At 45.3% G+C, this 72,089-nt stretch overlaps 1 protein-coding gene across 1 annotated transcript; it reads right to left on the reverse strand.

Annotated features, from left to right (window-relative positions):
• Nucleotides 1-6,111: 6,111 nt before the first annotated feature.
• Nucleotides 6,112-45,716, reverse strand: EXOC3L4 (exocyst complex component 3 like 4). The gene is made up of 12 exons (XM_039533644.1): nt 45,667-45,716; nt 43,934-44,549; nt 39,537-40,188; nt 36,065-36,182; nt 30,622-30,747; nt 28,932-29,032; nt 26,738-26,833; nt 15,539-15,653; nt 12,620-12,742; nt 11,102-11,254; nt 9,448-9,569; nt 6,112-6,529 (listed from the first exon to the last, which is right to left on the reverse strand). The coding sequence occupies exons 1-12, from the start codon at nt 45,709-45,711 to the stop codon at nt 6,367-6,369; spliced, it is 2,430 nt and encodes an 809-aa protein (XP_039389578.1). The 5' UTR covers nt 45,712-45,716; the 3' UTR covers nt 6,112-6,366.
• Nucleotides 45,717-72,089: the final 26,373 nt, after the last annotated feature.

A 72,089-nucleotide genomic window follows, 5' to 3' on the forward strand; every position in this document is an offset into this window, starting at 1 on the left:
CTTCATAATATGCATTTATTAGATAGTTTATTCCCAACTCTACCTGCTTGCACAGCTACCTGCTTGCTGTGTGGTATTGTACAAATCACTAGATTTCTCTCTACATACCTTCCCACCTGTAAAATGGGTATAATATATTATTTACCTACCTCACAATGGAGTTGAGAAGCTTAATGTTTTTAGTGATTTGGGATGCTTCAATGAAAGGCACTGCATGATAAAGTACAAAGAATTGCTGCTGCTGCTATTCTAAATAACTTAGTATGGGATGTTAGTAAAGGCTGGTTTCTGTATTCTAGATTGTAGTCTGTCATCAGTGCTGATGAAGAGGGGAGAAAAGGTGAGCTCAGGGATCCCCCAAATTATCTAACATCTGTGTAAATAAAGTGAAATGGGAGGGTGTGGGACCCCCCAGCAAACATGATGTACAGGGCCCCTAAATTTCTCTGAGGGTCTGCAGACCATCATTTTCACCGCATTTCCCTGATTTTGTGCACCATTGTAACAAGACCATTTCATCTGTCTTGAATAAATGCATGTCATTTCCAGTCATGTCCTTGGGGAATAATTAATACTTTGTTGGTGAGAATCAAGGTCATTACTTGAAACACTAGTGCTGCTAAACTAGATCTTTCTCTGTATTTTACAGATATTTAGTCTCGCTGTGGAACATGAATGGAAAGAGGGAGGGGCTTGATTTGACCAGATTGCTAAACTTTATCGCTAACACTTCCTCTAATTCCAGTAGTTTGTCCTTTTCTGTAATAAAACCATGTACCTGTTGGCAGTTAAGAGCCTCTGAGGGATCAGTCTGTAATTTGTCATATCATCTCTATAGAATGGGGAAAAAAATAATCACAGGTGGGATGGTAAAGCCTGGCCAGAATTTTATCCCCTTTTTTTTTTTTAATTTTTTCAATACATTTGATCAACTTCATGTAAACTTACACTAGATCGGATGCAACACAAACTTGGGAAAAGAGCAGAATCCCAAAGCTCTGGCTTACTGAGAGTAATAACATAACTCTGCTTGCCTTAAATCTGCATGTGCTCACATTGAAGCCAGCTGGAGTAAAGCAAGCAGGATATGGCCCTCACTGACCATGTTATCAGCCTCAAATCAAGGCATCATAGCATGGGTATGGACAGGCTTAGGAACCAACCCAATCCACCAGAGCAGATAGACTTTCAGAGGCAGCTCACAAAACATTCAGCAGGCGGGAGCTGGTTTAGAATCTGCAGACCAAGTTTCTAATCATTAAGAAAAGGATTGGAGTGCATCCAGCAGTAATGTAGGCAGTTTGCCCCTCTTCCAAAAACTAATACAAGTGTCACCCAGCGTGGGTTTGTGGTAGACAATGCATTTTTTCAGCCAGCAAACACACCAAGTCCCCAGTAGAATGAGGCTCTGCTACTTACTACCCAAGAGTGAAATACTTACTAATACACACATCGTTAATCCTTGCTTTCACTGTCCTGGCAAATAAAGTGTTTTCCCAATAAAACCAGGCTGATTCACTAATATTCAAATGCATGTTGTAGGATAAATGACTCTTCACTCAAGAGCCCCTGGCCTTGTCATCTCCTCATTCAAATCCTGCCTCAAGATTTGCTTCTTTGCAAAGCTGATCAACACTCACCCACAGCTGTCAAATGCCCTCTCCACCCTGATATTACATGGGTGAGGGAGGGTTCCTCAACTTCCACCTGCTTCTGTAGGTACCAGGCTGGCTTGGATTTTTACTGGAAGTTTAACATGTAAAAAGGCCCAGAGCAGCGACTGTCTCTAGTGGTGCCTTGTATAGTGCTAGGCACATAATCACAAAGCCTAGAAACAGGCCCTGTCAGAAATGATGAAAGCTCCTAAATTAAGGATTGCACCTCTAGGTATTGAAAAATCATGTCTTGTCCAGAAAATCATGAGACTGAAATAAGTAAATAAACAGGGGGGTGCTTTTCATTTGCCTTTTGGTTTTTGAATCTTTAGGGTGCATCTAGGTCATGTTTTGAACTACGAGTTCTCCTCTGCAGCCAGCAAGGCTAGAAAATGAAAGCTGAGATTCCCATGTAAACCCAGGCCTCAGAAGCTGGAGCTTTAAGAGTAACAAAATCTTGCAAGATTTGTGATAAAATCACAAGACTTGATGTGATAAATGGGGAGCAGGGGAGAGGGGTAGCTCCCTTTTATGGACACCCAGCCAGTCAGGAGCTAGAGAATCCTCCTTGGCAGCTGTACCCTAATTGCCTTAACTGTAAAGGGTTTAGAGAAGCTTAACCTGAGTTGGCACCTGACCAGGCGAACCAATAGGGAGGCTGCACCCTTTCAAATTGGAAAAACTGCTGGGTGTGGGAGGTTTTTTCTTCCCCTCTCAGGCTGGAGAGAGGGGAAGGCAGTAACAAGCTGTAAACTCTAAGCCAGGTGTGGGAAATCTGTCATCAGCATCATACCTAGAAACTCCTCATTTGGAACCCCAGAGATGTAAGTAGCACAGGAAAAGTTAAGACAGATGCGATTAGGAACCTTTTTGGTTATTTTGGTTTGTGGATTCCTCTGTGCTAACCCCAGGTGCTTTTGTTTCGCTTGTAACCTTTAAGCTAAACCCCAAGAAAGTTACTTTTGATGTTTAATCCCTAAAGCCTGAGTTTTCAGATTATTTTTTTTCCAGGTTGGAGGTCAAGGGGGACCAGACATCCTGATTTTTATCAATGACCATCCTGATATTAGGGGCTTTGTCTTAGATAAGCAACTATACTGCACGCCGCCCGCCCCCCCTCCCCCCCCCGCCAGGCTCAGTGATGCGACTCAGAGGGGAGGTTAGCTGCAGGGGCAAGAGCTCTGCATTCAGGCTTGGCTTTGCCTTTTGAACCCAAAGTACCTAGCCACTGAATTCCTGGTGTCTAATCAATCAACACTGTCTTGTTTTGCTAAGGCTGTCCTGTGACACTGCACACATCTGCTGCGTGCACAGCTCCCAAGAGGGAAAGGCCAAGTGCATTGGCCCTGCTGAAGGAGCCACAGTGAGAAAGATGCGCTGACATCAGGGACCTGGTCTTGGAGTAGTGGTCCCTGGAGCAAAGCAGAGGCCCAGGGCATAGCACTGAGGGGGATAGAAAGGTTAGAGGCAAAGTGACAATAAGTTCCTTTTGTGTAAACTCTATACCCATAATCTGGATATAACGGGTCAGATCCTCCACTGGTGTAAATCTGTTTAAGTCAATAGCACTCCACTGATTTATACCAGCTGAGGATCTGGTCTAATGTTGCTGCTGGCATCTGCCTTGCATTTGCATTCTGAACACTGCTGGCAGGTTGTCATGGATTTTTCAGGAAGAACAGAGATGGAGGGAACACACAGTAAAACGCCCACCTTCTCCTCCGCTATGTCAATAGTTCTGTGCTTCTGTGGCTTCGCCATGTGAGTGCCATGGGCCATCGCTAGCTCCCTGCACACAGTCTGAGTGTAAATGGGCTGTGCACCACTATCCACTACTTCACATCCTTGCCTTGCTCCTTGACACTTCACAGGACTGTAGTCCTGTAGATCCTCCCAGGATTGTGGAAGGATCCCTCCTGTTCAGGGGTAGTTAAGATTCAGGGGTGGATTCAAATAGCCCTACATTCAACAGTCACCTTTGAATCTCCATCCTTCCCACCCTGTAGCAGATGGAGTTCCCCACAACACAAAACTTAGCACTGTGATGGGTATGAAGAACCCCTGCACAAGCGTTTCATCTCTGGCCCCTCACCATTTGCCTCATCCCACAGTGCTCCTCAGCCTTCTGCCCACAGCATGGGAGTTGGTCTATGTACAAATAGCAGGATGCATTTGAGAGGGGATCTCTGGTCCAACAAGGGAACCAATTGGTGGTGAAATCTATTGAGGTGCTGGAAAAATTAAGGGCCACCAGGTCCCATCTCAGTTGTGGCCCTGGAAGGCACTGTTCCCTTCTGGCTTTGCAGTCTCAAATTACTCTCCCATCCTGTGTCAGCTCAGCTGCACTGGTTGTTCCCTGCCCACTCTCTGCCCATCTGTTATGTGAAAGGAGAAGTGGGAACAGCTGTGAAGGGGATTCTTGCTCTCCCTTACACATCTGCTCAGATGAACAGTTCTTGTTGCAATCTGGCCCTAAGTGAGTTTCTTCTAAAAGCAGCAAAGAGTCCTGTGGCACCTTATAGACTAACATTCTTCTGTCCCTCTCCAATCATCTGAAACAATGCACAAACTTAGGAAAATGTAATCAGCAATTCAATAAATAGATCAGCCTTTTAGTGAGCTGATACAAGTTTGCAGCATGGGCTGTGGTTACAGGGCAGCTCATGTTTCCTTCTCCTAAAAGGTAATAATTGGAGATATACCAATCTCCTAGAACTGGAAGGGACCTTGAAAGGTCATCTAGTCCAGCCCCCTGCCTTCACTAGCAGGACCAATTTTTTTTTTGCCCCAGATCCCTAAGTGGCCTCCTCAAGGATTGAACTCACAACCCTGGGTTTAGCAGGCCAATGCTCAAACCACTGAGCTATCCCTCCCTCCACTTGTCCCTCTGCCTGGGCTGGCCAAAGAAAGGATCTCAGATGCCTCTAGCAGGTGCTTCACTTGTGTTTTTATTTACAGTGGCTGTACAGTCCCAAATCCCCAACACCTGTCCCCCGCTCCGACCCCTCACTGGGTCCTCTGACCTTTGAGGCCTGTGTCAGCCCGCAGAGCCTCAACCCTCCTATCTTCCCCTCTGAGCTTTTCCCTGGGTTTATACACCTGCCCAGTCATCAACCCAGCTGGTTCTGCTAGGCTCAGCAAATTACCCTGCTGGGCTCCCTGCTAAGGGTCTTGGTCCATACACCCAGCCATCTTACAGGGAAACCGGGGGAAGCTGGCTCTTTAGCAGGGCAGCCAAAGGTTTTATACCTCTGCCCTGCAACCGATGCCTTTAGTGGACAGGGTTAGAATAATAGAAATGTAGGACTGGAAGGGACCATTCTAGTCCAGTGCCCTGAACTGAGGCAAAACCAAGTAAACCTAGACCATCCTTGACTGGCGTTTTGTCAACCTGTTCTTAAAAACCTCCTATGATGGGGATTCCACAACCTCCCTAGGCAATTTATTCCAGTGCTTAACCACCCTGACAGTCAGGAAGTTTTTCCTAATGTCCAACCTAAACCTCCCTTGCTGCAATTTAAGTCCATTGCTTCTTGTCCTGTCCTCTGTGGTTAAGGAGAAGAATTTATTACTCTCTTCTTTGTAACAATCTTTTACATGCTTGAAGACTGTTATCATACCCCTCCCCCACCCCTGGTCTTGTTTTCTTTTCTCTTGGCTAAACCAACCCAATTTTTTCAATCTTCCCTCATAGGTCATGTTTTCTAGACCTTTAATCATTTTGGTTGTTCTCCTCTGGACTTTCCCTAATTTGTCCACATCTTTCCAAAAGTAGGGGGCCCTGAACTGGACACAATACTGCAGCTGAGGCCTTATCAGTGCTGAGTAGAATGTGGGAATTGCTTCTCATGTCTTCCTTACAACATTTCTGCTAATCATAATTCTGGGATTTTTTGCCTTTTTTGCAGCAGTATTACGTTGTTCACTCATATTTAGTTGTTGATACACTACAAACTCCAGATCCTCTCTGCGGTACTCCGTCCTAGGCACTCACTTCCCATTTTGTGCAGTTGCTTCTTCCTTCTTCATTGGAGCACTTTTCCTTTGTCCTTACTGAATTTCATCTTGTTTATTTCAGACCATGGCTCCAGTTTGTCAAGATCATTTTGAATTCTAATCTTGTCCTCCAAAGTGCTTGCAACCCCAGCATGGTACACTTACAAAGTTTGTGGATTATATTTGCTATGCCATGATCCAAATAATTTATGAAGATATTGAATAGAACCTGACCTAGGGCAGATCCCTGCAGGACCCTGCTTGATATGCCCTTCCAGCTCAACTGTGAATCATTGATAACTATTATCTAGGTCCTGTGGCACCTTAAAGACTAACAGATGTATTGGAGCATAAGCTTTCGTGGGTGAATGCCCACTTCATCAGACGCATTCACCCACGAAAGCTTATGCTCCAATACATCTGTTAGTCTTTAAGGTGCCATGGGACTCTTAGTCTGGATCTGTAAAAAGCAACAAACACAGCTACCCCTGTGATACTGTTCTCTAGGTATTTATCAGGGCTTGCTTAGGGACCTCTTTGTGCAATATTGACTCCTCCATTGTCCTTGTCTTCTGGAAATTAGAGTCAATTTCTGTACATCTGTTACAATGCTTTGAGTTATGGGCAGGGAGGAGCAGAAGTCATGTTTAGGAGCATGACCAAGAAGAACTGTAAAAAAAATTTTATGCTCTTATTTCTGTTGTCTAGCTGGTCTTTAAAAGCATGTGACAAGAGTTGGAGGGTCAATCTCGGCAAAGAGTGTTCTATCAGCCACGCTTTCTGCATTTTCTTGGAGTTTGGCTATTTTCTGAATAATGGACTTTTTCTTGTTCTGGCTCAATCCTCGACAGGTGAGAACAGCTTCAATATGTTCCTTTCTGTGAAAAGCAAAACCAGTGTCATTCTTGGGGAGCCCAACCAATGCAAATACACAGCAAAGCCACACCCTAAGGTAAAGTAGAGTGGAAACAGCCAAACATAGTTTCCATCCCTTAATATATCTCAGGTGTTCTCTGCCGATTATCCCATAGTCACCATGGGCTAACGCACGGCATTGCTGAGGGGGATGGAAGCATAAAAACTCTGGGACAATCGGTGTTGTTGGCGAATGGGATAGCTGAATGGTCTCTGATACAGGCAGTTGTGAATAAAATACGACATAGCTGCAAGTGCCCAGGAATGTCTTTTTCACAGTCAGCGGGGAGACTTGCCCGTGTAAGGACTGCTGGGTCAGGGTACAATGTAAGTGCTAGTATAGAATCAAATTCTGCCACCTTTATGTTGATTAATACTTTATTCTGTGAGGAGTCTCATTCCCTTCAACATGGCCACTCGCCATGTTACTGGTTACTGCTTATTATGAGTAAGGCTGTCAGAACTGGGCCCCAAGATTTGCAAACACAAAATGGGAGTTAAGTGCCCATTTCCTCTTGGAAGCCAATGGGAGTTAGGTGCTTACCTGCTCTTTGAGCCTTGAAAATCTTCTCCCTGGATGTTTTATACATTAATGTGAAATCTCCACCTTCACCGCACTAAGCTTTCCTGAGAAGCCGGAGGCCTTTTATGTAACGAGTGTTTGATTGTTAAATAATGTGGGCAGTAATACTCAAGAAATTGACAGGCACTAATTAGATTAGAGCTAGTAAAGAAGACATAGGTAATGGGCGCTATTCCAGAAATCTGGGCGCAGACGGATGCAGAAACCTATCTGAGTCATGACAGCTAGGCTCCAAAGCAAGGCAGGGCTAGGAGGCTCTGGCTGGTTTTCAAAACTTGCTTGGCCAAAGATTATAAGACTCAGCAATAGCTGAAGTGCAAGCTAAGAAACAGAAAAGCCAAGTTGATGAACCCTGAAATCTACTTGTAGTTGTGTTTTAAGGCTAATTATGAAAATTGTCGTCATAGACCCCAATCCAGCAGATGTAAGAGTGTCACGTGCTTTGAAGTTAAGTATGTGCCGAAGTCCTCTGGGGCCTTTTTTTTTTTTTTAAGGGTTAGATTGGTTAAATATTTTGGATTCAGTTTCTGTGTTCTGAGTAATCTGCTAAATTTAATGCTTAAATTAATCAGTGTGCAAATAACGTCCAGTGGTAACCACGCAACATAGTGCAACCACCTGCATGTGCTTTACAAACTAAGTTTTGTGAAACATACTTTAAGCTTTGCTGTTTGGTGGATATATTGTCATTAAGCTCTATTGTTTTTGAAGTATGATAATACAACCAAAGTTCTAGTTCTAGAGAACAATAACCTTACTTGTAGCAGACTCCTTATTGAGTCATGGCAAATCAATTGATAGTTTAGAGGGGCCTAAGGATGTGAGATCATACCTGACCTGTAGGTACTGTGGACAAGCGCAGTGCTTCAGATTCACTTTGGTGTAAAAGGATGGCTCAAAAGTCCACAACAAAAGCTGAAAAATGTATATTTGGTTCTGCTGTCTGATGTCGCTTTGCCACTGAAGGCTGGGTTGTAACCTTACAATCCCCTGGCCAGGTTTGGAAATCTCAACCATAACTTCGCTTTTTAAAAACAAAAGGGTAAATTCTGCAGCAATCTGGAGCCCTGGAGAAATACTCAGTCTGCACCGACCAGCCTGTAGTCATAGCCATAGAGTTTAAGGCCAGGAGAGACCAGCAGATTCCAGTCTGATCTTAGATTCATAGATTCTAGGACTGGAAGGGACCTCGACAAGTCATCGAGTCCAGTCCCCTGCCCTCATGGCAGGACCAAATACTGTCTAGACCATCCCTGATAGACATTTATCTAACCTACTCTTAAATATCTCCAGAGATGGAGATTCCACAACCTCCCAAGGCAATTCACAGGTAACCAACACTACCCAGCCATCCTAGCACCAAATCCAATAACTAGCATTAGACCACATTATTGCAGCCCTGGCTCCATCCAACCCCTGTATCAGTGTTATATTTATATTTCTAGTGTGCCAACTACCAAGGCATCTAGTAGCCAAATTAGGATATTATTTATCCCATAATCCTGGAAGGATACATATTCTCTGCCTCACACTCAGTAGGGTTGTAATCCATACAGGAGGTCTTAGAGAGGAATTTGCCCCCCACTTACAGGGCCGGCTCTGGTCCCAAGCAGTGCCCAAAAAAAAAAAAAAGCAGCAGCGATCGCTACCGCTGCTGCTTCAGTCTTCGGTGGCAATTCTGCGGCTGGTCCTTCACTCTGAGAGGGAGTGAGGGACCCGCCGCCGAATTGTCGAAGAGCCAGACGTTGGCTGCCCCAAGCACCTGCTTGCTGGACTGGTGCCTGGAGCCGGCCCTGCCCACTTAGAGAGGAAGATGCCCTTTCTTATACAGCTGCCATTCCACACATGGGTTTTTAAAAACAGCCTCCAATTTTGCAGGTGCAGTTTTGGAAGCACAATAAATTGAGGGCACAAAGGAGAGCATTGATGCTAAACTACTGGCTTGTGCCAGCAAAAGCAGGGGCTGGGATGCGGCCCCTTCAAAAATCCAGTTAAAATTTTCAAAAGCAGCAACTGACCTCGGAGGCCTCCGTTTTTGGGTGCTCCTCTTAAGACCTAGACCAAACCCATTTCCTCCAACGCTGAGCCTTGCAAATTGGCTAGCGCAGAGCTTTCAAATAAAACACAGGAAAACAGCATGGGATCAGAAATAACTCCTGTGCACCATAAGGTTCAGCTGATTCTGCTGCTACCAACCTGGAAGCAAATTATATAAATATTCAAGGGGCAAAAAACCTGAGCTTCACCCTGCTCACAGCACTTTACATTGAGAGAGCCTCTGATATTAATCCCACATACCTGACATCTGGATAAGCCTGACATATTTCCTCAATATAGTCCTTGATTTTGTGTCTGTCCTTCTCGGAAATTATGTTTGCAATGTAATGAATGGCAGAATTAAGCCAATCCACATTAGAGCCCTAGAAATAAATTAGATTAGGTGAAGTCTGTGGTCTGTATTTTAATGAGAAATGTCAACATGGATGAGTCACATTTACAGCGAAGTTAATCAACTTGCTCAGGATCATGGAGTGAAGCCATGGCAGTCAGCCTCAAACCTCGTTCTTCTCCTGACTCCTACTCTTTCTCTAACTTATAGGCCATGCAGCCTCCCTGTGTGACTCTCTATAGAAACAATAACACATGGCAGCGGATGTTACACTGTAATAGGCTGTCTTGGGTGTGTTGCAATGTTGCATAGAAAGGACCAACAGTGAGTCTGGGAAATGAAGGGGAACAGGGTCCCGAGGTTTTCGTTTTTCTGTTGCATTATCAACCGGTTTTAAGGCATTGTTCGTCTCAGTGGTTCACAAAGGCTTTTAAAAGCAAGCAGCTGCTTTCAGGCTCCTTCCTTGGAATTGGGAACAATGGGGAGGGAGCTTTTGTGTGCAGTGAAGGCTGCTTAGACCGTCCAACTGGAATTTCAGTAGAGGTCCAACTCTGCAGCCACGTGAGTAGGCCCAAGGGGACTGAGTGCATGAGTAAGGCCCACTCATGTGAATAACAATTTGTAGGTTCATGCCTAGACAAGGGTGACTAGATAGAAAGTGTGAAAAATTGGGACGGGGGTGGAGGGGTATATAAGGCGCCTATATAAGAAAAAGCCCCAAATATTGTGACTGTCCCTATAAAATTGGGATATCCGGTCACCCTAGCTTGGACCCTGCATGATAATATGGTAGATATCAAATGCCAACCTCTTGGAAAGCTGATTTGTCTGCATTGCCCTGAGTGGCTATTTCCTCTGCCTTGCTTGCCAAAGATGCACAACTCTTGGCTCACTAATGATCAAAGCTGGGAGGTTTGAAAAGAATCTAAAGCAGTTTGGTGCCAAATCCCTTGAATTTCAATAGCAGTTGGGTACCCACCTCCCTCAGACTGGGATATTCAAAGGCATCGAAGTGCTTTGAGTATTAGTATCAATGAGCTTCAAAGGGTGCAGTCAGCACTAACTCAAGCCTGAAATATCTCCCACCACAAAGCCCCAGCTTCTGCCTCTCCAGGCCTTCTCTGGACGAGGACAGTTTTCCTAAAAAATATCCCACCGTTGATCCCTCTGGTTTCTCTCCATCAGTTGTAGCAAAGGTGGGCGTAGTGCTAATGTAGACAAGCTTCAGGCAGCCCCTGGCATTTTAATCACTGCCACCTAAGCCTGTTGTGAGCAGGGTTCGGTGGGGCAGGGCCTGACCCATATTTTCATTTGAAGTCACTGGGAGCTTTTTGAAAATTAGGTCTGTGGTCCTTAAGCTACTAGTGACTGCAGACACCTTGTCTACACCAGTTCTAGTACTGGTTGAGCTGAACCAGTGATTGCAACAGTGGGCGATTTTAGGAAAACTATCCTAGTGCAGTCACAGCCCTATCGATGAGCTGCTTCTCATGTTGGATTTCACACCAGCCCACCTTTCACTTTCTGTAATGCAGCTAAAAAGGCCTTGATGGTTTTACATACCAGCTCTTTGAAGCTGTTACGTATGACGGTGGCTTCTTCCTTCATCTTTTTGCCAACTTCCTCCCGCTTGGCTGTCTTCATTCTCTTTCTCGGTTTGATAGCCTGTGTAATGTACTCTCTCACCACGTACTTGTGAGCAGCACCTAGAAAATCCTGTTTATTTGTTTTAAAAGAAAATATGGAGGGCAATGAGGTATGAGAGCAGAGGAGCCTTGGAACTCCTTGGCAATGTTAGAAGAGGTAGATGAGAATCCTGGGGCTGAGCATCTCTGGGCTAATCAGCACACGTGAAATGCCAGCCCAGGATTCTGTTCTGAATGCCACTTTTCAGAAGAGCACTCAGTGCAGTGCGTGGATGCTTCTGAGCAGGACAGATGGCTCATGTTCCCTTCCATCCACCATCTGTCTAGACATGAAGTGAAGATAGTGAACAAAAAGAAGCCGTATAATTACTGACTGTCTCTGTCCAAAATTGATCCATGATTACATGTTGGTGATTTGGTTCTTCAGTAACTAATGAGGACATGTGGGACTGTTTAATAATAGGTTTGGATGCTGCCTGCAGACTTTAAATTTAGAGCTATTGTTACCTATCCTTGTACTCTGCGAGTGTATAAATCTGTGCAGAGTGTATATGACAGTAGCGTGTTAAAGTAACGACTGTAATCTTCTTTGTATGGCAGATATAGAGTAAAGCAATAACTATAATTCTACATTTAGGTGGTTAAGGCAGATAATTGCGTCAGGAGTAGTAGAGTATATCACTGTGATGCTTCCTTTGCATTTGTGAATCGAGCATTGAGTCATTCTATGTTCCATGATCTGTTCTGGATGACCACAGTTGCACACTGGAGAGGTTTGTTTTTGTTTTCCATTTGTGCAACGAGTATACACATCTGCCATAGTTTGCATGGATGCGGCTTAGGGTTGCCCATGAGCTTCCTGAAAGATTGAAGCCAGGGGTTCCTACATTGGATCTTTCACAAGGTATTTGTGACTTCTTGTGAACTTCGTTCAGCTTTCCAAGCTTCATCAAAGCTGAAGTCACACTATTAAAGGTTAAGCACGTGGGTCCAAAAGGGCTCACATGACTTCAAGTGGAGGTGGGGGATGTTAAGATCTTGGTGGATGGGAAGACATTTGCTTCCCTCAAGTTGCTGGACTTCCCAGAGGGTTGCGGCATCGCAGCGAACCGATGGAGGAACAATGTGCAACAGCACTGGCAGCCAGGGTGTTGCAATTGAACAGTAATACTAACCGATGCTTTTGGTTCCTCTTTGAGACCAATTCCCCTATTTCAGTTGTAGAAAGGAAGTGCTAAAAGGTTATTTCCACGAATGAAAAAGTAAGGGACATACCTTGCAAACTTTCATTTAAGCAATTGTTAGTTATATCAGTAGCTGCACTGAAGGGAAGGGAGTGACCTTCGCAGGGGCAGCCCTTTGTCTGGAAATAAGATCACCACCTATACTGCTGTAACCTCATGCCAATTGTAATGCATAGGAAAAGGATACATACCTTGTCAACAGGCTGCTCTAAATGTTTTAGGTGTTGGCAAAATTGTACAGTTGTTGACATTATTGAATCCAGTATTTCACTATTTAACATCCATGCGTTGGTCAGAATTTTCTTAAAGTGTGGCTGGAAAATGACCAATTTGCCAGCGTTATTATAACAAGATCTTTCAAACACAAATTACTGAGCAAACTCTGTGTTTTGGGCACTGTACACAGCATACAGGAAGATCCAGACTAAGTCGTTCAGAAATATCTTAGGCACTAAGGGCCAGATAATTAAAGGGATTTAGGTACCTAACATGCAGATAGGTACCTAGTGTGATCTTCAAAAGCATCTAAGTGCCTAACTCCCTTTGATTTCAACAAGTGCTAAGTGTGTAGGTGCTTTCAAAAAATCTTACTGGGTGCCCAAGTACCTTTCTCTTAGACTGTAAGTCCCACTGAATTTCAGTGAGACTCAAGCTCCTGAGTGCCTTTTACTTTTGAAAACATTACTCGTGTGTTTCTAAGTCCCTTAGGCACGTCTGAGAATATTATCCGTAGCCAGTAACGTTGAGGCCACTCCTGCTGTCACTGCACACCCAAAGCTCTTATGGAATTCTGCTGGAGTTATGGGCACACAAGGAATGCAGGAGTGGGTCCGAAGTTAGACATGACCACGGTTCAGGGAAAGACAGTGTGCAGCTGGAGCAGGTCTAACTCTGAAGTACAGCTATCCTGGGAGAGCAGTGGTAAACATTATGGTGAGCAGGCTCTCACTTACAGTACATGCTTTGTTTGATTAAGGGGATTAAGTGCAGATGCTGTGTTTTTTCCTGCATTTTGGTTTTGTGTAATCCCCTGACTCTCTTTCTTTAGATAAATAAAACCCTTTTGCATCAGCTGGCAAATCTTATGGGCAAGGAGAGAAATTGAAATGCTAATCATAGAAATCCGAAGTGGAATGTAAGAGCAATTCACTGAGCACTGTTGGAACACAGTGATACTTGTGGTCAGGCTGTTTCTTGATATATTGTACAAGGTTCAGCTGGTGTCAGTCACCATAGCTCCCTTGCCTTCAGCTGAGCTACGCAGATTTACACCAGCTGAGGATGTGACTCATCATTCAGAAGCAAATCTGTTGGAAGCTAGCTCAGAAACTAACCACCTCCTTACTCAACTCTTATCCAGAAATAAATCAAAACGCGCTAGGGCAAATCCCTCCTTTTAGGGAGGCCGTCCCCAGTGTCTGTGGATCTCATGCTGAATCCTCCTCTGCTTGTCACTCTGATCTGGATGTGGTGGATCTGGCTGTGGGAAAAGTTCCCAGATATACACTCCACCTGTTCATGGTAGAGGTTCAACCTGTAGTAACCCAGCCTGCTCATTAACTCCTTCACATCACCACCCAGGGTACATCTCTGCTGAAATCCTTATCCATGCCTGCTCCTCTCTTTGACCATTGCAGGTCTCTTCACTGTGGTCTGCCCATGGCTCTCCAGGCACTAGCATCTCCAGAATTTTATGCTGCCTACGTGAAGTCATACCAAGAGAAGCTCTGCCATAGCTTAAATGTCTCCACTGGCTCCCAGTGGGTATTCACTTGAGGTTCAAGCTTAAGTGCCCTCCTTCTGAAGATTCTCTTGGGACTTGCCCATGCTCGGCTTTCAGTCTGCTTCTTTCTACATCTCTCTAAGCTCCTGACCATCTAACTCCTATCTGATCCTTCCCCCAGTTGGTCCAAAAATCCCTTCCTTTGCATGCCCTGCCATCTGGAACAGTATTCCCATCTCTCTCTGCCTCACCAACTCCATGCCTTTCCAATTCTATCCTTAAACATGCCACCTTCTCCTTTGCAGGGGCTCTTGGCTCTGTGTGTGACACGCCTGATCCAAAGCTTACTGAAGCCAATGGAAAGACTCCCACTGACTCTAGTGAGCTTTGGGTCATGTTGGAGCTGGGCTATGCCCAAATGCTTACATCATGGCAAACAAATGGATCTTTGCACCACTGTTTCCCGTAGTTTATTCTCTGTAACTTACAGGGCAAAACTCCTAGCTGACAAACTATAGGTAATTCATCAATATGGAGCACAAGTCCCAAACTTTCCTCATATTTCCCTCACACAACTCTGCTCCCTCCTGCCCCTCCTATCCCTGTACTCCCCTTCCAGGTCCATGTTCAATCCATAAACCATCTGTGGTATATAACTGCACTATCCTCTTTCTGATTCAGCCACATTATGCCTTCTTGGGGGAGATCGCCTGTAGCCAGTGTGCACATAGCATGTAGGCTGTAGAAATCCCTATCAAAGCATCTGGAAAAGCCCTACTGCAACAGAAATAACTTGTCATTTCAGCCTCTTATCCCAGATCTCCACTGTAGTGCTGACAGAAGGACTTTGCCCTTCCAGTGGTGAAAGAGCTCTTGGATTTTTCTACGACAACATACTTGAACAGAGCCGAGGCAGAATAAACTCATTTCATTGTCACTATGCTGTGATATGCCTTTAGATAGAAGTTGGTAATAGATCATGATGGCAGACTTGTTGTGAATAAATCAGGCTAAACAAAACCCCTAGAAAGCTATTTTTTAATCAAACAGCCAAATTCATCTCTGGTGTAATCTCACTGCCTTCACTGGGGTTTCACGAGGGGTGAAATTCACCCAAGCTGTTTTAGGATATATGCTAAGAAGCCGTCAAATATACTTTTTTGTTTTGTTCCTGTGGCTTAACCAATGCATCAGTGTTTGTAACAAAAAGCCTTAAACCCTAGAAATCTGACTTGGGGTTGGAGAGGTTTAGTATGAAAACTAGACATGTCACATTTTGAAATGACCACAATCTCCTATCCATGGAAAATGGGATGTGTATTGGGGAAATAAATCCTGAACTACCAGGTTCAGATCAAGTCCCACAAACATTCCGAATTCTTCTTACCTGCGTTTTTTGTTTTAATTTATCTAAAACATCCTTTCTGAAGCTCATTGTCACATCAGTCAGGACATTTTCCAGTTCTGTAGTGTCAGCATTAAATGTTGTTTGTAAGCCTCTCCTAGACAGAGAAGTAAAAGCAGTGATTTAATGATGATCGGCATCATGTGCAACTGCTATGGACAATTTAGCCAAAATAATCAGCTCAGAAAACAAAGAAAGAAGTGGGACCGCTAAACACTGAGGATGGAGTGGAGGTTAAGGATAATCTACGCATGGCCCAATATCTAAACAAATACTTTGCCTCAGTCTTCAATGAGAGTAATGAGAAGCTTAGGGATAATGGTAGGATGACAAATGGGAATGAGGATATTGAGGTAGATATTACCACATCCGAGGTAGAAGCCAAACTTGAACAGCTTAATGGGAGTAAATCGGGGGGCCCAGATAATCTTCATCCAAGAATATTAAAGGAACTGGCACATGAAATTGCAAGCCCATTAGCAAGAATTTACTGATTCATTACAAACTCAGGGGTTGTACCGTACGACTGGAGAATGGCTAACATAGTTTCTATTTTTAAGAAAGGGGGAAAAAAGCTGATCCGAGTAACTATAGGCCTATTAGTTTGACATCTGTAGTATGCAAGGTCTTGGAAAAATTTTTGAAAGAGAAAGTAGTTAAGGACATTGAGGTCAATGGTGAATTGTCAGGCTGGAGGGAGGTTACTAGTGGAGTTCCTCAGGGATCGGTTTTGGGACCAGGCTTATTTAATCTTTTTATTACTGACCTTGGCACAAAAAGTGGGAATGTGCTAATAAAGTTTGCGGATGACACAAAGCTGGGAGGTATTGCCAATACAGAGAAGGACCGGGATGTCATACAGGAAGATCTGGATGACCTTATAAACTGGAATAATAGTAATAGGATGAAATTTAATAGTGAAAAGTGCAAGGTCATGCATTTAGGGATTAATAACAAGAATTTTGGTTATAAACTGGGATCACATCAGTTGGAAGTAACAGAGGAGGAGAAGGACCTCGGAGTGTTGGTTGATCACAGGATGACTATGAGCTGCCAATGTGATATGGCTGTTAAAAAGGCTAATGCGGTCTTGGGATGCAAATTCTGTTAAATTCCCCACTCAAGAGACAGGGGCTGTCGTGCTCTAACTGCCCCGTGAGGACCCTGCTGGGCTATGTGAACACGCTCTAGGTCAGTGGTCGCAACCTTTGCAGACTGCTTGGACCCCTTTCAGCAGTCTGATTTGCCTTGCCTACCCCAAGGTACACATCACTTTAAAAAAGTGCTTGCTTACAAAATCAGACAGAAGTGTCCCAGAACACTCTTACTGAAAATGCGTATGGGCTCATTTTGTCTGTATGGAATTTTAGCTTGTACTGACTTCACTAGTGCTTTTTATGTAGCCTGTTGTAAAACTAGGTAACTATCTAGATGAGTTGATGTACCTTCTGGAGACCTCTATGTACCCCCAGGTACATGTACTGCTGGTTGAGAACCACTGCATTACTTGCAGTGAGCCAGCAAAGTCCCCATGGGGTAGTTTGAGCACAACACACCACCTGTGGCCTGGGTGCTGCATTCACCACCCCAAACCCCACTGACCGTCGCTGTGGCTTGCCTGCGATCAGTCCCTCACTTCACAGTCTGCAGGGGAGAAGAAGCGGGAGGGACAAGAGGAGATGGGGACAGAAGAAGAAGAGAGAGAAAGGGAATGTGACAGAGGAGAAAGATCATCCCGGGAAGGAGGTCCAGGCCTGGAACAGGCCCAGGTAATGAAGAGCCCAAGGCAGCATAGGAGGGCAGCTTTTCTCAGAGCTGATCCTCTCCTTCTCCCTGTTTGGCAGTGGGGGTTGGTTGGGGCATAGCTCAGACCCCACCCCGTTGGCCATAGAGAGGGAGTGGAGTGGGAAAAGGTCCTGATTTTTACTAGGGTAGGGGAAATGGAGGGAGAGAGAACCCGGATTCTGCAGGGTGGGGGAGGAGAGAGAGGTCCAAGCAACCTCCCTAATTTTTTTTTTCTGTAAACGTCCCTGAAAGTTTCCGAGCAAGATCGCCGTCTCTGCAATAGTATCACTACTAGAGATGAGCCAGAGATGAACATTTCTGATCTGGAGCTCGATATTGGCCACCTGCATTTCTGTAATCCAGGGAAGTTCAAATGCAGGTCCATTATGATTTATTTGCAGTAGAGCTCACTGACTGCTAAGTGCTTTCCCTGCTCTAAGGAGTGTATAGTCTGAGACAAGTAAACAGCGGTCAGGGGAAGAGCAATAACAATTAGCAATTTATTGTAATACAAAGAATAAATTACGCAGAAGTCAAATTTGATTCCCTATATGCAGCATCTCTTATCAATATGGAATTGAACAATGAAGTGTAAAAAGAAATGTGCCTGTATGAAATCGTGTGACTTCATTTAAAACACATAAACTGTTAACTTTGGAATGTATGAACGTGACCAGAATGGAACGAGTGACCAATTCAAGGGGAAATGAAGTTTGGAAATTTTGGTGAAGTCCACAGCAGCTTAGATAGGCTCTGTCCGGGGTTAAGACAATCCTCTTTATAATTTCCCACATTACACAATTGCTATTGTGTAAAGCTCTCTTCAGCAAGTTGAAGCAGCAGCAACAAAATATTATGGCTAACGTTACAGCTGTGTTAGAATGCTTTTCATCTCAGCCTTCTCTGCACACACAGCTGTACTAGTTTAACTTGCGGTGATTTTTTTTTTTTAAACCAACTTAACTGAACTAGTGCAAAAGCCTGTGGGAACCCTCTTACTTAGGTTGAAACTGGGCTTAGTTTGTTGAGTTTAAGTTGATGAGGAACAGGGTAAAGCTAAACTAAGCCCCTCTGAGACTGAAGTTAGAGTGTCCACACAGTGTTAGACCTTGTTTAACTAAACGGCTGCAAGTATCAGAGAGAGACATGTGAGCTATAGAAACATCTTTGTGGAAATGTGTATATATATTTATTTGATATTTGGGGTGTAGACACAGGCGAGGTGGAATGGTCAGACTCTCATTTTTGTTTCTGCTCTGTAGTATTAAGGGCTGACCTGCTCCGAGCTAAGCCAATGACAAAACCCCTACTGAGTGGTTTTTCAGCGTGAGCAGGACTGAGCCATTAGTCCCAAAGTTTTCATATTTGGATGCATAAAGCTGGACACCTAAATCTAAATTTCAAAGCACCCAGACAAGAAGTCTGATATTTTACAGCTGCGCACTTGCAGCTTCTCACATCCAGTTGCTGAACGTCTCTAAAATCATGCCACTTAAGTGCCCAAATAAGCAACCTAACTTTAGCAATCCGGCACCCCAGTCCTGCAAACACCTGTGCATATGTTTAACTTGATGCATGGATAGTCCTGCTGGATCTAACTTCTCTATACAGGGGTGCTGCAGCACCCCCTGGCTTGAAGTGGTTTCCATCACATACAGGGTTTACAGTTTTGTTCAATGGCTCTCAGCACCCCCATAATACAAACTGTTCCATCGCCGCTGCATCTACATCAAGTTAAGCAGGTGCTTAAGTGCTTGCAGGATTGGGGCCCAACTTTGGAAATGCTGCCCTTCACTTCACTGTCATGTGAAATCCTTAGCATGGAATTCCTTAAGAGCTAGTATCACTTATAAAGAAGAATGAGGAGTACTTGTGGTACCTTAGCCCTGGTCTATACTACGAGTTTAGGTCTAATTTAACAGCATTAGGTCGATTTAACCCTGCACCCGTCCACATGACCAAGGCTGTTTTGTCGACTTAAAGGGCTCTTAACATCTATTTCTGTACTCCTCCCCGGCGAGGGGATTAGCGCTAAAATCGACCTCGCTGGGTTGAATTTGGGGTAGTGTGGACACAATTCGATGGTATTGGCCTCTGGGAGGTATCCCAGAGTGCTCCATTGTGACTGCTCTGGACAGCACTCTCAACTCAGATGCACTGGCCAGGTAGACAGGAAAAGCCTCAGGAACTTTTGAATTTCATTTCCTGTTTGGCCAGCGTGGTGAGCTGATCAGCACAGGTGACCATGCAGAGCTCATCAACACAGGGGAATATGGAGTCCCAGAATCGCAAAAGAGCTCCAGGATGGACCAAACAGGAGGTACTGGATTTGATCGCTGTATGGGGAGAAGCATCCATGCAGGCAGAACTCCGTTCCAAAAGATGAAATGCCAATATATTTGCCAAAATCTCCAAGGGCATGATGAACAGAGGCTACAACAGGGACGCATGAAAGTTAAGGAGCTGAGGCAAGCCTACCAAAAAACAAAGGATGCAAACGGTCGCTCTAGGTCTGCTGTCTATTAATTTCATTTGGTGACCCCTAGTTCTTGTATTATAGGAATAAGTAAATAACTTTTCCTTATCTACTTTCTCCACATCACTCATGATTTTATATACCTCTATCATATCCCCCTTAGTCTCCTCTTTTGTTGTTGTTGTGTGGTTGCTGGTATTTGCTTCAGGTTGGGGAGGCTGTCTGTAAGCAAGGACAGGCCTGGCTCCCAAGATCTGTGAGAGTGAGGGATCGTCCTTCAGGATAGGTTGTAGATCCTTGATGATGCACTGGAGAGGTTTTAGTTGGGGGCTGACGGTGACGGCTAGTGACGTTCTGTTATTTTCTTTGTTGGGCCTGTCCTGTAGTAGGTGACTTCTGGGTACCCGCCTCTAGGGTGACCAGATGTCCCAATTTTATAGGGACAGTCCCGATTTTTGGGTCTTTCTTATATAGGCTCCTATTATCCCCCACCCCCTGTCCTGATTTTTCACATATGCTGTCTTGTCACCCTAGTTTCTTCACTTCAGCAGGTGGGTATTGTAGTTGTAAGAATGCTTGATAGAGATCTTGTAGGTGTTTGTCTCTGTCTGAGGGGTTGGAGCAAATGCGGTTACATCTTAGAGCTTGGCTATAGACCATGGATCATGTGGTGTGGTCTGGATGAAAGCTGGAGGCATGTAGGTAAGTATAGCAGTCAGTAGGTTTCCGTATAGGGTGGTGGTTATGTGACCATCGCTTATTAGCACTGTAGTGTCCAGGAAATGGATCTCTTGTGTGGACTGGTCCAGCCTGAGGTTGATGGTGGGATGGAAATTGTTGAAATCATGATGGAATTCCTCAAGGGCTTCTTTTCCATGGGTCCAGATGATGCAGATGTCATCAATGTAGCACAAGTAGAGTAGGGGCTTTAGGGGACGAGAGCTGAGGAACCATTGTTCTATGTCAGCTATAAAAATGTTGGCATACTGTGGGGCCATGCAGGTATCCATAGCAGAGCCGCTGACTTGAAGGTACACATTGTCCCCAACTGTGAAATAGTTATGGGTGAGGACAAAGTACAGCCATCAGGTTTGCTGTGACATTATCAGGGATACTGTTCCTGATAGCTTGTAGTCCATCTTTGTGTGGAACATTGGTTTAGAGGGCTTCTACGTCCATAGTGGCTAGGATGGTGTTTTCAGGAAGATCACTAATGGACTGTAGTTTCCTCAGGAAGTCAGTGGTGTCTCAAAGATAGCTAGGAGTGCTGGTAGCGTAGGGCCTGAGGAGAGAGTCTACCTAGCCAGACAATCCTGCTGTCAGGATGCCAATGCCTGAGATGATGGGGCATCCAGGATTTCCAGGTTTATGGATCTTGGGTAGGAGAGAGAATACCCCTGCTCAAGGTTCTAGGGGTGTGTCTGTGCAGATTTGTTCTTGTGCTTTTTCAGGGAGTTTCTTGAGCAGATGGTGTAGTTTCTTTTGGTAACCCTCAGTGGGATCAGAGGGTAATACAGACTAACACGGCTACCACTTAAAAATAAGAGTACAGACAGAGCTGAGTTTGTAAAAAACATAGCTACTGCTTTAAAGACCATGGCATACAAGTAATTTGCTGGAGAGACCATGCCATCTAGAGGTTTTCTGATGTTAGTGCTTAATGTGGATTCTAACAAAAAACACACTGGGAAGAATGGAAGCTGCTACAACTTAAAACTAGGGCTGTCAAGCAATTAAAAAAATTAAGCGTGATTAATCACACTGTTAAACAACAACAGAATACCATTTATTTTAAATATTTTTGGATGTTTACTACATTTTCAAAATATTAATTTCAATTACAACACAGAATACAAAGTGTGCAGTGTTCACTTTATATTTATTTTTTATTAAAAATATTTGCACTTAAAAAAAATTTTTTTTTCAATTCACCTCTTTCAAGTACTGTAGTGCAATCTCTTTATCATGAAAGTTGAACTTACAAATGTAGAATTATGTACAAAAAACTGCATTAAAAATAAAACAGTGTAAAACTTTAGAGTCTACAAGTCCACTCAGTCCTACTTCTTGGTCAGCCAATCACTCAGACCAGTGGTCCCCAATCTTTTCGTGTGGCAGGCGCCGGACGACTAGCTGCCAAGGAGCGTAGTTGCTGGACAAGCAGCCACCGAAATGCCACCGAGAAGCGGCAACGCCAGGAAGCGTCGCCTCCAAAATACTGCCGAGAAGCAGCGTCATCAAGAGGTGTCGCCGCTGAAATGCTGCTGATTTCTGGCGGCAGCACTTCTTGATGTTGCTGCTTCTTGGCAGCGTTTCGGCGGCTGCTTGTCTGGTGGCCAGTAGGCAGGTGCACATAGATGCCGCGGCGGGCGCCATGGCACCTGTGGGCACCGCATTGGGGACCCCTGACTCAGACAAACAAGGTTGGTTACAATTTCCAGCAGATAAAGCTACCTGCTTCTTGTTCACAATGTCACCTGAATGTGAGAACAGGCATTCGCATGGCACTGTTGTAGCTGGTGTTGCAAGGTATTTATGTGCCAGATTACTAAACATCCATATGCCCCTTCCATGCTTCGGCCACCATTCCAGAGGACATGCTTCCATGCTGATGATGCTCATTAAAAAATAATGTGTCAATTCAATTTGTGACTGTACTCCTTGGGGGGAGAATTGTATGTCTCCTGCTCTGTTTTACCCACATTCTGCATATATTTCATGTTATAGCAGTCTCGGATGATGACCCAGCACATGTTTGTTTTAAGAACACTTTCACAGCAGATTTGACAAAATGCAAAGAAGGTACCGAGGTGAGATTTCTAAAAATAGCTACAGCACTCAACCCAATGTTTAAGAATCTGAAGTGCCTTCCAAAATCTGAGAGGGACAAGATGTGGAGCATGCTTTCAAAAGTCTTGAAAGAGCAACACTCTGATGCGGAAACTACAGAACCCAAACCACCAACAAAGAAAATCAACCGTCTACTGGTGGCATCTGACTCAGATAACGAAAATGAACATGTGTCAGTCTGCACTGCTTTGGATTGTTATCAAGCAGAACCCATCATCAGCATGGAAGCATGTCCTCTGGAATGGTGGCTGAAACATGGAAGGGGCATACAAATGTTTGGCATATCTGATACATAAATACCTTGCAACGCCAGCTACGAAAGTGCCACCTGAATGCCTGTTCTCACTTTCAGGTGACACTGTAAAACAGTATCTCCCGTCAATGTAAACAAACTTGTTTGTCTTAGCGATTGGGAGAATAAGAAGTAGGACTGAGTGGACATGTATGCTTTAAAGTTTTACACTGTTTTGTTTATGAGTGCAGTTATGTAACCAAAAAAAATGTGCATTTGTAAGTTACACTTTCACGGTAATGAGATTGCACTTCAGTACTTGTATGAGGTGAATTGAAAATACTATTTCTTTTGCCACCCGGGGAGCCCGCCCCAGGTCTCCTCCACTGAGCACGCCGGCGCTGCTCTAATTCTCCTCCCCTCCCAGGCTTGTGGCACCGATTGGAGGAGACTTAATTTCTGAGCGTTGCACTGTGGGTAGCTATCGTAGCTATATCCCATGTTATTTCCGGTTGAGATCCCAGTGCCTGATGGGGCAAAAATCAGACGCCATAGCACAGCAAGCATGGACCTGCTCAGCTCCATACACAAATCGTGGATGGAAACAAGCACTGACTGGTGGGACGCATTGTGTTGCAGGTGTGGGGGCGATTTCATGGAACTTTGTGACTTGCTTGCCCCTGCCCTGAAACGCATAATACCAAGATGAGCAGGACAGCTACCGGTCAGTCGGAATCAATTTGCAATCACTAAGCTGCTGCTACAAGGTTGTGACTGCCATAGTGGATGGCTTTGCTGCAATGGGATTCCCTAACTGTGGGGGATAGATATGGAACCATATCCTATCTTGGCAAACATCCACGTGGGATGGCCAGGAGGTTCAACTCTGTTTAAACGGCTGCAGCAAAGGACTTACTTCCAGACCAGAAAATAACAGTTGGGGATGTTGAAATGCCTGTCGTTATCCTGGGGACCCAGCCTACCCTTGATGCCATGGCTCATGAAGCCATACACAGGCAGCCTGGACAGTGGTCAGGATCTGTTCAATTACAGGCTGAGCAAGTGCAGAATGGTGGTGGAATGTGCATTTGGATGTTATTGCTGCTTGCTGTATTCTCCATAATCTCTTATGGCGGGGTGGGAGGCTGAGGCAAATCACCTGGCTGATTTGACTGCTGTGTTTGTTGATGAACACCCAACCCCTTGATTGACTCAGTAAATAAAGTCACTTATATTTAAAAGCATGAATTCTTTATTGATTCATTATATCCTTCTGGTTGGGCTGTCCACGGGGTGGAGTGGGCGGGTGCAGAGCCCTCCCCCCCCGTTCTTTACGTCTGGGTGAGAGGCTAAAGGAACATGTGAGGGGGAGGGTGGTTATACAGGGCTGCAGCGGGCTCTGTGATCCTGCTGTTGATCACGCAGCAGCCCCAGAGTGCATCCCCGCCACCGCTGATCTTTCCTGCCGCACCTGCTGATTTTCCTGCCGGCTTCCCTGTCGCCTCATCATCTCTCTTTGTCCCTCCTGTCCTCACGTTCACTGGCCTCTTTCCTGTAATTTGAAACCACGTCCTTCCACTCATTCAGATGAGCTCTTTCATTGCGTGTAACTCCATAATATCCGAGAACATCTCATGAGATAAATATTTAGAAAGATACATTTTACAGAACAATGGTTATACTGTTTCACAGTGAACATCACTATTCACCTAGTTTCATCTTAATAGTGACCGCTTGCAGCTCTGGGTTTACAGATCTCACAGACACATCAGGTCAGGCAATTCAGCTTTCAGCATGCATGCGGGGTAAGCCACACTGTCTCAGTGATACCCCCCCCCCCCAAACGGGGCACTAACGCGCCTAGCCTGCTAATTTTTAACCAGGTTATCCTGAACGATATCACTTTGCTGAGGATAACAGAACAAGATAAAGAGCGGATGCTTCAGATGTCCCTGGAGGATTTCCTCTCAATCCCCGACATGTTAACAAACTCTTCCTCTTCTTCTTCCTCTTCATCTTCCCCGTCTGCATAATCCTCAGACATGCAGAGATTACAACCCCCCCCGGAATCCACGGTCATCAGCATAGAAGCGGCATGTTTTTCGACCTGCCCCGACCTTTCCGTTTTTTTTTTTTTTTTTTAGGGCTTGGCTTGTCTCTCTTTTTTCTTCTCACACTGCACTGCACCCTGCTGTGGCCTTATCCGTCATCGACTTAGAAATTCTTTCAAATACTCAGATCCATTACCTCCTGAGCGGTCCATGCTGGGGCTCTTTTTTTTTCTCAGGAGACAGCATTGTTAACTGCTGATGAGAGAGCGTGGTCACCTGTGATGATGAGATCTCTCTCACACTGTGTCGAAGCAGGAAATGAAAAAAAAAGTTTTCTTTTTCTTTTGTACCTGGCCAGTGCATCCGAGAGAGAATGCTGTCCAGAGCGGTCAGTGGTGCACTGTAGACCAGGCCTATGAGCGGGGTCTGTGCTCAGCAGAGGAGGCAGAGTGGAGGTGATCTGGGGTGGGGAGCGGTTCCCCTGTGCGCCCCCCTGTTACTGTGGGTGGCCACCCCGCCCCAGCTCACTTCCACTCCACCCCCGTGCCTGAACAGGCTTTTAGGCGCCCTAGGCAGCTGCCTAGTTTGCCTAAGTGGCTGCACCGGCCCTGTATGTGATGCATCTCCCATCACCTTTAGGGATGTGGAATTTGAGTTCTCTGAGCATCTGGGTAAACGATAAACACCGTGATATACCTGAAAGGGTTTTGTTTTCAAAGGACCCCAGATATGGGTATGTGCAAAAGTTGGCTGCACAAATCCGGTAGGATGAAATTCACCCCTGCTGCACAGGGCCAGTGCAAAACCTCTTATGCATTGTGTGGGGTGGGTGGGTGTGGCCAGGCCATGCAGGAGAGTCTTTGTACCATCTACGTGCTCGCAACTGATCTAGAAGCAGGGTGTGGGAGAGGCTGTAGATTCCCCTGGTCCCAGTGCCTCATGGAAGCAGCAGCTGTTAGTCCCGCCCAGACTGGTCTAGCAGCCCCGGAGAGTGAGGCAGCCCTGGTCCTGAGCTGGGGGGTGGATTTCACCTCTGACCTTCATCCGCTTAGAGCCTGAACCCTCTGGCTTTCTACAGGTGGGGTGAATTTCAGCCAAACTGCAGCATGCTGATTTGGCAGTTAGACATTGCTAATAGGCACATGCACTAATCAGGGGTTATTAGCTCCTTTGTAAAGTGTTTTGAGATCTGCTGATATACAGCCCTATATAAAAGCTAGGCTTTATTATTGATTTGAAAACCTGACTCTAAAGCTGCCTTTGACATACGCAAATCCCTAAAAATCACCACAGCCAGCAATTGTGTTGAGAGTTTCTCTGCAGGCTAAATGTTTTCTGTGCAGTTGTTCTAAGGCCAAAGGGAGCAACCATCAGATTATGCTGATGTTTACACGCTCTTTTAACTTGTTTTTTAAACCATGGCCATGTGTCTTTGAAATCTGCAAATGGGCTGGAATCTAAAACCCTCTTCTGAACACCAAACATTTCTGTTACTCCCTCCCCATTTCCCAGACAAACTGAGCTTTCATCTGTGTCCCTAACTCTGAGCTAAATTCTACCCTGGGAAATAAGCACTGCTATGCAAATCAGGAGTAACTCATCCAAATCCATCCCTGGCATAACACCATTGTTGCCCTGCAGTTACACCGAGGATGATTCTGGCCCATTGACTCTGGTGGGACATAATTTCTTCCTTCTTTCTTTGCTAAACCATAAGATCCAACAGACATCCTCCCCCCCCCCACCTCCAAAATCATAAAAATGTTATAAGGGAAATGCAGACTTACATCAGGTCACGGAAGCTGTTAACGTAGGCTACTAAATATGGCACAAACAACGAATCCTCTCTCTCTTTGTACCACTCCACAAATGCCTTCCTGAATCTGCAGCAGAAATTTCAGAAGAAGTCATTGCTGCTGGTTGTAAATAAAACAGGGTAGAGTTCTTAATGAACTCTTTAACTAATAGAGCTGCAGTGACCTTGCTGCATGTACATGGGGATAAAGAGACATTCACTGCTTGCCCATGCCGTTCTCAAAGTACTTGCATTTTTTACCTTAGCAGGTGGTGTGCATGTGCGTTAGAGGAAGATATCATAGAATCTCAGGGTTGGAAGGGACCTCAGGAGGTCATCTAGATAATATATAATACCATAGATAATCATTGTTTGGCTATGGGCTTGCTTGAATCTGAAATCAGCAAAGCTCAGGATGGATTCCAGAAATGTTTCCCCATGAAAGGGTATAGGTGAAAATTCTGATCTTTAGTTATGAGTGATGAAATGTGTCATTGATAAGTGGGCTTGTAAATCACGCCTGTAATTTCTGTAGCTTTTGGAGCAGTGTAATGTATACCTGCTTTAGCCCGAAGGAAAGTGCTTTAGCTCAAGGCTCATTTTACAACAGAAAGCAAATATGAGCAAGGCAAAACACCTACACTTACACCACACTGACAAAATATGGGGGAATCAGGTCTATATTTCCTATATAATGCACCTTTAAGAACACTGGTGTGTACAGAGACAAGCAGCCACTTTGCATTGAGGTCCCTACAGACTTTGGGAGGAGACACACAATGTACACTCTCATGGAGACTTTACTTTGGTTCTTTCTTGTTTTATTGCTCTGTTAGTTTTAGATTAACTTATTCAGACTGCCAACTCCCATTTGCATATGCTGTCTAAGAAAACACATAAGTTAGGGAGCACATTCCAGTGAGTTATTCAGTCAGGTGCTTATCTTCCCTTGTGTGGGACTCACATTGGGACTCAGTTTATAGGAAGGAAGTTTAAAAAAAAAAAGGGGGTGGGGGAAGGAACATCCTTAGCTCAATCACTTTTAATGGTGAAACCAAAATATTGTTCTTATTAAAAACAAAATCTCAGACAAACTGCTGGTGTGAACTCCCCAGGATGTCCCTATGGTAACTGGGAGATTAGAGATGAGACTCGAGAGGTAATTATTGTCTTTAAAATATTTTAAAGACCTGTCATGCATCACAAAATGCTACGATTTCACATATTAGAAAAGCAATTTTCAGTCTTCCACGCTTGATTTTGTAAAATACTTAATAGCAAACTACCCATTTGGCTCATTCCTGAGGTGCTAAATTTTATCAGTTAATGCACAATTATTTTTAGTCTCTGTTTGAGTTGATTCATGCTGAAAGGTCCTTCTATTTTTTTTCAACTTCAGAGTGCTGATCTGAAAACTGGGAATACTTAAATACAACAACCCATGGGCCATAGGAGGTTTAGGCCTGTCCCAAGATGAGGAAATAACTTTTTCATCTATGGAACCCAAATCTTGCCAGGGAGTCCCAAATCCATTTGATCTAGAGAACTAAAGATGACACCAGGACTTGAATATTAGAAGTATTAAAATATAGGCATTTAGCCATAACCCCAGTGGCTACTCCCATGCAGAAAGTACATAATTCCACCTAAGGGGCAGAATAATCTCCACTGCTAGAACTGAGTGAAGTTACGTGAGATTCAGAAGTTGGGCTAGAAATGAGTTGTGCATATACTGGGCCTGATCCTTTGCCCATTCAAGTTAATGGCAAAGATCTCATTGGTTTCAATAATGCAGGATTGAGGCCTGTGTCTCTTAATTTTGTTGTCCAGTACTGACATACCGCAGAGATAACTGAAAATCCGGTTCATACTAACAGATAGAAAACCCCTTTTCAGCCATCCCTGTTTACAGAGCTGACATCAGATGTATGGGAGCCGTGCTGTATGGGAGACTCATGCTCCCATCTGTCTATTTACTATTGTGTATGTTGATTGTTTTGGAAATCTCTCAGATCCTCTGTTAAGTTTGTCAGGCTCACAAGAATTCAGATGAATCCTAATTTTCCTAGAAGCAAGCACATGCGAGCCCGGTGCTAGTGTTTGGCCCATAGTATGGATACTACTACTGGGCGTTGGCACCAGGATACCCATTTTGGAAGGAATATGTTGCCAGAAACAGCACTGACCTTGGTATGAATTCTCTCAGTTCTCTTATGCTGACCTCAAGAGTTGCAGTTTCCAGACTTTCCAAGATTTTGCCAGATTCGTTCTTATGCTGTCCAATGAACTAGAAAAGAGTCAGACGAGAATCCAATGAATGGAAGAACGACAGCAGAAAAGCCTTTGTCCAGTGAACTTGTGTAACTTGGGTCAGCACTAAAGTTAGTGATCTGTGCATCTAGGGGGAGAACCCCGTGATATTTACCAGGCTTATTTTGGCACTTTCTTTTTAAAACAATCCAGAATGGACCAACAATTTATGGTGTGGTAATTCCAGTCCAATGTTTCAATGTGCTGTCTAAGCAACCAGAGATGAATTATCAACAGCCCTGAACTGCCTTGATGCAAATCTCTCTTCTGAGCCCTGTTTAAGGCCCAGTTCTCTGCCCAGCACCCAGCATGAGTAGCTGGTCTGAACACTGGGGAGATGTGTATGGAACAGTGGAAGGTTTCCTCTCTCCCAGCCGGTGGAGAGCAGCTATGTAGCTCTAACTTAAGAGTCAGAGCAGTGATCAGGGAGCTGCAAAAGTGGCTTGAAGCTGCTTTGACTCCAGCTCACACAAGCTGTACTGAGAGCAGCTCAGGTGCCTTTTTAACTCCAAAATCCTTATTTGTACTTGAATCACTTCCTGTCTTGACTATTGTAATTAATTCTCTCTCTCTTCTCTCCCCTCCCCCAACCATGGTCCCTCCTAATTCGTAGTCACACAACTTCAGCTGCTCCTGGAAAGTTAGGGTATGGCAACACTTGCAGCTGTACAGCGCTGCTGCGGGAGCGCTCCCGTGGCAGCACTTTGAAGTGCGAGTGTGGTTGCGGCGCCAGCGCTGGGAGAGAGCTCTCCCAGCGCTGAAGGTACTCCACCTCCCCGTGGGGATTAGTTTACAGCGCTGGGAGCCGCGTTTACACTGGCGCTTTACAGCGCTGTAACTTGCTGCACTCAGGGGGGTGTTTTTTCACACACCTGAGCGAGAAAGTTGCAGCGCTGTAAAGCACCAGTGTAGCCAAGGCCTTAGACAAGCGACAATCTTGCTCAAATGCCGTCCACGACGTCCTATCCTTCTGCTAATCCAATTCAAATCTGTCTTTCTGGTTATCAAAAATGTGCAATATTTTTCTATGGAGAGTGAGTCATGGCAGTGGAATAAAAATCTTTGGTCCCCCCCCCCCACACACACCTCAGTATTATTTAATTGAAATGATTCAACCCTTTGAAAGTCATGAAAATGAATCCAAAACCCTCCTGGCTTTATTATCCTGCAGCCCCTGAAGCTAGTAGGAGCTTTTGTTTTTTCTTATTGTTTAAATTGGAGTGGCTGTCACTCTACCAGCACCATTTCTGAGGTTGCAGCAGCCCTGGGACAAAGTAGCTCTTTCAGCAAAGAGGCTTTTCTAACCAACCATTTTAAATCTCTTTGATTAGAATTTTTTTTTTTAAGACTTTAAAATCAGTTGCCTATTATGTCTGTGACACAATTGACAGCAGGTTTAATTTGCAGCTAAGAGGCGAGTGGTAGAACTAAAAGGTGTAATAAACGGCATTTCCCCCCCCAATGTATTCTGTGAGCGTGTGACTAACATAAATTATCACAGGAGGCAGCACCTACATACCAGAATGTAATATTTAATAATGTACTTTATACAAGCTAATCAAATACCGTTTGAATATCTAAGGACAGCGATGAGTCGTACTCGGTTTGTGAGGTTTCTGGCTGCTTTTCCTCTTTCCACTTTTCTCTGGTTTCTAGCTTCAGAATGTTATCCAAATAGTGCTTTATTTTCTCCTAAATGTTAAAGGGGAGCAAGAGGAGAGGGATAGAAACCTACAGATCAGCATTAATAAAATAAACAGAGGTTAAGAAATACACACTGTGTAGTACACAGCCTGGAAAAGCGCAGGCATTCGTGCAAGGGGAGCTTGGAAAGGTTCAAGAAGAGCTCTGCAGCAGATGTTCCTGGGGCGAGACCTTGCCACCATTGCTCATGGTGGTGAGTGCTCACTCCCATAGATAATGCTGGGTGCTGCTGCCTACTGTTCATGAGACTCATGGTTACCAGTGTGAGCAGGGAGGCACAATCTCTCCCTCCCGCTGGCTTTTATGTGGGGGCAGCAATTGAGACCTGGAATATTCACTACAAAGCACATTTTTCTTACCTTCTTACAAATCACAAACACCTAGCTGGTGTGCTGCATTTAGCTATTAGTCACCTGTATAAAACTGACATGTGCAATCAAAAAATAAAAATAAAAAAATCATATGTTCCACACCCTTTACAATTTTTATAGAACCCCAATGGAAATCAGGAGACCATTACTGTTTAAGGATCGTATTTGGCACTCAGTTACTCTCAAGCTGAAATCACTCCACTAATTAGAAAGAAGATACAGATTTTCTGCAGTGAAGGTAATTAATCACTGGAACGGTTTACTTGGGACTGTGGTAGATTCTCCATCACTTAGTCTATGAATCAAGACTGGATGTCTTTGTAGGAGATGTATTCTACAGGCTTGATGTGGGATCAACTTGGTGAAATTCTATGGCTTGTATTATGCAAGAAGTCAGACTAGATGATCATAACAGTCCCTTCTAGCATTAACATTTGAGTTACTCCAGTTTGACACTGGGAGGACTGGACCGAATTCTGCTTCCTGAATATTAAATCTGTCCTCCTGCTGCCATAGGCGGCAGGTTTGTATAATTTTTGGTGGTGCCCAAAATGGTGGTCATCCCCTCCCTCCCCCCTGCTCTCACCCTGTAAGCGGATATAAAATGAAGCTACAACGCGTCGGCACCACAAGATTACAAGGGTCAATTAAAAGTGGAAAGTCAGAAGCAGCACTTGCCTGCTTCAATATACGGTATTAAATTTTGTTGCACCTGTTGTGACAAAGTGGGAATGTTCTTAATGTTTTCTCTGAATACTGTGTGGGTGCCTCAGTTTCCCCTGCAAGGTACCCACTGAAGGTGTTGGGGACAAAGAGATCAGGTGGCCTCCTTGTCCGGAAGAAAGACAAAGGCTAGAGGAGGGAGTGTCAGTTTGGAGCTGGCTGGGGAAATAGGGAGAGGCCCAGAACTTGGGTCTAGGCTCCCCACCCTCCAAGATGGACCTGACTGAGGGGTCCTGTTTTCTGTACCTACAAGCTCTGTTTTAGACTGTGATCCTGTTGTCTAATAAACCTTCTGTTTTACCGGCTGGCTGAGAGTCACGTCTGACTGCGGAGTTGGGGTGCAGGGACCTCTGGTTGCCCCAGGACCTGCCTGGGCACACTCGCTGCGGAAAGCGCATGGTGTGGAAGGGCAAGCTGAATGCTCTGAGGTCAGACCCAGGAAGGTGTAAGCTTCTTGCCCTGGAGACAGTACGCTCAGAGAGAGGAGGCTCCCCCAGAGTCCTGACTGGTTTTGTATGGAGTAGTTCCAAAGCATCCCAGCATCCCCTTCCACACCATGCACTTCCCGGAAGTCTGCACAGGCACAGGCACAGGCACAGGCACTGGCACTGACACTGACACTCCCTCCTCTGGCCTTTGTCTCTTTTCCAGGCATTAGGAGGCCACCTGATCTCTTTGTTCTCCAACACCTTCAGTTAGCAGCTTGCAGGAGAGCGGCCCAGGCCATCAGTTGCCCGGAGACAGGGTTTCGGCCATTCTCTGTGCAGACAGCATCACACTGGCCCTCTAGGGCTCTACAACAATCACACCCCCTTATCCCACCATCTAGATCCTTGAGAAATGCATAGGGGAAACTGAGGCACCCACAGTATTCAGAGAAAATATTAAGAACATTCCCACTTTAACACCTGTATACGACTAGTTATATACTTTAAAGGGGTGTAAAATAATCAAGTATTGTGCTAAACACAATGATACTCCAAACTGACCACCAAATTTAAGTTGCACGTTTTTCCCCTCAGGTGAGGGCTCTGGGATGGGGCTGGTGATGAGGGGTTCACAGTGCAGGAGGGTGCTCAGGGTTGGGGTGCTGGGGGTGCAGGCTCTGGGGTGGGGCAGGGCTGGGGATAAGGAACTTGGGACGCAGACAGGCTGCCCCAGGGCTAGGGCCGGAGAGGACTCCCCCCCACCCTACTCCATTACCGGCAGCAGCAAGCTCCAGGGGAGGGACCCCTCCTCTCCCCCCTCCCCCCCGCAGCACACTCACTCTGCACCACAGTCACTGCACATGCTCCTAGGGACTCTCTCAGGTCCAGAAAGCCCACTCGCCTCCCCTATGGTGGGTACCGGGTGTCACGGAGTCCCCAGGAGAAGCTCTGGAACTGCTCCTCACAAAGCCAGGCAGGACTTTGGGGAGCCTCCTCTCCCTTGGAGCAGACTTTTTCAGGGCAAGAAGCTCACATGGCTTCACCTCCTGGGTCTCTTCTTGGAGCATTCAGCATCCTCTGCCCCTCCGTGCACTTCCCACAGTGAGCCCGCCCCAGCGGGGTTCTGGGGAAGCCACAGGGTCCTGCACCCCCACTTCGCAGTCAGACATGACTCTCAGCCAGCCAGTAAAACAGAGGTTTATTCAATGACAGGAACACGGTCTAAAACAGAGCTTGTAGGTACAGCGAACTGGACCCCTCAGCCGGGTCCATTCTGGGGGCAGTGAGCCAGACCCCCCCCCCGTCTGCACTTCACTCCTCGTCCCCAGCCAGCTCCAGACTCCCAAACCCCCTCCAGCCCCTCCTCTCTGCTCAGCTCCTTTCCTGGGCCAGGAGGTCACTTGAACTCTGTCTCCAACACCTTCAGCTGGCACCTTTGCAGAGGAGGGCCCCAGGCCATCAGTTGCTAGGAGACAGAGTGCCAGGCATTTAGGTGCACTGGCCCTTTACTCTGTAGCAATCACACACCCTGATCCACCACCTACATACTTAAGAACTGCATAGGGGACACTGAGGCACCAACACAGTATTCAGAGAAAACACTAAGAACATTCCTAGTTTGTCACACTGGGGCGGGGGGTTGCCATCATGTGTGGCCTCCCCACCCCTGCTGCTGCCCCTGGGTGCCGGGGGTGGGGGAGAGAGCTCCCAAGCACCTGTGTGCCTCCTTCCTCCTCCTCTCTCCCTCTTCCCCTCCCCCAGTGCTCCAAGAGGCTGCCGGCAGCTGATCTCTATAGCCTTAGGCGGAAGTAGCACAAACAAAGGAGAGAGGCACTGGCTGTTTTCTTTCAGGCAGGGAAGCTGCGAGGTGGGGGCAGGGGAGAAACTCAGCTCCAAATATTGGTGGAGCAGAGCCCTCAGCCTTGAATATTCCTGGTGCTTAAGCACCTCGAGCCCATATAAGCTGCCGCCCCTGCCTGCTGCTGGTGAAACAAAACAGTCCGTAGGAGAAAGGGTGGGAAAGGCTGATTTTAATCATAAAAAGCCACATTCTGATGCCCTGACTTGTACTGAATAATGCCTTGTTCGGTAAGCAGTCCCACTGAAGTCAATCGGGCCCACTGATTAATTAAGATCCTGTTCAGTGGAAGGACATCAGAATCTGGTCCCCAAATGTTAGTTTCAAAAGCATTTCACATTCTGACACGCTGGGGAGCCCTACATGCCAAGTGAGCCAAGATACCTGACTGAGCAAAATAGGTGCAACTTTCTTGAAAGGCTTTGCAGCTATACTAATATAGCTATACCAGCAGAGCCCCCTAGTGGTGGAGTTACAGCTTACACTGGCATAACGTGATCTTTTGCTGGTGCACTTACACCTTCCCAAACGACGAATTTAACTGGAAAAAGGCCTCTTTGGCTGGCATAGTTGCATCTACACAAGAAGGGGAGGTGCTGGCATAGCTATATTGGTTAAGGGTGTGGATTTTCACACCCCTGACCAACACAGGTATGCCAGCAAAACTTTGTGGCATAGACCTGGTAGAGTTGATCAGTCTGTAATGAATCTTGTCACTGCAGTAAGTTCAAAACACAAGTGGAATTTTAAAAAACATAAATAAGCAACATCCACTGGTCATATTTTTGAAATATCTCATTTAAATGAGTCTATTATATTTTCTAGGGGGTTTCCCTTAAACTTGGCTAAGTATGGTTGTGAATTGTCCACGTGTCTGTATAATGTGTAACTTCACTGGAGTTACTCTGCGTTCACATCAGTGTAATAGATTGGAATCAAGTACCACATTTAGATAGCGGGCTTCCATTTCCTCTTTCTGTTCATTTAAAGCCAGGTTCTGCCTGGTGCTGAGTGCCCCATACCAATAGGAGTCAAGGGTGCTCAGCCTATTGCAGCATCAAACCCTGTAAGAGAGACTGTGATTGGGGGGATGCAAACCCCATGCTGGAGAACAAGGGGTTAAGAAGCAACTCTGGTCCCTGGTGACCCCACCCTGTTGCACCTGAGAGGCCTGCATGAGGAGAGAGGTTTAAAAGGGGAAGCAGAGCCTTTAGAGGAAGTTGACAGTGGAAGGGAGTCTCTCTGAGCCCTGGGGGAAGTGCTGCGTAGGAGCTCTCGCTGCCTGAGACCTGGCAATGCAGATCTGACAAAGCCTGCAAAGGAGATACTGGTGATGGAGAGTGAAGGTCAAAAACTTTATTTGCCATTCATTAATTCATCCCATGGAGAAAAGGGGGATTTATGTAGGAAGTGATTCACAGCGGCAGCTGCTTAGCACCTCAAGGTGCAGAACTTAGCTGCCCACCACCGGGGCCCTGGATTGGAGTCCAGTGGCAATGCTGGGTCCATACTCCCCTACCAACTTCAAAAAACAGGACAACAATCGAAGCGTTTACCTTGGTGGAGAATCCAGCTGGGGAAGACCCTGAAGGTTCCCAGGTCCCAAGTCCCCAAACTAAGGTGAAAGCCCTGAAGCCTTCCGCATGATCAGACTTTTTATTTGGTATACCCCGAAAGGGCTGGACTGAGCCGTGCGACCCAGCTGGAGGGCTGAGCCTCAAAAGACGGGACAGCCCTATGAGAGAGAGTTATAACGGACAAGGGGGCACATCAGGGAAGGAGACAACCTGCTGTACTCCCCCCTAACCACTAGGCAGCCCTGGTGGTGAGCGTTCCCCTTTGGAGACAGCTGAATATTCTATGAAGGCAGCTGGAATTATTTGCTCCTGTATAAGCCAGACGACAACAGGGCCCCAGAGTCTTACCGCTAGTGAATCCTTGTAGTCCTTTTTCAGTTTATCCCAAGTTTCTGATGGTAACAACTGAGGGAGATTCTCCGTCTTTACCTCCGCTTGGAGATCAGGGTGTCCCAGGAGAGTTTCGCTACAAAATTCAAATGAACACATTAGGTTGCCTTGGAGAGTAAGTAAATGGAATATTTATATTGCACCAGCTACATAATTATCATCTTGTATGAAATTTACTTAAAGCTTAAACTATGTGGCATGCTTTCAGGCTTTAGCAAGAAACCATTCCTCGCTATTTAAAATTCTGTGGCACCTTATAGACTAACAGACGTTTTGCAGCATGAGCTTTCGTGGGTGAATACCCCCTTTGTCAGATGCAGCAAAATCGTGGCTAGGTTTCAGCCCAGTTTAGAAAGCATGAAACCCCTGTGTTGCTTGGAAATGAAAAGTTACTTTTTATTAAATAAACAAAAAACACGAAACTGATTCATTTAACAATGAGTTGTTCGGATTTTTCTAGAGCTTGTTCCAGTAACATTGTTTTTGTTTTCTTTGGTGTTAGCTGGTCACGCTGTGCATCTATTTCCTTGTGAAGAAAACAATGAAAGATCACAGCTCAGCTCATCTGGGTGATATTCCAAAGGGCAGTGTCTGGAAATCATGCAAGGGTACAAACAAGTTTGGACATGAGAAACATTTCCTTGCATACGGAAGAAGTAGGTGGATGCTGAACTAGAGGCTGATTTTAAAGGGCATTGAATTGATAAACTACTTTACTTTACCACTCATTTCTCCCATGAGTTATCATGAAATACATGACAGCTGATTAGTGGGAAGGTAGAGTACCACTTTGGGGTAGAAATAGATGTGTTGCTTACTCAATAGCAAAAAATCCATTATTGGGTGCCATTATGATTCAATATTGTACGATATTCCAATGTGCTATCCCACAACCCATCCATACTCTGCACAAGCAAGATCAATTTACAACACTGTCTTCTAAATATGGGATGAGAAAGGAAGAGAAAATGTTTGTAACCTCCTTGAATGTGGAACATGAATTACTAACTGTTTACTAGAGCTATATCCGGAAGTCAGCTGCAATGACAACATCTCATAAGGGGCTTTATCTTGTACTCAAAACTCCCATAAATTGCAATTAGGTCTGAGTATGGAGTGCAAGATCAGATCTAAGTTGAATGAAAACGGCACTGTATCAAGTCTGGATTCTGGCAGGCTAATGCAGAGGGAGCTTATTAGGAAAGAGTTGGTGGTGTTGCCCTGTCATCCGGCCAAATTTGTGGGTTGGGAATGTATAAGATGTCATTAGTTGTACAAGTAGTGTGTATTCCAGCATGCTCCATGAATGTGTCGTTCATTTAAAAGTACACCCAAGCTAGATAGCACCTTTCTGTCTGAATTTTTTTTACCCACTGCTGTTGCAAGTAAAGACTCAGATGACTTTATATGAAAGAGAAATGTATTTTGCTTTTTAGTTTGTTTGCTTTAGTTTATTTTGACAGGATGTTTGGTATAATCAGCTTCAGTCTCACGTCTGTGTAATCAGATTCCTCTGTTTATGTGGGTTTTACAAACAGTAATGAGAGGGCAAATATTTCTTAAAATAAGAAAAATGCAATTGTAAAGTCACAAAAAACTGGCAAGGGGATTCAGGCAGATGTAGTAGGAGGCATGAGCCGGAGTGACATCGTTCTTCGACTACGAGAAAGGGACCAAGAGACTTTCTCCATTGGATCATATGAACTGGAACCATAAACTCCCTGAACATTAAATCTCACCAAATGAGGGTCAATCCATCTTCATCATCATATCCACTCATTATACTCCACACCCGAACATAGCTATTATATGAACATCATATCCTCATATCTCAAAGTCTGTACTTTGACCCATCAACCTTTTACCTCCAATTGGGGATATTGCAGATTATGTATTCCTTACGACACCCGCTCTTAAACCGAACTTCACACCCCTTGATAATCTGTACGTTATTCCCTAATAACTAGAAACTTCTATGCTTAAACTTTGTACCGTTCACTTTTTTTTAAACATCATCTTAACAAAATTTTTAAATCTGAAAGTGCTCGAAACTTATGGCTAGATTTCAAGTTGATGACATCTGTTTAAGTAAACAACTTCACACAAAATGAAATTTAAATCACCATATTCAAACAGGGATGCATAAAACTATGCTCCTCAATCAATAGTTAAACACTTCTATAGAAGTGGCCCAATCTATCCACCTCTTTTGCAACTGCTTTTGTGTTTATTTCTGTGTCATTGGAATGCCCTTCATGTGCTGGTTGGCCTGTCTACTGCCCTCAGAATGCACCAGCCAGGTCAATGTGGGCCAGTTTGTCGCACAACATGTTGGTGCGTTTTAGACATCGCACCCCTGTAGTGCACATTGCTGTACCATGTGGACAAGCCCTTAGACTCAGTAAGCTGTCAGTGCCAGCCCCACTGTCGTCTTGTGTATCTGTACTCTGTATACCACCAAGCACGGCTGGGTTACTACTGTGCTGTAAATAATTTTTAGAGGTGCTGAGACCCCACACCTCTAAAGTTATTTATTTGAGCCAATTCCTCTTTTTCTTTGGGCTAATGCCATCTAGTGGTGTCCCACATAGCCATGTTCGGGGGTGGCCATCAGGTAGGATGACAATATTTCCCAAAGGGAAAATGGGACACTGCATGGGGCTAGCCTGAGCCCTCCCTCTCGCCATGTGGGGCTGGCCAGAGCTGATCACCCGAGCCCCCTTCCCTGGTGGGGCTGGTGTCACTGCTTGCCCGAGCCCTGCCTGCTCCCCGCCCAAGCCTTTCCTCTCCCCCTGCCCAGGCAGGGTGTCACCACTCGCCCCCCACACCCGCATGTTCCTCTGTACCCCACCCGCTTGCTCTTGCCAACAGATCAAATGCCCACTTTTGCCAAAAAGGTCGGGACGGCCAGGAGAGAGCTTAAAAAAGGGACTGTCCCAGCCAAACTAGGACATATGGTCACCCTACCAACAGGGACAGGTGGCAGTGTGGATTCTTTCCAACCTGCATCACAACTTAAACAGGTGCAGCCCAGAGCGCCTCCACGCACCATACACTACGGCAGGAAAGATCTGCTAATAGAGGCTGCACTTTGCAAAATGTTTCCATGGAGAGGAACTGAGCTTTCTTAGAGCTGAAATATAACATTGGCAAGTGGAACTTATGGGTATCGTGAGCACTGCAAATCAGTGACTAAGAGAAACAAGGCAATCTAAATGTACAGTGGCTGCATGTGGTAAGCATCTTACGCACAAGCCTTTGCTTCTATCTTTGATCGGACTGGTACGTTCCGTTATAGTTCAAGTGGTTGCATCTGTCTTACTCACATGGGAACCCAAGAATAACTAAGTGTCTTGAAGTGCCTTGCAGATTTAAAGAGCCAAATTATTACTTGGAGGAGAGAGACTTGGCATGGGGAATAGTAGCTTACCTATAGTACGTGTTAACAACCCAATCAAGTAATGCGTAAAGTTCATTGAATTCCAAGGGTCTCTGCAAGAGAGCTTGCAGGTGTGAAGAAATGGCACTGTGAAAGGACTCAAAGTATCTTCCACAAACTTTATAGTCATCTGGGTAACACTTTTGTACCGACTGCTTGATTTTCAATAAATCTTCACTAACGTATTTTCTGAGGAACCCTAAATGGATAGCGAGCCAAGAATCATTGTCCTCCTTCAATGAAATAGGCACCTTACGGACTCTCTTTTCAGCACTCCCTCTGACAGCTTCCTTCCACACATCTCGCCATTTTCTGGGTCTGCCAACCCAGTCCGATTCTGAACAGCCAGGGCTATGTACATCAGCATGAGCTTCTTCTTCCTTGGAGATTACAGTCACCATAGAAGTCAACAAACTTTCATCTAGATCGAACTGATCAAGTGTTTCCTCCACAATGGATTTGATTGAGTTAGCGACAGAGTTACAAAGCATATCCACATCCTTGACTTTCCGGGCATATTCTATAGGATTGTCTTCATATTTCTTGGCCTCTTTTTCAGATATAACTTCTTTCTCCAAACACCTGATGCTTGCATATGCCTCCAAAAGTTGCTTTTTCTGAATAAGTTCATTTATTTCCATGACTGCAGAGAGAACATGGGTGGGGGAGAGAGCAGATTATGAGTTTACTTTTAGATATTTAATGTCTATTACAACAGTAAAGACCACAGGAGAGAGCAGTGTCTGAGTCAGGGGCTGCTTTGGCTCTCTACTGCATCCTGCGTGAAGAGTGGCATTCCAGCTGCACGTATGTGACAGGTCACCTTTAATCTCCCTAACTCGTGTTTGACATAGAGGAGAAAAACTGTTCAGATGAAATCATTGAAATATCAGAGCCATGTCTCACACGGTATGTCTACACTGCAATGAAAGACCCGCAGCTGGCCCAGATCAGCTGACTCAGGCTCGCAAGGCTTGGGCTGCGGGGCTACGAAATTGCAATGTAGATGTTTGGGCTGGAGCCTGGGCTCTGAAACCCTCCCCCATGGGATATGATCCAATGGTCCTAGCCCCCTATGCTACTGGTGCACAGGGGTAGTGCCCCTGTTCTAACCCAGATGTTGGGAGGGCTGGAGTGCAGCTCTGAGCTGGAGGCTGACTGTATCTATCCATCGCCTGGTACTTCGCCTGCATGAACCTGATCTCTTGGGCTTTGTACCAGTGATGTGAATTGCACCCAGAATGAAGAACCAACTTCTTCCAAAGCTCATACCGTCCCAGCAGCTCTTGTGAGCTATGGAAATGGCACTCGGGAATTAAAGTATACCTCTGTCCCGCTATAACGCGACCCGATATAACATGAATTCGGATATAACGCGGTAAAGCAGTGCTCCAGGGGGGCGGGGCTGCGCGCTCCGGTGGATCAAAGCAAGTTCAATATAACGCAGTTTCACCTATAATGTAGTAAGGTTTTTTGGCTCCTGAGGACAGCGTTATATCGAGGTAGAGGTATATCTCAAACTCCAAGATGGGACCAACCTAAAACTCTTGCTCCGAACACTCCCAAACTTCTGTTTGGGTCTAAACTTGAGTTTGGCAGCAGAGGCCTATCTCTGCTTAAATATATTTCAGACTGGAGATCTTATTTGTGGTGATATTTCTGGTTTGCACGGTGTATTTTAAAGCAAATATGAGTCATATGGCATTGTTCCTGTAGGGGTCACTGTAAATCAGTCTGGCTGTGCAGATTTCACACTGAACATAAGACCACTACATCAAGTCATCAGAGGAGGCAAGATCTGCTGGAGAGAGCCCGGGACTGAGAGCTGGGATTAGATCCCTGTCTCCAAGCTCCACCACTGCTATGCTTGTGACTTTGGGCAAATCATGTGCCTGTTTTCCCCTTCTCTCCCTTTGTCTGCATTGTAACTTTTTTCTGGGCAAGGGTTCTCCAATGTATGTTTGCGCAATGCCCAGTACAACGGAGCCCTGATCTCAGGTGAGGCCCCTGTGTGCTATTGTAATAGAAATAATAATATTTGCATGAGTCTGCTAAAAAGATCTCAAAGAATGGGTCTGACTCATCCCCACTGTAACTTCCCTGAAGCCAAAGGAGCCCCACCATGGCTGGCACAACACAGTCATTTTACAGACATGCACATAACTACTAGGTACTGACGATTCACTGGAATGCTGGTTTCCAAGCACTGCATGCTGTTACCTGGGCTGGGAGGGATGGGGGAAATCCAAGTACCTTTCATTCACAGTCACTTTAGGAGTGGGTGCCTTCCTTTTACATTCCCACTCAGCTGAGTTATCTACTGTGCAGTTTTTGAAAAACGATGATAAAAGTGCCTTGAAAACACAGTTCTAAGGGACCACAAACAGCCAGCGTTATACCTCGCCACGCCATAGGAGTGAAGGTAGTTTGCTAGTAATAATTCGAACCAAATTTTGTTGGTTGATGCACCATTTGGACTGTGATCATCATCAGGGCCGGCTCCAGCTTTTTTGCCGCCCCAAGTGGTGGGGAAAAAAAAAAAAAAAAAAAGAAAAACCGGATTGAGCTGCCACCGAAGTGCTACCAAAGTGGAAGAGTGTGAGTGAAGGACCTGCAGCCAAATTGCTGCCGCAGACCCGGACATGCTGCCGCGCTAACGGACCGAGTGCCGCATCTTTCTATTGGCCGTCCCAGGCAGGACCGGCTCTAGGCACCAGCAAACCAAGCACGTGCTTGGGTGGCACAATTCCAGGGGCGGCATTCCAGGAGGTTTTCATTTTCTTTTTTTTACTTCAGCAGTTGTGCTCTCGGAATTTTTGTTTGTTTATTTGTCTGCTGGGGGCAGCAAAAAACCTGGCCCTGGCCCTGGCCCCTGCCCCAGGCACCTACTTCCTTCGCTGGTGCCTGGAGCTGGCCCTGATAATCATGGAACACTAGAGTCCCAAAAGGGGCTGATCCCAATTAAATTTTCCATTTCCCACTGTCGCAGCAAGAACTACAGCTCAGTCATGAGTCTAATTTCACTTGCTAACCAGAAATAGAGAGTGTACAAAACTGCCTTTCTGGATGCAGCAGTGGTGTGACAGCTGAGATCCTTGCTGCTGTGTGAGAGACTCCTATTCTGGAGCATCTTCTGGCTCCCAGAGGTCACTGGGAAGTTGAGCCCTCTAAACAGGAGCTCTGCGTGTGGTGATGTGGCTAAGGGAGTTCAGTCCAGTCAGTTTATCAAAGAGGAAGTTGAAGAGGCAATTTGATCACTGTAAGCATCTAGGCAGGAAAGAGAGCTCTTATACTAAATGGCTCATTAATCTAGCACCCAAAGGCCCAATACGATAGAATGGCTGGGGAAACTGAAGGTCAACCAATTCAAACTGGCAATAAAACCTGCTTTTTTTAAAACAATGAGGGCGATTAACCACTGGACCAGCTTACCACTGAGTGTGGGAGATTCTCCATCAGCTGTAATCTTTAAATCGAGATTGGGTGTCTTTCTAACGGAGATGCACTAGTTCAGACACAAGTGATTGGACTCAGTGCTGGGATTACTGGTGAAATACAATGACGCAAGTTTATGCAGGAGGTGAGCCTAGATTATCATAATGGTGCCTTCTGGTCATGATCTGTGAATCTAGGCCAGTAGGTGTGCAAAGCTGACATGATGGGCTCAGATCCATTTTACAAAGCTCGCTCTGTAACAATGTGAAGCCGTTTAAGCACCTTCACTGATATAGATCTCACAGTTGCCACACAGCTCTTCTAACCTGTCCATACAATCGCATCAACAATGATGACTCTGAGTCTTGTCTAGATTAGAAATGTGGGTCGAGGTTAGGTCAGGGTGTATTGATTCACCTCAATCCTTTTTCCTAAGTGGAAACACTGTGATGCCTTTTACCTTGGCTAAGCAGTTAGAAGTGTTGCTTAGTCAGGCTGAAAGGCATTGCAATGCGTCCACTCTAGGCAAGAGATATGGTTAGGTCAAGGTCAGTTAACATAGACCCATTTTCCTAGAGTGGACATGGCCCATGTGAGTGCGCACCCTTCTGACTTGGCCTGAAAAAAAAAAGAGTGCAGCAGCATTACTGTAAGAAATAGCAAATTAAAGGGATGTATCAAGACAAGTGTCCCTCTTGAGGATCCTTCAATGCTAATAAAATACCATTTGAGGGGGCTGCAGAACATCCCATTCATGGGCTCTCCCTTGGTATCTGGGAGACCTGTTCTCTGTGCTCAGCCTTTGAAGACTCCAAAAAGACCTTGCAAGGGACCAGGCAGGTCCATTTCATTCAACGCTCTTTTGCGCTGGGGCCCTGCAGAATCTACTTTGATTGAATGTTACTAGAATCCTAGCAAGTGTTTTTACAGTGGGTTATAGTTTCACCTCTTACCTGAGAGAGGTTGTTGTTGAACGAACTCTGCCCCTGTATTCTCCCCACTCTTGTTCACACTGGTGTCAGTCATGTTTTTAGCACTGCTGTCCTCTTCTTTTTTTTGGAAGACTTTCGCTAAAAGGCCTTTGTTTCTTCTCAGGGTTCCAGAGTCTTCACTTGCTTTGTCTTTGGCTGGACTTCGTTTACTTCTCCTGAAGCTTAACATTCTTTGGAAAGCACTTTCGGGGCTCTTTGCCTCCAGATTGTTCAAGGGTGAGCTATTCAGTTCAGAAACAGAATCAGTTCCTTCATCCTCAGTGCTTTTTACTGGGGAGGCTGGTTCTGTTGGAGATGCTGTTTTTTCACTTGGCTCAGGTATCTTCTTATTTTCATCTTTGTCTTTGGCTGGACTTCGTTTACTTCTCCTGAAGCTTAACATTCTTTTGAGAGCATTTTCGGGGCTCTTTGCCTCCAGATTGTTCAAGGGTGAGCTATTCAGTTCAGAAACAGAATCAGTTCCTTCATCCTCAGTGCTTTTTACTGGGGAGGCTGGTTCTGTCGGAGACGCCATTTTTTCATTGGGCTCAGATATCTCACCTTGGCAGTAACTGGTTTTCGGAAGGTGGAGGAGTAACTAGTCAAAGAAAAGAAACAGACAAGAGCAGAATTAAGCAGTAAGACTTACATGGGATCTATGTAATGCTGGGATATTGCTGTGTCTCATGAGTCACTCTTAGGCACCCTTTGTATGCCCCACTCTGTCGAATTGACAGAGGAGGCAAGTCTGTAATAACCTTTGTTGCACCCCAGTGTAACCAGGGTTGTGAGGCACCTCACCACCACCTGTCCTGTGCATGAAGCAATCTTGTCTATGCCTGCTGTGGATCAGGTCCCTGAAAACAAGAGCCCCTGGCAGCATGGGCATGGCCTTCCAGGCCTCCACAGACCGCCCTCTCTCTATACAAGTAGCGATAGGTACACACCAACCTCCAAATACTCTGAGAGTTCCCGGCATGAATAGCCCCTTGTCCACTAAACTCTCACAGAATTTAGAGTGAGGCCTGCTGCTCCCAAAGGAACAGGACACCCGAGCTTGTAAGAGACAACTCTGGACCAGCATTTTGTTTACCACCATAGCACAGCACACAGATATATTTATAGTGAAAACAAGAATAAGTTTATTATCAGAGACTAGAGATTCAAGTGATAGTGAGTAAGAATATGAAAACAAATGGTGACATAAAAACAAAATCATAACAGGCTTTCTAGATACTAACCTTAAGTGCCAAGTTACCCTCCTGTCTAAAGAAGCGTATCTCACCCAAAGTTCTCTCCAGAGTTTTCAACCAAGCCTGGCTGAGACTCCTGTTTCACGATGCAAAAGCGCTTTGATCCCTGATGGCAGCCCTTTTACTCCCCCACTGAAGGGGGCCTTTGTTCCCTCCAATCCCCAATATACTCAAGCTATGCACCTCCAGATAAGGCTCTCTTCTTCCCTGCTGTGCTTCACTTCCTGTTAGATTATATCTAAGGTTCTGTCTTACAATCCTTCATTTGCATTCAGTTCAGACTGGCGATAGGGGACCCACTGTGAATGAGACAATGCTCAGTTTACATGTAAATGGATAGGCATCTCCTGTCTGACAGACAACCCGTTTGTCACTTTTCCTGTTGACTAATACCTGGATACAGACTTTAAAAACATATTTTCTGCATATAGGCACAACTCCTTCCAGAGTATCTATACATACCCGCGTCACAAAGATATTGATGACCAGTGTGACATCAGCTTCCATTTGAGACGTCACATGACATTCTTTGGTGAACCAGAATGTACAGACCAGAATCAGGTGATTCCTGTAACCCTTCTGCACCCCCTTGCCACTTAGCATTCAGAGGTTCTTGGGTCCCTTAACCCTACCTTCAGAGCCTGGCTCTTTAGCACAAATTGTGCACATGCATGATCTTAAGTCTAGAGGGCCCCAGTTCAATGCCTCAGAGCAGCCCTCTTGTATACTTTCAGGTATGCCATGCACTCTCAGTACTTAAACTGGTACCATTAGTTTCCCCCTCCAGCTGAGTTTAAAGCAACTTAGGGCAGCTCTAGGCATTAGCCAGATCTGTGCATTCACAGCCTATAACCCAGACATGTTAGCTTTGGGCTTGGTTGTTGCTGCCTTGTTTGTGCACAGAGATCTGCAGACATTCAGCATTGGAATCTGGCTCGCGATGTGGATGGTCGGTTACAAACATCACATAGTAGTGACTAAAGCACACTGGAAAGCCTCAGTTTTCGCCTCTAGTTCCTTAAATAAGAAATCAAAGCATAATGTTTTCTGTGCTCTGAATCGTCATGGTTACAGTTCTGCAGAGGCTACAAAGTGCAATGAACTTTTATATAGCAAACACTGTCTGAAAGCACTTCAAAGTCAAACAAACCAAGGCCAGCCTGGGAACAGCTTGGAGAACGGTCTGATTTTTTTATTATTTTTTGCTCTCACAGGCTTTATCGACACTAGGAGCATTTAAAAACAGTTGCCCACAATTTCTAATATGTTACGAGCCCAAGTGCAGGCAACGAGCCAGCTGCTGACATCTTTTTTCAGTGTCATTTCATCTCATTTCTCCTTATGGCAAAGGGCTAAACTGTGATTATTATTATTTTAAGTCCTGCGGTGAGGAAGCCCTGGTGCAAGAGCACGACACTGTGCCCCTCTAACACCCCCTAGAGGCACAGTGCCTCCCCTGCTTTCTGAAGGGAGGTTTGACTTCTGTATCTGGATGATTACCAAAGCCTGTTTAGTGCTCTGAATGCCCCATTACCCACCCTGGGACTGGGAGGATCCCTAATTGCCTCCTCCATGCAGATGGTGCCACCACTGCCTCTGGGAGTCCGGCTGGGGCTATGATGTGAATCCCTGGGGCCTCAAGTTTCTGGCTGGTTGGGAAGGGAGGGTCCCGAATAAAGGTTTCTCCTTCCCACAGATGCTGCTGCTGCTGGAGATGGAGGCAGGGCCTGATATAAAAAAAATTATTAAGATGATGTTTTAAAAAAAAGTGAATGGTACAGAGTTTAAGCATAGAAATTTCTGGTTATCAGGGACTAACATACAGATTATTGAGGGGTGCGAAGTGTAGTTTAAGATCCAGTGGCATAAGGAATACATAATCTGTAATATCCCTGATTGGGCCTAAAAGGTTGACGGGTCAAAGTACAGACATTGAGATATGAGGGTATGAAATTCATATAATGGCTATGTTCAGGTGTGGGGTAAGATGAATGGATACAGTGATGAGGATGGGTTGACCCTCGTTTGGTGAGATTTAACATTCAGGGAGTTTAAGGTTCCAGTTCATATGGTCCAATGGACAAAGTCTCTTGGTCCCTTTCTCGTAGTCAAAGAGTCATGTCACTCCGGCTCGCGCCTCCTGGTACTGTCGGTGGCCGGTGATGTGTTCGATGTAGATGTCGCTGGACCATTGGATGGTGTCTGAGACCATGAGGTGCCACATGAGCCGTGTGTAGCGTCGACCAATCCTGCAGGTCTGCAGCACATGCTCGTTGCAGGGGTCCCAGATGCCCAGGGCTCTGACGATCAGGAAGTCCATCTGTACCTCGTAGCCCTTCGCTCTCAGGGTGTCTACTAAGGTGGCTCCTTGGCCCTAAGTGCTTCTAAACTACCAGCAAATTACAGAACCATCATGTCTGCTGAGCTGGGCTGGCCTGGCCATGGAGTGAAGGGGTGGAGCCAGTGCTCCTCTCATTCCCTGCCTGCTTGTTCCTGAGACAGTGAGCCTGCAGCCCCAAGGGACTGGTAGCTGGCATAGGTATGTAAGGAGAGTCCTTGCTTCCCCTTCCTCCTTTGCACAGCACTGTCATCCCGACACTCCCCGTGGAGTGTCCTCTTTTCCAATATGGTAACCCTACCACACACACACACACACACACACCTCCACATGCTATCCTGCGACTCGGGGTTCCCCCATCAACATGGGTTACATTCAGATGGCTTTTGAGAACATTAGAATTCTGTGCAAAGGCTGGGGACAGTTATTGTTATGAAGGGTTTATACTGCAGTCGCCCTCAGCAGCCCTGATAAGGATCAGCTCCCCACCGTGCTAGAGGCTTTACAAACATATCGGACGGCACAGTCCCTGCACCAAAGAATGCAATATTTACAATCTATCAAATAATATTGTGTGAGAGGGGGAAAACGTAGCAACACTCTGCAGTGAGGCATCAGAATAAAACAGCAGCGTTTTCCCAAGATGGTAGGAAACAATTTGCAGGTAAATTCAGATCACAGCATTCAAGTTACAATTAAAAAAAAAATAGGAGAGGTGAGATTACATTTTTTTGTTTTTAAAAGGAATGCCAAAAAAATAACAAAAGCTTTCCGGTGATTTGGAACCGTCAAGTTGTGCACCAGCTTAGCTGAATATTATTATTTATATTGTAGTGGCACCTATGTGCTCCACTCATGGACCCCACTATGCTAAACACTATAGGAACACAGAATAAACCACAGGCCCTGCCCTAAACAGATTAAAATTTAAGTATAAAATAGGAAACCAAAGGTGGAGACAGACCGAGGAGTGAGTTTCATGTAGCTAGGTCAGGGGTTCTCATAACAAAAATTTTGGTCGCCTCAGAGTGCGGCCACCAATTCTTGCTGGAGGTCACTGACAAATTTTCTTAAAATCCTTAATTAACTTTAGGAAAAACAAATAAATATGCACATACACACATTGAAATCATTGCTAATTGATATATGTAGGGCACCTTTTGCAGACTCAATAAAAATCATGTATAGTTGTATTTTGGCTTCCTCAGTCCCCAACCCGCCACTCGCCTCCTCTCACCTGCCACTCATCTCCTCACTCCCCTGCCAGAAACCCCCATGCCCGCCCCGAGAACCCCCACCTGCTGCTGGCTCACCGCTTCTTGCCTCCTCCCCCCACCCGCCGCTGGCTCACTCGCCTCTTCAACTCCCTGCTGCCCACCACTGGCCTTTTCACCCCCTCTGCAGTGGTGGGCCACCACCGGAAAAGCCAGAGAAGCAATACCTGTCCGGGCAGGCTCTCTGGAGAGCATGTCTAATGGCTCCTTCCTGTGCTCTGCAGGTAGCTGGGAATGAACATGGAGGCCTCTTGCTGCTGTTAGGATCCCTGCAGGCACAGGGGGGTTGGCAGTGGCTCCCAGAGAAACTCACCTGGTTTAGCTGACAGCAGCAGTTCCTTGCTCTCCTCAGAGCCTGGCAGCTGATCCCTCTCCCTACAGTGAGGCTCTCCTCCTCCTCTTCTTCTGGATTTCCAGAGGGCGTTATTGAAAACAGCCTGTACGAGGAAGAAAGGCAAAAGTCCCTGCAGCAGTTTGCTTCACCTGTTTGGGCTCGGAGAGCTGTTTTCACTTTCACTCTTGCATTGCTAACAAAAGGAAAGGGGAATAGGCCCTGGGGAAATTCCAGGAAAAGGAGAGTAATGATTTACACTGCCCTGGAGTGGATGAACCTATGTACCTGAGTCTGAAAACACTCAGCCGGCTGCTGCCATGATTCTTTTCAAGGTCACTGTGTGCAGCAGGGAAAAGGGAATCTTCCCTTAGCCCCAAAATGATCTGTGTGAGTATATTTCTCTGCCCGAGGCTTGTGTGGGCACTGGGCAACAGTCTGACCTATTACCACTGCCACAGTGGCAATCCCAGGCAAGTCTACAAGAGGAGAAAAGAATTTGGCCCGCTTGGCTTTGGTTTTGACCCTGGTGGATTTGAACCCCAACAGTATTTGCTTTGGGGTCCAAAGGCACGTCCAACCAAATCTCAGTTGAAACCGTTGTATTTAGCCAACTGTCCTGCATTCCCTGGAATGATTCACTGGCTTGGCTTGTGCAACGAAAGGATAAACCAGGAGAGCTGTGTATGTGTTCAGGTGGTGGTGGTAACACTTTGTTCACCTCTAATCTCTGTGCACCGGTCATGGGTGTCTGCCTGTGTGTGCAATACTGAGTTCAGTTCTGGGTGCCTCAGTCCCAGGAATGTATTGACAAATGGGAAGGAGTTCAGAGATGAGCAGCAAAAATATACTGGATTGTTTATGGGGACAGTTAGAAGAGCTAAGGATCACTGTAGTTGCTTGGCTGGTTAGTGATTTTTTTTAAGTGCTTTAACCCTTTCAAGCCCAGAATGGGCTGAGATCCGATCTTTCTCCCTATGTGACAATTCCGTGGTTGCAATCAACAAAGTCACGGGTTATTTCTGCAGTGCCGTAGGTGTGGATGGTGAGTATTCACAGAGAAGATCAGGTCTCCGCCCCGAGGAGGTCACAGTCTGTAACACAGTGGCCTGAGGTACCAAATCTAAATAATCTACTTGCTTATTTTACAGTACGATATGGAGCAGTTAAAATAACGGCGCCAAGTCCAACACACCAGCAATGCTCTACAGCAGCTCCCACGCAGAAGCTGGGATGCGGTTTCCTCCTCAGTTGCCTGGCAGATGTGGATGCTAATTTGAAGAGGAGTGAGTGAATGGCAAAGGAAAAGCAAACACTGGTGATGAGCCAGTGATGTGATGGAAGGATCCAAACTAGGCCTAATGGGAAAGCTCTACAGGTACAAATATAAAAATATTCCTTGTCGGCACTTGGGATTATCCTTGATCAGCCTTTGGTGTCCAGAGACCCCTATGGCTGCACCAGTGCAAACCCCGACTATAGACAAGGCTTCAGTGTCCTTCTCATGCCCTACTGAGCAGATGCTGGTGCACTCAATAAACTGTTGTTCAGCCCTGCAGTCTTGCATCTGGAAAACACATACTCCTGAAAAGAGTTCACCATCCTGAGGAAGCGTCGCCAAATTACCTTTCACATATGAGCCATGGCATAATTCCCTGTCTGCTCTCTGGGTGCAAATGGTGCAGGAGATTTATCATAAATATTATTTGTCACTCATTAGGTGGGATTTCTGATTCTCCCAATCAAAGATATTATCAGGTTGCCTCTTACAGTGAAATGCAATGACTGGATGTAAACTGGGGCCTCCTTCCAACCAAACCAATTCAGAGGGGAGGGAAAGAGAAGAAAAGAAAAGTAAAAATGGTTTGAGAATTAAGGGCTGAGAGAAAATCCATGTGAATCTGTTAAGATAAGGCCTTTTTCTGTAGCCATAGCGTGAGGCCTAAGGCCTTTGTCTGCAGCCATATTAGGAGAGCAGCAGCCATTAGTTAAGAAGCAGGAAGTCACATCCTCACATTGTATCTAAATTACATTAAAACAATGTAATATCAGGCTGTTAAGAAGGCGCTCCTGTCCTAATAGCACCCACCATCACCAGATAAAGAAACAGAGCTTAAGATGGTTAAAGAAAACTTAGGGCATGGCTACCCTTGCAGATGTAGAGCGCTTTGAATTAAACCAGCCTTCGTAGAGCGCAGTGGGGGAAGTGCTGCAGTCTGTCCACACTGACAGTTGCAAGCGCACTGGCATGGCCACCTTTGCAGCACTCGCAGCAGCATTGGGAGCGGTGCATTATGGGAAGCTATCCCACAGAGCACCTCTTCCCATTCTGGCGCTGTGGCTTGTGGGAAGGGGGACGGGGGGTGCGAGGCATTCTGGGTCCTGTCCCAACGCCCCGTGATGCATGGGTTCACATCTCTGCAATCCCTCTGCTTCCATCCGCATTTGGTGCCATCTTTCAATGTTTTTTGTACTGCACGATTTGTCTTCTCTTTCAGTCTGCGGGAATGGAGCCCAAACAGCATGTCACATTTGGCATTTGAGTTACTCCTTAAGGTCTCAACTGACAGTGAGGACTCCGACGATGATATCGACTCGAGTAACGCATACAACACGAGATTGCTTGTGGCATTCACGGACATGCTCACCACCTTGGAACGCTGCTTTTGGGCTTGGGAAAAGAGCACTGAGTGGTGGGATCACATCGTCCTGCAAGTCTGGAATGACGAGCAGTGGCTGCAGAACTTTCGGATGAGAAAAGCCACACACCATCAGGGGCTCGTTCACCTGTACATCTACCAACGTGATATATGCCATCATGTGCCAGCAATGCCCCTCTGCCATGTACATTGGCCAAAAACGGAGTCTCTACTAAAAAAAAAAAAAAACAAATCACAATCATCTCATCATCATTCATCAAAAAAAAAAAACCAGTGGGAGAACTCCTCTCTAACTCTCAGTGACAGACTGAAGGGTGAAATTTTTGCAAAAAAAAACAAAAAAACAGAAAACAGAGAAAAAAAAAAACTTGAATTAATATACAAACTAGATACTATTAACTGTTAACAAAAAAAAGACAAAAGAATGTTGGGGTCATTACACCAATTGAAATTGAATATATTATATTAAGTTCTCCACACACCTTCTATATCTTAATTTAATTATCACTTCAATTTTTTTTTTTTTTTTTTTTTTTTTTTTTTTTTTTTTCCGATAGCTCATCTCTCAATCATTTTTCTCTGTGCCTGTTGCATGTATGCATACTTCTTTGTTTCTCTTGTCTTGTATAAATATCTTCTGTTGTGTGTGTTCTCCATTCTGCATCTCCAGAAGTGAGCTTTTTAGCTCGAAAAGCTCATGCTAAAATAAATTGTTAGTCTTTTAGTGCCACAAGTACTTTTTTTTTTTTTTTTGGATAAACGGCTGCTCTACTGAAACCTTTCATGGGACTGTGTGCTGAGCTCGCCCCCACCCTGCGGCGCAAGGACATGAGATTGAGAGTTGCCCTGACTGTGGAGAAGTGGGTGGCTATTGCAATCTGGAAGCTGGCAACTCCAGACAGCTACCGATCGGTCGCTAACCAGTTTGGAGTGGGAAAGTCAACCGCTGGAATCATGTTGATGCAAGTTTGCAGGGCAATTAATTGCATCCTGCTCAGAAGAACCGTGACTTTGGGTAACGTGCAGGACATTGTGGCTGGCTTTGAACAAATGGGTTTCCCTAACTGCGGAGGGGCAATAGATGGGACACAGATTCCAATTCTGGCACCAGCCCATCTAGCCTCTGAGTACATTAATGGGAAGGGGTATTTCTCTATAGTTCTCCAGGCGCTTGTGGATCACCATGGGATTTTCATTGATATTAACGCAGGCTGGCCCAGAAAGGTGCATGACGCACACATCTTTCAGAACACTAGCCTGTTCAGGAAGCTGCAAGCTGGGACTTTTTTCCCAGACCAGAAGATCACTGTGTAGGGGAAGTTGAAATGCCCATTGTGATCCTTGGAGACCCTGCTTACCTTTTAATGCCATGACTCATGAAACCCTACACAGGGAGCCTTGACAGCAGCAAGGAGTGGTTCAACAACAGGCTGAGCCAGTGCAGAATGATTCTGGAGTGTGCTTTTGGCCGTTTAAAGGGATGCTGGCACTCTCTGTAAGGGAAGCGGGACCTGGCCTATGACAGCATCCCCGCGGTTATATCCATGTGCTGTACCCTCCATAACATTTATGAATGGAAGGGTGAAAGATTCACTCAGGCATGGAACTCAGAGGTTCAACACCTGGAGGCTGAATTTGAACATCCAGAGAGCAGGGCTATTAGAGGGACCCAGCATGGGACTGCAAGGATTAGGCATGCCTTGAGGGAGCAATTTGAGGCTGAACGCTACCAGTAATTCTGGTGCCCTGCACGAGAGTGAAGTGCAGTGATTCCAGTGATAGTAGGAATCTGTGTTTGCTACGCTGACTTTCAGTGCCTGTTGCTTTCCTGGGCTAAGGTATCTTTTACTTTATGCAGTAATAAAGAAAGTTTTCAAAGCCAAAAAATCCATTTATTGAAAAGAAACACAACTGCTTGGGAAACAGAAAGGGCAAGAGGGTGGGGTGGGGAATGGTACAATCACAGATTTGCGTATGTCCTGTCTGGAGTGCCGTGCAATGAGTGCTGCACTTCAGGATGGTCATACTGCATGGTGTTGGGGGTTGAGTGCAGTGGGTAAGGGTCATAGTTTTCAGGGCTGGGTGGTGAAGCTATAGGTGTTCGAGGCAGCTGGTGGTGATAAGAACCCGGATGTTGGGGAAAGTGGGTTGGAGGTGACATGGGGGCACAAAGGAAAGAGTTTTGGGACAAGGGCTGCAGGAGGGGGAGGGTGGTGCGGTAGTGCTCCGCCTGCATGGCTATGAACGCCTGGATCAAGTCCGCTTGGCACTTCATGATACTTATCAGCTGATCCATGCTTTGCTGCCAGAGCTCCGCGCTTTTGTGCTGGCACTCGTCATTCTGCTGGTGGATCCTCCTTTCACTCTCCCTCCACTCCTGCACTTTTAGATGCTCGTTAAGGGACTGCTGCCTTACTTCATGCAGCATGTCTTCCTTGCTTCTACGTGGCCTCTTCCAAATTCTTTGGAGTCTTTCAGCTGGTGATAACATGGACGGCTGAGATCTCAAGGTTGCATCTGTAAAGGCAAAATGCAACACTTAACAGAGGCAGCATTGTTCACACCAGACAGAGCAATGATTCCACCATACTTAAGGGCAAGCACAGTTTACACAATAGCATAATTTGCCTGTCCCAAAGCGAGCGCACACAACCCACGGGAGCCCCCAAATGGTGAGTAAGCACAGGGGCAAGGGGGAGTGATTGTTTCAGGGCTGTACTGTCCTCTTGGTTTCTGTGCCTTGGGGAGAGCCAACAGCTTCAGGGGGCCCCTATACTGAACACTGTCCCCACATTCTCCACAGGAGTTCATCCTGGAAGATATCTCGCTGCTGGGGGTGACCTGAGAAGCAAGGGAGGGTCTTCTACTACAATGCGGCTTCTGCCCTGGCCCATATGCAGCTTGTCTATGTGCAGCAATGGTCCCACCACCCCTCACAGCACAGTGGCACGGACATGTTAGCCTGACTGAGACAAGGACTACAATGGCTATCCCAAGAAACCTGCACAAGCGCATTGCCCACATTCCGGATGAGACCTTTGAAGAGCTCACTGAAGCTGATTACCACGATGTGAGAGAGCATATCAACGTCCTATTCTGCATCTAGGCATGCATGCAGCCCTAACCCTCCTCACCCCAAGAACCCACACCGAATAACTTCCTTCCCAAAATAAAAGCCGCTTACCGGGAACCTTCTCTGGTGTTTGTCCTTGCATAAGCCTGGCTGCCGTGACTGGCTACCTTCCTCCTGGCTTGAGAACAGCTCCTGGGTGTCTTCCTCCTCCTCAGCACCCTCGCTCCCGCTTTCCTCCTCCTCCTCCTGCCTTGTTGAACTGGGCTCTGAAGTGTCCATGGTGGTCCTTGGAGTGGAGGTGGGGTCACCCCCAAGTATCATGTCCAGCTCTTTATACAATCACAGATTTGTGTATGTCCTGTCTGGAGTGCCGTGCAATGAGTGCTGCACTTCAGGATGGTCATACTGCATGGTGTTGGGGGTTGAGTGCATGGGCCCTTTTTGTAGAAACGGCAGGTCGCGGGGGCAGAACCGGAGTGGCACTTTGCTTCGCGGGCTTTGTGGTAGACATTCCACAGCTCCTTCACTTTAACCCTGCACTGCAGTGCGTCCCAATCATAGAATCATAGAATATCAGGGTTGGAAGGGACCTCAGGAGGTCATCTAGTCCAACCCCCTGCTCAAAGCAGGACCAATTCCCAACTAAATCATCCCAGCCAGGGCTTTGTCAAACCTGACCTTAAAAACCTCTAAGGAAGGAGATTCCACCACCTCCCTAGGTAACCCATTCCAGTGCTTCACCACCCTCCTAGTGAAAAAGTTTTTCCTAATATCCAACCTAAACCTCCCCCACTGCAACTTGAAACCATTACTCCTTGTTCTGTCATAAGGTACCACTGAGAACAGTCTAGATCCATCCTTTTTGGAACCCCCTTTCAGGTAGTTGAAAACAGCTATCAAATCCTCCCTCATTCTTCTCTTCTCCAGACTAAACAATCCCAGTTCCCTCAGCCTCTCCTCATAAGTCATGTGCTCCAGACCCCTAATCATTTTTGTTGCCCTCCACTGGACTCTTTCCAATTTTCCCACATCCTTCTTGTAGTGTGAGGCCCAAAACTGGACGCAGTACTCCAGATGAGGCCTCACCAATGTTGAATAGAGGGGAATGATCACATCCCTTGATCTGCTGGCAATGCCCCTACTTATACAGCCCAAAATGCTGTTAGCCTTCTTGGCAACAAGGGCACACTGTTGACTCATATCCAGCTTCTTGTCCACTGTAACCCCTAGGTCCTTTTCTGCAGAACTGCTTCCTAGCCATTCGGTCCCTAGTCTGTAACAGTGAATGGGATTCTTCCGTCATAAGTGCAGGACTCTGCACTTGTCCTTGTTGAACCTCATCAGGTTTCTTTTGGCCCAATCCTCCAATTTGTCTAAGTCCCTCTGTATCCTATCCCTACCCTCCAGCGTATCTACCACTCCTCCCAGTTTAGTGTCATCTGCAAACTTGCTGAGAGTGCAGTCTACGCCATCCTCCAGATCGTTAATGAAGATATTGAACAAAACCAGCCCCAGGACCGACCCTTGGGGCACTTCGCTTGATACCGGCTGCCAACTAGACATGGAGCCATTGATCACTACCTGTTGAGCCCGATGATCTTGCCAGCTTTCTATTCACCTTATAGTCCATTCATCCAGCCCACACTTCTTTAACTTGCTGGCAAGAATACTGTGGGAGACCGTATCAAAAGCTTTGCTAAAGTCAAGGAATAACACATCCACTGATTTCCCCTCATCCCTAGCCCCTTTCCGTCATGTCCCTTGATATCTGCCCAAAGATATCGTAATTCCTATGGCTGGAGCACAGCTGGGACTGGGCAGCTTCCTCCCCCCAAACACTGATGAGGTCCAGCACCTCGCCATTGCTCCATACTGAGGATCTCCTGACGCATGGAGGAATGGTCACCTGGAAAGATTTGCTGAGAGCATTCTGTGACAGTGTACCCCATAAGGCTTTATGGGGTGGGGGTGCTCATAAATGTATGTATGATATAACTGGAATAGGGTTTTGCTATATATGCCATGTAACATATCTATGTAAAGGTTATGATCTACTGGTTATGTTCATCCTAGTTGTATGCAGGCACCATTGTGTGTTCAAAGTTATGAACATTGGCTTTATGATTGCTTGATTTCTGAGTAGCCTTAGTTAGAATATTTGGTCACTTCTTGGGAAAGGAATGTGCAAATTAGGTGTTCAGTCTGGAAGCACTTAACAGACAAAAGAGCTTGGAAGGCTCCAATCCACATAAGAAGTCTCCCTGGAGACATACAAGATACCATGTGGACAATGGCTTCTGCCTGTAAAGACTGAATCATGCATGGACATGTGACTTGCCCAGGTGACTCCAGAACTCCATCTTGGAGCTGGACTTTGCATAGGAGTGAGGAAGGGGGTCTCCACCCACAAGAGAAAGTCTATTTAAACCCCTGTGAGACCCCTCCATTTTGTTTTCAGCTGGCTAAAGAAGGAGCCTCTCCACCCTCCCAGGATACTTAAAGGAAACTGGAACAAAGGACAGTAACTACAGGGGGGGTGGGGGGTAAGTGATTGCTGGAACCAGGCTAAAAGGAGATTAGCCTGTAAAAGGGAGCATTCTGGAACTGGTGAGGATTTTATCTGTATTTAGTTTGATTAGACATAAATTTGCACATTTTATTTTATTTTGCTTGGTAACTTACTTTGTTCTGTCTGTTACTACTTGGAACCACTTAGATCCTACTTTCTGTATTTAATAAAATCACTTTGGGTTAATTAATAAGTAAAGAGTCTGTATTAATACCTGGGGGAGCAAACGGCTGTGCATATCTCTCTATGAGTGTTATAGAGGGTGAACAATTTATGAGTTTACCCTGCATAAGCTTTATACAGGGTAAAACGGATTTATTTGGGTTTAGACCTCATTGGGAGTTGGGCATCTGGGTGCTAAAGACAAGCACACTTCTGTGAGCTGTTTCTAGGAAAACCTGCAGCTTTGGGGCAGGTAATTCAGACTCCGGGTCTTTGTTGAAGTAGACAGGGCCAGGTAGGCAGGCAGAGCTTCAGAGTCTCAATGCGTGGATGAGACGATGGTGTAGAGAGGAGGGGTTCGCGTTCATTAGGAACTGGGGAAACTTCTGGGATGGGAGGAGCCTATACAGGAGAGATGGGCTCCACCTAAACCAAAGTGGAACCAGACTGCTGGCACTAAACATTAAAAAGGTTGTAGAGCAGTTTTTAAACTAGGAGATGGGGGAAAGCTGACCGCTGCAGAGGAGCGTGTGGATCGGACACAGACTTTTCTTAGGGGAGAGTCTGATGATAGAGAATCTCCAGGTTATAGTCAGGAGCAGAGGACTGAAGAGTATAATGTAAGGGCCGGAACATATGATAAACAGTCACATAAAAAAGAATCTGGCACATCAGAAAAAGGCAGGCTAATAAACAGGGACAAGTTTTTAAAGTGCTTGTACACAAATGCCAGAAGTCTAAATAATAAGATGGGTGAACTAGAGTGCCTTGTGATAAAGGAGGATATTGATATAATAGGCATCACAGAAACCTGGTGGACTGAGAGCAATCAATGGGACACAATCATTCCGGGGTACAAAATATATCGGAAGGACAGAACAGGTCATGCAGGGGGAGGAGTGGCACTATATGTGAAAGAAAGTGTAGATTCAAATGAAGTAAAAATCTTAAGCGAATCCACATGTTCCATAGAATCTCTATGGATAGAAATTTCATGCTCTAGTAAAAATATAACATTAGGGATCTATTATCGACCACCTGACCAGGACAGTAATAGTGATGATGAAATGCTAAGGGAAATTAGAGAGGCTATCAAAATTAAGAACCCAATAATAGTGGGGGATTTCAATTATCCCCATATTGACTAGGAACATTTCACTTCAGGACGAAATGCAGAGATAAAATTTCTCGATACTTTAAATGACTGCTTCATGGAGCAGCTGGTACGGGAACCCACAAGGGGAGAGGCGACTCTAGATTTAATCCTGAGTGGAGCACAGGAGCTGGTCCAAGATGTAGCTATAGCAGGACTGCTTGGAAATAGTGACCATAATACAATAACATTCAACATCCCTGTGGTGGGAAGAACACCTCAAATGCCCAACACTGTGGCATTTAATTTCAAAAGGGGGAACTATACAAAAATGAGGGGGTTAGTTAGACAAAAGTTAAAAGGTACAGTGACTAAAGTGAAATCCCTGCAAGTTGCATGGGCCCTTTTTAAAGACACCATAATAGAGGCCCAACTTCAATGTATACCCCAAATTAAGAAAAACAGTAAAAGAACTAAAAAAGAGCCACCATGGCTTAACAACCTTGTAAAAAAAGCAGTGAGAGATAAAAAGACTTCCTTTAAAAAGTGGAAGTCAAATCCTAGTGAGGCAAATAGAAAGGAACACAAACACTGCCAACTTAAGTGCAAGAGTGTAATAAGAAAAGCCAAAGAGGAGTTTGAAGAACGACTAGCCAAAAACTCTAAAGGTAATAACAAAATGTTTAAGTACATCAGAAGCAGGAAGCCTGCTAAACAACCAGTGGGGCCCCTTGACGATCGAAATACAAAAGGAGCGCTTAAAGACGATAAAGTCATTGCGGAGAAACTAAATGGATTCTTTGCTTCAGTCTTCACGGCTGAGGATGTTAGGGAGATTCCCAAACCTGAGCTGGCTTTTGTAGGTGACAAATCTGAGGAACTGTCACAGATTGAAGTGTCACTAGAGGAGGTTTTGGAATTAATTGATAAACTCAACATTAACAAGTCATCGGGACCAGATGGCATTCACCCAAGAGTTCTGAAAGAACTCAAATGTGAAGTTGTGGAACTATTAACTAAGGTTTGTAACCTGTCCTTTAAATTGGCTTCGGTACCCAATGACTGGAAGTTAGCTAATGTAACGTCAATATTTAAAAAGGGCTCTAGGGGTGATCCCGGCAATTACAGACCGGTAAGTCTAACGTCGGTACCAGGCAAATTAGTCGAAACAATAGTTAAGAATAAAATTGTCAGACACATAGAAAAACATAAACTGTTGAGCAATAGTCAACATGGTTTCTGTACAGGGAAATCGTGTCTTACTAATCTATTAGAGTTCTTTGAAGGGGTCAACAAACATTTGGACAAGGGGGATCCGGTGGACATAGTGTACTTAGATTTCCAGAAAGCCTTTGACAAGGTCCCTCACCAAAAGCTCTTACGTAAATTAAGCTGTCATGGGATAAAAGGGAAGGTCCTTTCATGGATTGAGAACTGGTTAAAGGACAGGGAACAACGGGTAGGAATTAATGGTAAATTCTCAGAATGGAGAGGGGTAACTAGTGGTGTTCTCCAGGGGTCAGTCTTAGGACCAATCCTATTCAATTTATTCATAAATGATCTGGAGAAAGGGGTAAACAGTGAGGTGGCAAAGTTTGCAGATGATACTAAACTGCTCAAGATAGTTAAGACCAAAGCAGATTGTGAAGAACTTCAAAAAGATCTCACAAAACTAAGTGATTGGGCAACAAAATGGCAAATGAAATTTAATGTGGATAAATGTAAAGTAATGCACATTGGAAAAAATAACCCCAACTATACATACAACATGATGGGGGCTAATTTAGCTACAACGAGTCAGGAAAAAGATCTTGGAGTCATCGTGGATAGTTCTCTGAGGATGCCCACGCAGTGTGCAGAGGCGGTCAAAAAAGCAAACAGGATGTTAGGAATCATTAAAAAGGGGATAGAAAATAAGATTGAGAATATATTATTGCCCTTATATAAATCCATGGTACGCCCACATCTCGAATACTGTGTACAGATGTGGTCTCCTCACCTCAAAAAAGATATTCTAGCACTAGAAAAGGTTCAGAAAAGGGCAACTAAAATGATTAGGGGTTTGGAGAGGGTCCCATATGAGGGAAGATTAAAGAGACTAGGACTCTTCAGCTTGGAAAAGAGAAGACTAAGGGGGGATATGATAGAGGTATATAAAATCATGAGTGATGTCGAGAAAGTGGATAAGGAAAAGTTATTTACTTATTCCCATAATACAAGAACTAGGGGTCACCAAATGAAATTAATAGGCAGCAGGTTTAAAACAAATAAAAGGAGGTTCTTCTTCACGCAGCGCACAGTCAACTTGTGGAACTCCTTACCTGAGGAGGTTGTGAAGGCTAGGACTATAACAATGTTTAAAAGGGGACTGGATAAACTCATGGTGGCTAAGTCCATAAATGGCTATTAGCCAGGATGGGTAAGAATGGTGTCCCTAGCCTCTGTTCGTCAGAGGATGGAGATGGATGGCAGGAGAGAGATCACTTGATCATTGCCTGTTAAGTTCACTCCCTCTGGGGCTCCTGGCATTGGCCACTGTCGGTGGACAGATACTGGGCTAGATGGACCTTTGGTCTGACCCGGTACGGCCGTTCTTATGTTCTTATGACAAGAGTGTCTGGCTCAGCAAGACAGGGTGCTGAAGTCCTGAGCTGGCAGGGAAAACAGGGATAGAAGTAGTCTTGGCACATCGGTTGGCAGCTCCCAAGGGGGTTTCTGTGATCCAACCCATCACACACTCCACACCTGGCTGAGCAAACAGGAAGGGGATTTTCAACATTCCCAGAGAATTTAAAGGGCGGGTCTGACAGTTGCTCACCTGAGGGCAGGGCAGTAGAGTTCAAAGTGATGACCAGAGTGGCTAGAACAGGCATTGTGGAAGACTTCTGGAGGCTGATCAGAGTGCATTAACAGACCAGGGTGTTCACACTGGCACTGCAGCGCTCCAGTGGAGGCGCATCAAACATTATTCCACTCGCCAAGGTGGATTACCAGGAGTGCTCTAGCCACAGAGCCTGGGTGCTCTACGTGCCTTGCCAGTGTGGACACATCGTGAGTTAGGGTGCCTGGGGCTGCTTTAATGTGCTCTAACTTGCAAATGTAGCCATGCCCTTAGTTTGACAGCATTCTGTCTGGCAAGAAATCAATTATCAATAGTTGTGGTTGTGAAATCCTCATTTCTTTATTGTTTTGTCTTTATGGTCCCCACTTCTCTATTGTTTATCTGATCTCTGTCTGGTTCTTTGATTGTTTCTGTCTGTTATATAATTAATGTTGCTAGGTGTAAATTAATTAAGGTGGTGGGCCTGATTGGTTAGATAATTTTGTTACAATATGTTAGGATTGGTTAGTAAAATTTTAGTAAAATGATTGGTTAAGGTATAGCTAAGCAGGACTCGAGTTTCACTATATAAACTGGGGTCCAAGAAGGAGACCAGCAGAAGGAACAGAAGAATAAGAAGGAAAGATTTGGAAGAAGAAGAAATCACCTCTAAGACACAGCCTAAGATCAAAGTTGCTAAGTTTCCTCTGCACTACTGTGATGCACAGCAACTAGAATCCAAACGAGACTGACCTTGCCTGGCCAACAGGGAAAGTCCACCTGCATGATCAGGATTGGTGAGCATAGCACTGTATGTTTAGCATGTGTATTCTGTTTGGTAATTGCTAATAAATAGAGAATAAGGATATTACTGTGTAAGGCTCTTCCACTGGTAAAAGGTCCTGCAAACCCGCAAAGAGTAAGCTCCGAGCCCTAGGAATTGGGTAAAGGTGGGTGCCCTAAGAGTGTGTGAGTAACAGAGAATTTTTGTGCAGGTAACAGGCTGTACTCAGGGACAGAGACTTTGTGCCAGTACAACCCCACAGCTAACTACCCGCAGGAGCAGTTTTTATACCATGTGAGAATTCTGCAGTATGGCTTTGAATGAAGGGGAAACTATACATAGAGAACTGGCTTTTGGCTGCCACTCAGGAGCGTGAGCTTGAGTGCTTTGTTCAGATTCCACCATATTGTATTGTGCAAAAATACCAAGACTTTCTAATTCTCCCTCATCACAAGGTGTGATTAGTGCAGGCTGCTACTGGCAAGGTGCTGCTGGTATCCATATAGCATAGTGGTGGGTGCATCAGTGTTGTGGGAGATGACAGGACATATACAGACACAATGTGCTTCTGCGGAGTAAGGCTATGTCTACGCTTAAAATGCTACAGCAGCACAACGGCACCACTGTAGAGCTTCAATGTAGATACTTAATACAGCGAGGGGAGGGGAGCGGTTCTTCTGGCACTGTAGGTAACCCATCTCCCCAAGAAGAGGTACCTAGGTCAGTGGAAGAGTTCTTCTGTTGACCTAGCACTGTCTACACCAGGGGTAAGCTCTGCTCAACCACATCTCTCAGGTATGTGGATTTTTCACCACTTTGAGAGATGTAGCTGTGCAGATGTAACTCCAACAATGACCTCCAACCTGGAAGTCCCTCAGTATCCAGATATGTAGAAGGGTGGCAGCCTGGCAAGGAAACCGGGTAGAGTTGAGGTTGGTTACGTGACCTTTTGCACTTTCATACTTTCTGATATTTGAGCTGGGTTTTCAAAGTGTAACCTTAACCCCTGTTTCTAGGCTTTCCAACACTTGTGCCTTTCTGGAGGGTTTCGCCCTGAAAATGACTGTGGAAATGGCCTTGTCGGTTTCCATGGTGACTGTGTCTGACTCCAGATCAAATTGTTCAAGAGTACTAGTAAAGAAATGTGGTGGGAGGTAGGGTTGTTTTGTTTTTTTTTCTAATTGCGAGTTCACCCTTGGAGCTGAAAGCCCAGCTGTATTCTTCCTAGCTCATACATCTTCACTACCAAGAAGTGTTCTTCAAGCCAAATGCTGTTCCACCTTACACCTGGGCAACCCCTTTCCCTTCACATGATGCCTTCATCTGTATCTTCAGTGGGGGTGGCAAAGGTATACGGTACTCTTTTAGTCCTGCAATTGAAAATTGGTGAACAGTTCTGTTGATGACTGACAAGATGGGCTAGGTACCAACACATTTTTTTCTGAGGGTGTGTCTACACCGTAGTCCTGGGGTGTGATTGCAGCTCATGTAGACCACACCTGAGTTAGCGTTAATCTAACTGGCTTAGGTGCCTGAGCAGTGAAGCTGTGGCAGCACGGGCTTCGGCATGGGCTGTACAAGCCTGCCTGAACCCTGGGCTAGCTGCAGCCCATGCTGCTGAGGTTTCACTGCTCCAGTACCCAAGCTAGCTAGATTGCCGTTCACGTACACCTACCCAATCAGACCTTGTGATTGTAGAGTAGACATAACCTTAGTAGCTGTCCTGGCTCAACCAGGCCATCAGGAGTCCAAAGCACTATGAAACTTTTCTGTCCCTAAAGCGACTACATAAAAATAGCACTTTCTTTACTTGACAGATGCGCTCCATGAGCCTGATTCAAAGCTGGCTGAAGGCAATGGAAAGATGCCCATTGATTCGGTGGGCTTTGGAGTCAGTAGAACCATACTTGAAATAACTGATAGACATTTGCAGCTTTAACTCCCAACTGAACAAACTTTTTGGCTGGGATTTATTAGAGGAGAAGGATCCAGGCAACGCAAGAAAGCTGGTCATCTAGCAGACAGTGGCTGCTACACTACTCATCACTTACAGCAGGCTAATTTGCTACACAGGGCTTTCAGGAACATTGTCTGAGATTAATACAAACACCTCGTTACCATTTCATTACAATCTCTTCCTTTGTCCATAGTTGTTGACAGGGTGTAAACACTTAGATCCATCTTAGTCTGTAACATTAGTTTAATTAGATGAAAGTGTGTGGACATGTCCACAAAACCTACCCTGTGAAGAGGAAAGTGGTCTTGATCTCTGCTGTGATCTGTAATTTATTTGAATTTTTCAATGCCCTGCACATGCAAGTCAGAAATAACGATTTTTACACTTCATGTTTTTTTAATCTGATGGTTCCTCCCCCGCCCCGAGTAAGTATATTTCAGAAATATCATTCTGAACATGTCTCTTGCAAAGAGCTTTGCAAAATTAAATGTGAAGGAACATAAATCCACACCGTGTAGAAGTCACGCATAAGATTTTATTACGTACAGCGCTGACAGAGTGTCATCTTGCTTATTAGGCTCAGAGACATTGTCAATCAATTGATTACAATGGAATATATGGATTTTTCCATGGGTGGGGGAAAGCGACGGGGTAGGCAGTTCCATGACCCCAGATAGGTCTAGCAGCAAGACAAGATAGCACAGTAGCCAATGGTTAAAAGGTTATATAATGTTGCCCATGGTCTTAAGTTTACAAGTTAACATTCAATTATAAATGTATTTATTAAAAAAATATATATGTATGTTGAATTTTGATTTGGGGTTCAGAGGAATGAAGTAGCGCCTTTGGTTGTTCAACAGGTACATTCCTAGGGGTTAAAGCAAAGAAACAGTGAAAGTCTATGGCAATAAAGATTGTCTCCTTTGTGTTTTAAGGCAGGCATTGGTCCCTGGGAAAGGGAGGTGGGAGGAGGCCATATCTTACACTGACATGTTCCAATCTTTCATAAACTCAAGGTTGAATGTGTGGGAAAAACATCTCCCTACAGAAAAAACTAACACAACAGAAACAGGGCTTCTTTGTTCAATTTGCAACTTGAATAAGACACAATTATTCCGTACTCAGCTTCAACACCTGTCAATTTGCTGATGAGGCCTATTTTAGCAAAGCAAGGTTATCTTTTGTTTAATCTGCTTCTCTTAGCTAATCACTATTTGCTAGGCCTCTGGTCTCTTGACCACACTCTGAATTTTGGGCCTGGAAAAGAGCTAGCACAATCCATATACTAGGTTGTTATATAAAATGCACATGGATTTTATCCCTTCAAAATGTCATCCATACAAACAATTATAGAGCTGGCCAGAACTTTGTTTTCCCTCAACAGAAAATGTTACATTTTCACCAAAAAAAAACAACAAAAATCAAAATATTTTGACCCCCCCCAAAATGAAATATTTCATCCAAAAGCTGAAATACTTAAATTCGGAAATGCTGCCATAATACCTTATGAGAGTTGTAGTCGGGGTGCCTCGTGCGCCTAATCGCTCTACAGACCGGGCTCCCTGGTCAGACTACATCTCCCATGATGAACCAGGGTGTCCCCTCTTGATTAGTGCATCACTGAAGTCCCTGGCCATGGTACATGCTGTAGTTTAGTTGGGGAGCCCCGCCCATAGAGGAGAATGGGGATATGAGGAAAACAAACTACAACTCCCATGAAGCACGGTGGCACTATTTCTGAATCAAAATATTTGGGGGCTTGGGAGTTGCTTTTATGACAAATTAATTTTCTGCAGAAAAACTTGTTTTTGTCAAAAACCCTATTTTCCATTGGAAAAGCAGGTTTATTGACTGAATTTTGTGTTAACCAGCACTCACTATAACCCCTACAAGCCATCTGCTATGTTCTGCTTCACACAGAGCTAACCTCCAAAGAATTTCACAAACACCCATAGTACTACCTGTGGGATGAAGAAATGTGCTTCTCCCTAGAATAGAGAGGCTGTTGGTATAAGGCTGGTGTACAATGGCTCCCAGCTGTTTTGAAGTCCATCATAAATTCATAAATGCAGAAAAATGCTGCATTCCCTTTTTTTTTAGTAGTTTACGTTTGACACAGTACTCTACTTTGTTGTTGTTGTTGTTGTTATTTTTTTTTGTCTCTGCTGCTGCCTGATTGTATACGTCTGGGTTCCAAATGAGGTTGACTGGTCAATTCGTAACTCTGGTGTTTGTAACTCTGAGGTTCTACACTGTATTATTACTCCCATTTTACATGTAAGGAAACTGAGGCACATTCCAATGCCTTTCCCAAGGTGTCACAGGAAATTTGTGGCAAACCTAGATTTTCCAATTCCTAGTCAAGGCCATTAATCCCAAAACCTTATTTTTCCAGTAAATAAAGTTGAATGCATAAAGTTAAGCACTTCATCAGTGTTTGCAAGACAAGGCACAAATGAGCAGCCAGAGCAGAGTGGCTTCCAGCATGTTGAGAGGCAGAATCATTACTCTGGCTCTAGTTACTGTGTCAAATTCTCACCGCTCACGTTGCTGAGCAGGGTATGAAAAGCAGGAGAGAGAGATGTGACCTTCGCCTTCTTGCACAAGTTTCATTGCAATGAGAGAGAGCAGTGTTAACAGTGGCCAACGAAAGCTTTAGAAAGTGTAATGGATTTTCTTTGCTGTGTGTAGCTTCTGACCCCAGTGTGATCCTTACAAAGAAAAACTCAGTCTGCACTCTAATCTGTGCTCCAGATTACAATCCAGTTAGTAAATCTGCCCATTGTCCCACCTTCTGTCCCCCAACAACTGCTGGCCTTTGTTCCCTGCAATAAACGGATGCCGCACATTTCTGTCAGACCCGTGACCTGTACAATGTGGAGCTTTTGAAGAGCTTCCTGTTGGGAGAGGTCCAGGGTGTGCAAAGTCCAGACGTGGTTATGCAGTCATTGTTTGCTGCTGTTGCATAACATGGCAGAAGGAAAGAGGGATGGGGGCATCGGAAATGAGATGTCACAAACTTGTTAGAGCACGGAGGGTTCTTTGAGACATTCAGTGTTTGCACTTACTCTCCCTGGACAGTGGGGAAGGTTGACTGCTACTTTAGTGCTTTTCCCCCTCTTTTAATCTTGCAATAAACAGCCATGGGGCATATGGGGGGCACGGGAGAGGTAGTATTTTTGGCTGATTCGAACTGCCGCACGCCTTGAGTGATGCTTTCCTCTCTCGGGTCCTCAGTGTACACCCAGCTCTCACCTGTGGCTCCAAGTAGCTGTAAGTTTGCGACAGCGGCCACACCCCGGTGAATTGCCTCGGCAGGCAGGCTAAACCAGCTGAGGGTAACTGGAAGTGTGGACACTGATGGTGATTTAGCGATTGCCCTCCCAAGCACACAAAGACTGTTCTGTGCAGCAATGCATTGTGGAAGGTGAAAGGCACGACGGGGCACTATAGAAGTCCTAGCTATTCACTGCAGCTAAAGAAGCCTCCAGTTGTAACAGCCTGTGTGCCACTGGTCCAAGCTTCAGCAGCCGAGAGAATGGGATTGTCCCAGTGCAATGACTCTCTCATTTTAATCAATCTTACGCGCACGCATTCATGCACATCTCTCTTTCTCTCTAAAACAGAGAGCATGAAAATGTCATCGTTGAACCGACGGACTATGTGAGAAACAGCCATAAAGTGCAAGACTTGGGAACTTAAACGGTTGGAATGTGTGAAAACAGGGATTCAGGCACTTTGGAAATACCATATCAAGAGGGCAAAACCACAAAACATGGATGAACACGATTCTTTACCTATTCTGCATTTGCAAGATCTTTGGGGCCATCGATGCTTTTGCTAAAATAGCCTCTTCTTCCTGGAAGACCTTTGTTTTCAAAAGGTGCAATGAGCTGTTTTCAGTATTCTAGATGCAGCCTGTTCACTACTGAACAGAGATACGGCATAGTCCAGTGCAAGGTGGTAGAACCTTTTCACTGCTGTGGGCCAGATGCTAGTTTGGGGGCACCTCCGTGGCCACAGACAGAAGTATAATTCCAGAGTCTAGAATCAGATCATTCTTGTAGGGTAGAGGATTTAGCCATTACAGACTAGTTTTGTTTGACTCCAGCTCTGACTGTACAGTGGTTTCCCCCAAAGGGGTAGATCAGCAGCTTGGGAGAATTCAGGCGAGTTCTCATTGCCGTGGAGGCCACTCTTACGGGTACCTCTACACTGCAGCTGGGCACGTGCTTCCCAGTGTGGGTAGACAGACGGGCGCTAGCTCGAGGGGAGCTAACACACTAAAAGGAGCAGTGTAGCTGGGGGTAGCATGGGTGGCAGTTTGGTCTAGCTGCCTGCGTACAAACCCAGCTGGACTTACTCGGACAGTTAGCCCAGACACAGCCCAGGCTACATCCCGCTATATGTGCTGCTTAAAGTGCATTAGCTCTGCTCGAGCACACTCCCGGCTGCAGTGTAGACATACCCTTAAAGGCAAACTTCAGAGTAGGTCTTTGTCTGTGAGGAAAGGGTCTTACGGTAGCCTTCCCTTTTCCGGGGCTGAAATGTATCTCACGGTAGCCTTCCCTTTTCCGGGGCTGTTTGTTTGTTTTTTGATGTATTAAAATATTGAATATTTTCCACAAAATAAAATCGCTTGGCCACACATTTTCTGGGCACACCCTGTCATATGGCTCTCATTGCAGAAGGCATTAGCTGGTTGGTTGGGAATAGGCCGGCCGAGCATGTGTGCTGTCCCCAATCCCTACATCAAAAGACAAGTCAGCGCTTTCAGACGGAGCGTGGCATCGAAGCAAACGGCAAAGGCTTCGTAAAAATGAAAGGGGTTTGTAAGGTTCCAAAAGAGGGGAAGAGTTTGTGGCTGTTTAGCAGCAGGGTTTGCCTTGGGCTTTATCAGAATTACTTCCTGATGAGGCTGGGAAGTCTGCACTTTAGCCGGCCTCTGGAGTTCCACAGCTAAACTCATCAATTTTTCCTCCACCAAAAAAGCAAGTCTGTTGTTCTTTCTGTTGTGGGCCCAGCCTTGAAAAGTGAACCCGGACTTGCCCGATCCCTCCTGCTGAAAGTCCGCCGAGTAATATCTCACCGGATATCCACAGTCCCCAACTCTGGCCTTTGTGGGCTGTGAAATCTGTGGTTACCATTCCCTCTAGTGTTTTGCGGGGCACCCCTACAGCAATTTGTGAGTGACTGTGGGTAGTGAGGGCCAGAAGGCCTGCCACCAAGGGCTCAAAGACTAGCTCTGTCCTGGGGGGTAGTTAGCTGCTTGCACTTCGGTCAATTCTCTGCTGAGCAGCCAGTGCGGCCTCAGGATACCCTTGGAGCACTGTAATAGCTTGAGGAAGCACATGGTCTAATGGGTCAAGCATAGATCTCGTAGTAAGGCATGCCTGCGCTGCATTCCAACCTTCTGTGCTCCTGATCAAGTCACTCCCAGGTGGAGTTTGAAAATGTAGCCAGTGTTCTTTTGGTCTGGTTTTGTTGGAGGACAGGGGAGGGTTAGTTGTCCATGCACAAAAGCCTTAAACTTCTTAAGCAAAGTAAGTATAGCTCCTCTTCCTCTCCACCCAGCACTGTGATATGCTAACTGAACAGGGGCCAAAGGGAATGTTTTCAAACTTTCCAAATATATAAAGAAATGATCCATTCCACCCCCGTGACCTGAGTCAAAGTATGAGAAAACTTCCACTGAGAGGGGAGGCTGAGTGATCAATGGCTGTGGAAGGCATTCCATTACAGCTTTAACAAGGGGTTTATCATGAAGGATAAGCTTTTATAGTACGGCAAGCACAAGCCGGTCAGAGCACTTGGTTTGCCAAGCCTGTTTTTATTAAAGAAACTTCATACCAACTTTCCCAATAACTCGACTAGCAATTGGATTAGTACAATTATAGTGAAGCCTCTCTCAATCCTCCTAAAATAAATGGATAAAAACACTCCCTTGCGGCTACTCTATAAATGTTACTGAGGGCCAGATCCTCAAAGGTATTTAGGTGCCTAAATACCCATTATTGGGAATTAGGTACCTAAATATCTTCGAGGATCTGGGCCCGAATCTTTTGTAAGCTGAGTGCACTCGCCCAACCCCAGCTCCACTGGGGCTGTGTCACCTCCGCTGACGGAAGTGTTCCTCTGGCTCATTATTCGCAGCACCGAGTGCTTTCATATAATGTTTGTTTTTAAGTAGCAGCTAGTTGATGAGTAAATGGACTATGATTGCTTTTCATGTGCTAGCACAAAAATGAGCTCTTTGAGTTTTGCTGTTGCTAGACCACTCATTTGTAGCTAAAATACCAGCCAGTCCAGTGTTGCAGTCCATGACCCCTTCCCCGTCTACCACCCCACAGATTTGAATGTGATTGTGTACACATTTTAGAAGAAAGCTGCTATCCTACTGTGTAAAGTGCCTTCATTACATCCATCTGAATAATTGCTGAAATGGATCTAAAAGCATATGCATTCTGCACATCACGGAACTTGCAGATTTTCTGAATGTATTGCACTTCCCTCAGCGGCTTGCGGTGTGCTTTGTAAAAATGTTAGGGCTGATTCTCATCTCATTTGCGCTGTTGTGGTGGTGGTGTTTTTTTTTTTTTACTGGTGTGGCTTCATTGACTTCAAAGGGGTTACTCCTGATTTACACCCATGCCAGAGGGAGGAGAATCAGGTACATTAGCTAGACACTGTGCGCTTCAGTGGACACTAAAAGGTTATTTCATAGAGGTGACCACAGCCTGATTATTACTCGGCTGGAGCCAGCAATTCGGGACGAGAATAAAGTTTGAGTTGAGTAAGGAAAGCAAATCTCTTCCGCTCTGTTATTTAAATTAAGCTGCTAAGAGCAATAATTTCTTCAGCAAAGGCATCCCACCTGCTGCAGACTTCACGGTATCTAGATGTCTACTGTTGCAAATGTGTCACTTGGAAGATGAAAATTAAGAGCTGTAAACGCAACGTGATACCAACAGTGCAGAGGCAAAATAGGTAGTTGTCTGCATACATGCAGTATCTTTTGTCTTTTATACCTGAAGGTTTAGAACAGCAAATATTTCAGGTCTAAAAACATACTATTGATATCTACTGGGGGAGGGGAGGGTGTATCACTACACATTAGTTTTATTACGAGATTTTTTTTAGACTGGCTCTATTTAAAAAAAAATTAGGGCTTTTGTTTGTTTGTTTGTTAATATATTAGTAAAGAAACGGATTAGTCAAATCTATGCACCTACATGGTGTTTTAAACCTACCGTGTTAGTATTTAGAACAATAACACTGTGATGATCTGTGCATTGCAATCATCCGGTGAAAGGTGTGACAGCACCGTTCGCTGGATTATCTCAATGGGCTTTCAAAAATAGGATCTTCTTCAGGCTTCATAGAGGTGGAAGTAGAGACCCAGGGAGGTTAAGTGATTTGCCCATGGTCACATACAGAGATCTGGAATTGAGATCTCCTGGTTCCTAGCCCTTGTGACTGCCTTGAATTGCTTTTTAGCACATGGTGTATAAGGAGCTTTAAAAAAAAAATCACCTTTTAGGAACCAGACTCCTTCTCTGACTGAGTTTTTCCAGATTTATACAAGGCTTGGTTTAGGGGATGGACCAAGGTGTAGACTAGTATTTATATTATTAATTAACAATTTGTCTAGCATCACAGGTCTACCCGGTGCTTTTCAGAACATCAAGGAAGATATACTCCCTGCTCCAAAGAGTTTTCAATAGTCCTCCAAACATTTATGGATGTGAGTAAGTTTTACTCATACAAGTAGGACAATGTCGGTGAAATCACTGGGATTACTTGTGTGAGGGAAGGTACACACA

Source organism: Mauremys reevesii, linkage group 4 (genome assembly GCF_016161935.1).
Source record: "Mauremys reevesii isolate NIE-2019 linkage group 4, ASM1616193v1, whole genome shotgun sequence".
NCBI lineage: Eukaryota > Metazoa > Chordata > Testudines > Geoemydidae > Mauremys > Mauremys reevesii.

Excerpts from the sequence above, each read along its gene's own strand:
- EXOC3L4 (XM_039533644.1), bottom strand. The coding sequence starts at position 45,711 with ATGGAAGCTGATGTCACACTGGTCATCAATATCTTTGTGACGCGG. Across the intron at positions 36,183-39,536 it reads GTTGTTAACACGTACTATAG|CGAAACTCTCCTGGGACACC; the intron begins GTAAGCTACTAT and ends TGAATTTTGTAG. Across the intron at positions 29,033-30,621 it reads TGTCCTTAGATATTCAAACG|TTCATTGGACAGCATAAGAA; the intron begins GTATTTGATTAG and ends ACTCTTTTCTAG.